This window comes from Lactuca sativa, chromosome 4, assembly GCF_002870075.4.
Source record: "Lactuca sativa cultivar Salinas chromosome 4, Lsat_Salinas_v11, whole genome shotgun sequence".
In the NCBI taxonomy this organism is placed as follows: domain Eukaryota; kingdom Viridiplantae; phylum Streptophyta; class Magnoliopsida; order Asterales; family Asteraceae; genus Lactuca; species Lactuca sativa.
The window spans coordinates 404,628,982-404,701,070 of NC_056626.2; the positions used below are offsets into that span (position 1 = coordinate 404,628,982).

The 72,089-nt window shown below is 37.5% G+C and overlaps 4 protein-coding genes across 4 annotated transcripts; 3 read left to right on the top strand and 1 right to left on the bottom strand.

The window, feature by feature from the left end:
* Positions 1-11,195: 11,195 nt before the first annotated feature.
* On the top strand, positions 11,196-19,838 carry LOC111883042 (DNA (cytosine-5)-methyltransferase DRM2). Its single transcript, XM_023879401.3, has 10 exons — positions 11,196-11,308; positions 11,977-12,022; positions 12,126-12,266; positions 12,358-12,460; positions 12,543-12,589; positions 12,678-12,821; positions 16,812-16,911; positions 17,086-17,171; positions 17,393-18,130; positions 19,174-19,838. The coding sequence occupies exons 2-10, from the start codon at positions 12,020-12,022 to the stop codon at positions 19,612-19,614; spliced, it is 1,803 nt and encodes a 600-aa protein (XP_023735169.1). The 5' UTR covers positions 11,196-11,308; positions 11,977-12,019; the 3' UTR covers positions 19,615-19,838.
* Positions 19,839-22,197: 2,359 nt separating this feature from the next.
* On the top strand, positions 22,198-26,028 carry LOC111883079 (mitochondrial outer membrane import complex protein METAXIN). Its single transcript, XM_023879444.3, has 6 exons — positions 22,198-22,453; positions 22,742-23,076; positions 23,164-23,240; positions 23,353-23,413; positions 24,175-24,325; positions 25,667-26,028. The coding sequence occupies exons 1-6, from the start codon at positions 22,288-22,290 to the stop codon at positions 25,852-25,854; spliced, it is 978 nt and encodes a 325-aa protein (XP_023735212.1). The 5' UTR covers positions 22,198-22,287; the 3' UTR covers positions 25,855-26,028.
* Positions 26,029-32,272: 6,244 nt separating this feature from the next.
* LOC111883036 (pentatricopeptide repeat-containing protein At2g34400) lies at positions 32,273-36,827 on the top strand. Its single transcript, XM_023879393.3, has 3 exons — positions 32,273-33,309; positions 33,388-34,357; positions 36,371-36,827. Exons 1-2 carry the CDS (start codon positions 32,414-32,416, stop codon positions 34,352-34,354), a joined length of 1,863 nt encoding a protein of 620 aa, XP_023735161.1. The 5' UTR covers positions 32,273-32,413; the 3' UTR covers positions 34,355-34,357; positions 36,371-36,827.
* Positions 36,828-63,621: 26,794 nt separating this feature from the next.
* Positions 63,622-64,760, bottom strand: LOC128133757 (uncharacterized). The gene is made up of 2 exons (XM_052771296.1): positions 64,157-64,760; positions 63,622-64,085 (listed from the first exon to the last, which is right to left on the bottom strand). Exons 1-2 carry the CDS (start codon positions 64,758-64,760, stop codon positions 63,622-63,624), a joined length of 1,068 nt encoding a protein of 355 aa, XP_052627256.1.
* Between the last annotated feature and the right edge of the window lie 7,329 nt (positions 64,761-72,089).

The following is a 72,089-nucleotide window of genomic DNA, read 5'->3' on the forward strand; positions in this document are numbered from 1 at the left end:
GCAGGTTGAGTTTAGGATTGATCTAGTGTCGGGTGCGACTCCTATCGCTAAGGCATCGTTCCGGTTGGCACCTCCTGAGATAAAAGAGCTTTCGTCTCAGTTGCAGGAACTGCTAGGTAAGCAGTTCATTCGTCCGAGTAGTTCTCCGTAGGGAGCACCGATCCTCTTTGTCAGGAAAAAGGACGGATCGCACCGGATGTACATCAACTATAGGGAGTTGAACAAGTTGACGGTGAAAAACCATTTTCCACTCCCGAGGATAGATGATCTTTTTGATCAGTTGCAGGGTGCATCTTGATTTTACAAGATCGATTTAAGATTCGGATATCACCAGGTCAGGGTGAGAGAGGAAGACGTGGAGAAGACCGCGTTTCGAACTCGTTATGGTCATTACGAGTTCGTGGTGATGCCGTTTGGGCTCACCAACGTGCCGACAGTGTTCATGGATTTGATGAATCGGGTCTGTAGGCCAATGCTTGATCGCTCGGTCATTGTGTTCATAGATGATATCTTGGTGTATTCCAAGACCCGAGAGCAGCACGGGGAGCACCCCAGGGAGCTACTAGGAGTTTTGAGGCGAGAAGGACTTTATGCCAAGTTCTCAAAGTGTGAGTTTTGGTTGCGAGAGATCGAGTTCCTTGGGCACCTCATTAACCAGGAGGGAATTTTGGTCGATCCAGCCAAAGTCGAGGCGGTTATGCAGTGGGAGATTCCGAAATCCCCCTCAGATATCAGGAGCTTCTTGGGATTATTAGGGTACTATAGAAGATTCATTTGAGATTTCTCCAAGATTTCAGTACCCCTCACTCGTCTAACGAGGAAGGGGTGGACTTCCGGTGGGGCCCTGAGCAGCAAAGGGCATTTGAGACCCTCCGATAGTGTTTATGCGAGGCGCCAGTGTTGAGACTCCCCGAGGGAGTTGAGGATTTTGTAGTATTCCGTGATGCATCCATCACAGGTTTGGGGGCAGTCCTCATGCAGAGAGGATGAGTGATAGCCTATGCATCATGGTATCTGAAGCTGCAGAAGACGAGATACCTTACGTACGATTTAGAGTTAGGAGCGGTGGTATTCGCTCTCAGGATTTGGAGGCATTACCTATATGGGTTCCGTTGTACCATATACACGGATCACAAGAGTTTGAGGCACATCGTGGATAAGCTAAATCTGAATATGAGGCAACGTAGGTGGTTGGACGTAGTCAAGGACTACGACTGCGAGATCCTTTACTACCCCGGTAAAGCGAATGTGGTTGTAGACGCCTTGAGCCGCAAGTCAACTGGGTCTTCTACCCCAGCAAGGTGCATGAGGATAGTGGTGGATTCCCTGCTTGTGAGCTTGATTAGAGATGCCTAGGTTGAGGGCATGCGGCCAGAGAACTAGAAGTTGGAAAGGTTCAAGGGCGAGAGCACCCAGTTTGTTCAGGATAGTCGTGGATTACTGACCCGATACGGTCGGGTTTGGGTTCCAATGTCGGGTGGGGTCAGGCAGACAGTGATGGAGGAGGCTTATAAGTCTCATTTTTCTATACACCCGGGGGCCACCAATATGTACCGCGATCTGAGTTTGAGTTATTGGTGGCCATGTATGAGGCGGGAAATCGCTTGGTATGTCGAGAGGTGCTTGACATGTAGAATGGTCAAGGCCGAACATCAGAGGCTGCATGGTAAGCTGCAGCCTCTAGAGATTCCCATGTGGAAATGGGAGCATATCACGATGGACTTCATTACGAAGTTGCCGAGGACGGCGAAGGGGTTCGATGCTATATGGGTCATCGTGGATCGGTTGACCAAGAGTGCCCATTTCTTGGCTATTCGGGAGAGTTCATTGGCCAAGAAATTGGCCGACATGTATGTCCGTGAGATTGTCTCTCTCCATGGAGTTCCGGTCTCCATCGTTTCCGATCGGGATGTCAGGTTTACCTCCCGTTTTTGGTAGAAGTTCCATGAGGAACTGGGTACGCGACTGCACTTTGGTACAACATTTCATCCTCAGACCGACGGGCAGAGTGAGCAGATTATTCAGACCCTCGAAGATATGTTGAGGGCGTGTGCTATTGACTTCGAAGGGATTTAGGATTCTCATCTACCTCTTGTAGAGTTTGCTTACAACAACAACTATCATTCAAGTATTGGCGCCCCGCCTTTTGAGCTGTTGTATGGTCGGAAATGCAGAACCCCGGTCTGTTGGGGTGAGGTTGGACACAGAGTAATGGGTCGGACGGAGGTAGTTTTGTAAACTACCGAAAAGATCCAGCAGATTAGACAGCGCCTGCAGACCGCCCAGAGTCGACAAAAGAGTTACACTGATAGGCACCAATCGGATTTGGAGTTTCAGGTTGATGACATGGTACTCTTGAAGGTATCACCCTGGAAGGGTGTGATTCGCTTCAGGAAAAGGGGAAGTTGGGTCCCCGCTACATTGGGTCGTTTCGAGTCATTGCCAGGGTTGGTAAAGTGGCATACAGGTTGGAATTACCGGATGAGCTCAGCCGGATTCACAACACCTTTCACGTTTCGCAATTTCGAAAGTGCATTATGGACCCGGAGGCAATGGTGCCACTGGATGATATTCAGGTTGATGAATGCCTGAATTATATTGAGAGGCCGGTTGCCGTTTTGGAAAGGAAATTGAAAGTCCTGCGCAATAAGGAGGTTCCGTTGGTGAAGATACAATAGGAGCATCGGAGAGGATCCGAGTGGACATGGGAACCAGAGGCTGAGATGCAGGAGCATTACCCGGAGTTATTTACTACAGCAGACTTCGAGGACGAAGTCTAAGTTAAGTGGGGGAGAATTTTAACATTCCAACTGTCAGGTATCATTATAATTCCTTCTAAATTTCAAGTTTTAAGGTCTACTCGACGAGTTTGTGCTATGACTCGTCGAGTAAAAGCGAGCCAGGACACATCATTTAATAAAGGACTCGACGAGTAGGAGCTGGCAGGGGAAAAACCTAAATTTCAGGGTTTTTGCACCCTATATATTGGACTATTAGCGCCTCCCACTATCTCTCTATCACCCCTTGAGAGCCAGAAACCCTAATTTCCATGAGTGTGAGCTCGGAGAGTGTTTTGGAGCTTTGAGAAGTGATTTTTGTGAAGGAAACTTGTAGATCAAGAGGATAGCATCAAGGATTTCGTGTGGATCCAGAGTCTACTTCATCTTGGGCACGTTTTGGAGGTAACAAGTTGTTACCTTGACCTCTTTTCTTCTAGAACCTTTCATATGTGAAGATTAGGGCTTTCTTTAGCCATTTATGAGGGGATTATGGTATGGGAGCTAGATCTGGAGTTGAAACTTCAGATCTGAACCTCTTTTGAGTCCTAAGTTCATAAAGCTCTTAATAGGGTCATGAAGGAACCCTTGTTTATCAGTAAAGACCCATTTCAAGCTTAGATATGGATTTTGAGTCATTCAAATACATAAAGGTAGCAACTTTACGTTGCTAAAGCACTCTAGGGACCTAGATCTATTGATTGGAACAAAGGGTTGTTCTGAATCACTTGATCATGGGAGTATGCGTATGGACTCGGCGAGTCTGGAAAATGACTCGACGAGTCGGGTAGGGTTTTGTCCAGTTTGGTCCTGCATGGACTCGGCGAGGTCTGGGAGATGACCCAGCGAGTCAGTTTGGACTTCACTGAGTCGCGTATCAGCTCGGCGAGTCTGCTAGAGACTCGGCGACTCGAGTCGAGAAATTTTGGAATCAGGAGGGACTCGAGGCAGAGAAAGTTATATTCAGAAAATAGGTCAACATGGACTGTTGACCATTTACCAGTGACTTGATTTGACTGTGGGATGTCTTGTACCTCCCAAGGGCATTTTGGTCATTTGAGTGATTATTGAGTGGTCCACTTATGGGTACAAGCGAGGTGGTTGGAGCTACATCTGGAGGTGTGGGCCATATCATTTCGAGCTGCTAGCAAGGTGAGTTATCCGCACTATATCAATATGGTCTAAGGCACCAAGGTCGGCCCTTTAGTTGATTGTCTTGGTTATCGTATGTTATATGTGGTTATGGTCTGTTAGTTCGGTATCAGGATAGACAGTATGTTATTATGCTCTTACGATCCGTGGGGAGTGGTATGTTATTGACCTTCTAGGTCGGTGCTCTGATTATGAGGGATTGCTAGTATTAATGATCAATGTGATAGTTATGTTTGATACCTGTATATGCCGGTATATGTTGGTTATGCGCACATGATTACCTGCTTGTTGTTTGGGTTGAGGCAGTCCTGCTTTGTGTTGAAGGCCAACATACCCTACGAGCGGTCCGGAGAGACTGTAGGCCCGAGGAGGGCGGTCTAGTCATGCCGAAGGCTCGGGATAGACTCACATTGACTGTAGGCCCTGTAGGGCGGTCCGGTCAGGCGGAAGGCCCAATATGCATGTTGTTGATTATTTGTTACTGATATGGTATTATCAGAGTGGTTTTGGTATTTTGGGGGTAGCTCACTAAGCCCTCGGGCTTACAGTTTTAGTTTATTGTTTCAGGTACTTCAGGAGATCATGGCAAGGCAAAGGCGTGACCGTACCGCTCCACATCCTTATGATTTTTTTATTGGGACACTCTGATGAATAATATTTTGAAAACATTTTGTAAAGCATTGTGTGGTTTTATGGTTGAAAATTTTTAAATTTGGCTTAAAATTTTTGGATGTTACAATTTATAGGTTTATAATAACGATAATGAACTAAAACATAAGTTATACTTAAAGTATGGTAAGCATAACTCACTTACAAGGGGGTTTAGCGAGGAACCGGGCTCTGCGCAACAGAACTTCTGAGCCCAAAGCTCTTCTTCTCGGGGCCTTCTGGTGCTTCGGGCTTCGCTTCTAACACCTAGGAGGTTCTAGGGAAAGGATTATAGGGTGTGGGTGTGTTTGGGGGAGAAATGGATGAAGAGGTGTGTAGAAATGAGTGAAAAACGAGCTCTATTTATAGACTGCCAACACCAAGTACGCGGGGCGTACGCGAAGTGTATGCTAGATGTACTTTATGTTACGCTAGGCGTACCCCGGCCACATGTCGCGATCAGATTCCAAGCCGCGGAGAAGAAGTAGTGGCCCAGATCTTGCCACGTGGCACTTCGAGGTTTAATCCACAAATTAATTATCTTCTAAACTCCGTAACTTTCACATACGAGCTTCGTTTTTTACGTTCTTTATATCCGCGTGTAGGTAGCGACATGGTCTACAACTTTCGTTTAGACTTTGTCGGCTAATTTTGACTTTATTTTTAAAGTTATATTTTAACAGACTTATACAATTAAAGTCAGTTAAAAATTCATCCGACGTCCGTTTTTTACTGTCTTTATATCGTTGAGCTCCTATTAACAAGATCTTCAATTCTCGTTTAGGTTGTATCGGCTAAAAATCGATCGATCTAAAATTCGATTTCCGAGTTGGGTACTGCTATGTTGAATCTTAAAAAACCATAACTTCCTCTAAAGAAGTCAGATTTGGACGTTCTCTATATGTTCGCTCTCGATTTAACATCTACTGCGACTTTTATTTAGATCGCTAAGGCTAAAAAGTATTTTGCCCAAAATTTACTTTTTACAATACGCGGAGCCGTGCCGGTTGAATCGCGAAACTTCGACGGCTCATAACTTCTTCGTTATAAGTCTGATTTCAACGTTTTTATATGTACGGAATCCTTGTGACATATAATATAATTTTGGTTAAGATTATTTATTCTAAATAATCTTCTATCAAAAATTCATTTTTAATGTTTATTATCCTTAAATTGACTAGGCTGAATCTGCGGGCGTTACATGAGTTCTCCTACAATAATAATTATCATGCTAACATTGACCGACCATCGTTTGAGATGTTGTATAGGAGGAGGTGAAGGACCCCGGTTTGCTCGGTGGGGAGGGGGAGTTCGGGCATCGGGTCATGGGGAGTACTATGGTGGTATTCAATACTACTGAGTTAATTCAGCAGGTGCATGATAAGTTGCAGGTCGTGCAAAGCCGGCAGAAGAGTTATGAAGACCGAAGACGTTCAAACCTCGAGTTCCAAGAGGGGTACTTAGTGCTTCTGAAGGTGTCACCTTATAAAGGTGTCATCTGATTTCGGAAGCGGGGCAAGTTGGGCCCCCGATTTATCAGCCCCTTCAGGATTATTGCCCAAGTAGGCAAGGTTGCATACTAGTTGTATTTTCCTGATGAGCTTATCCAAATCTACAACACCTTCGTCCACGATTATTTTTTGGATGATATTCAGGTTGACAATTGTCTGGATTATGTAGAAAGACCAGTGGCAATTTTGGATCGGAAGATGAAAGCCATGCACAACAAGGTGGTGTCTTTGGTCAAAGTTTAGTGGCAACATCAGAAGGGTTCTAAATGGACGTGGGAACCTGATTCGGAGATGTAGGAGCATTACCCAGAGTTATTTGTAGTAGCGGACTTCGAGGACAAAGTCTGATTCAAGTGGAGGAGAGTTGTAACATCCTAATTTTTGAGGTACTTGGCAAGTATTTTTCTTCTATGCTTACGACTGCTACAATGTGGTGAAGGACCATCATGATGTGGCGAGTCAGGATGAGATCACGTGTTTCATTTAGTCATCATGGCGTGACAACGTGTTACCACGACGGGTGGCGGCCTGATGGTAAAAACCTTAATTTTTGGGTATTTAAAGGAAAGTGGGGAGGCTAGGGTTGCCCACCTTCAGCCTCCATCACTCTCAAACCCAAAAACTCTAACCCTAAACCTCTTTGCTGCTCTTGTCCTCATTTTTGGTAGTCTTGGAAGCTCTTGAAGGGAGAAGAAGGAAATTTCGAGCTAGGACCCAACAACCAGGCCTCTATTCTTTATATTAGCACTCTTATGGACCTTTGTAAGTGTCCCAAACTTGAACTTTATCATGATACGATGCTAGATCTTGATCTTTGTCCCATAATCTTCTTATTTTTGTGAGTTGGAATGGTGGGATTTCATAAACTTTGCAACTTTATGAATCTTTGGGGCATTTGGTGAAATTGGTGGCTTGGATATGGGGTTTAGTTGCATATTGTAATCATGCATGAGATTTAGGTTATAAACTCTCATTTTGACCTAATATGGGTTCAAGACATGCATTGGACATGCATGTCTATAAAGCACCAATTTTCATGTTGATTTTGGTGTTAGAAACTCTACTGGATAAGATGAACTTCAAATTTAAAGGAATAAGTGTTTAATGGTTAATCATGACTTATGGAACCTAAGGTTTGAGTTTTGGACCTTTTTAGATGGTCCTTAGGGGTAAAGTTAGAAAATTTATCCCTCTAGATCATGTTTTGAGTGAGATCTAAGCTTTGTAGCTCGAGAGGTTGAAGGAAACAGCTTAATCAATTAAGCTGTTTGGAACAACGTTACCACGACGTGGTGTCAGGTCGCTACGCCGTAGCGACTGGGGTCAGATCGTCTGTTTTGCCCTTAGGGACCACAACATGGTGAAGGACCACTATGACGTGGCGAGTCAACTTTGGTCGTTAACTTTGACTTTTGACATTGTTTGGCTAAGCTTGACGTATGGGCATTTTAGGTATTTTGAATTATAGTTAAGTTTAGTATTAAATAGGTGTCCGGTTGAGCTGATTTTCGGAGCAAAGGCCCATTCAACTATTTTTCGTCTTTCTGTGAGGTGGGTCTTCTTACCACACTAGTGGGTCGAAGGCACCAATGCCGACCCGATGATTGATATGTGTTAGATGTATGTGATTATGTTATTATGTATGTATATATATATATATATATATATATATATATATATATATATATATATATATATATATATATATATAATGCCCCGTTTATTTAAATAAATTAATAAATATAATTCCCGGACTAATTTGTGAAGAATTTTGATAGTGGGGGGCTTTTTAGTAAATTACGGAGTTGATTTGAGAAGAATATGAGAAGCGGGGGTATGTTTGGTAATTATCAGGACTTATTATGAAAGGGAATTATGGAATCAGGGGCAAAAAGGATAAATATTGGATCTAATTTGAAAAGATCCCATGGGGAGGGACCAAGATTGTAATTATGGAAAAGTTGTTAAATGATTGGGGTATATAGAGTCGATGGCTTCTTAGTCCAAACCCTAAGCCTAACAAAAACTCATCAATCGTCACCCTCCTAAGGACACCTCCAGCCGCCTCCTCTTTTCTTCATTGTTTCCGATCAGACGAGTCGCCATCGAAGCGTCACCGCCACCGTGACGCCGGGACTCCATAGCCGTGAACCGCTGCTGCCGGAGACCGACGACGATAGGGACCACCGGCATCCACTCTTTAGTTCGACAGCCACCTTCGTCCATTGCTGCTGCTGCCGTTCGCCAGCCGAGACCGCTAACCCTAGCCGCCACCCTCGTTAACGGAGACTATTGAAGAAGATAAGTTGCTGCCGCCATCTTGCGCCAACGCCGCTTCAACAGCTGTTCCTTTCCGTTGTCAACCTCCGTCTACCCATGCCACCAAGTGGGTGGTTCGTTCAAATTAGCTTGCGATGTTGTTGCTGATTATGTTGTTGTGTGTGTGCGAGATATTCTAGCCTGAGATCGAGAGAAAAAACCACCATGGTGGCCGACATATAAAATGATTGTCAAACTATATTTTAATTAAATGTTTGGAATGGTTTATTTACTTTCAAAATTTTGAAACTTCTATATGGAATTTAGGGTTGTTACAATTGGCATTAAGTTTTACTTATTTCACCTCTTTATATTATAGTATCTTGTTGTAGAGGTGGCAAAATGGTGATTGGTGTTCAGCCTGGAATAGTCACATGTGGTGATACTATTGTCCTACTTGCGGCTTTGACTTGAATGTTAGCCAGGTGGTGCTCTCGGATAGGATGGATAGGTGGAAGTGAGAGTTGGAGACATGTGGAGATTTCAGTTTGTTGTTTTCGTTTCATATCATAATCAAGAATCTCATGTGTTTGTTGTACTTAAACTCGAGTTCAATAGCTCAAATATGGGTTGGTTCATGCAAACACATTGGCTTTGTAAGTTGTACTCTTCAAAATCGATACTAGAATGTGATTGGTACTGAAGTATTGGTACCGATCGATATTAGAACGGAACTAATGCCATATAATACCCATCGATACTGTATTATGTTCCTACAGTTTCCATCTTTTGGTTTCGATACTTTTATGTTCGGTATTAAGGATGAGGATAGATAGGTACTCGCCTCATTTCTTCGAAACTGGAACAGACGGTTCATGTGAAGTTAGAACCAGAATCGGCGGTTTTTGTGAATTTAGAACTGGAACAAAAAACATGTCTAGGCGTTCCTTAAATTTTTGGAACTAGTCCCAGAACCGATAGTTCCGGAGACCGGGTAACTCGGTTACGTCTTTTTTTTAGTTTCGTTAATACAAAATAATTCTTAGCCATTGAAACAAAAGTAAATACTATAACTAGTTTATTATGATACAAGTTACAAACAACAAAAAAAATAATCTTTTTAAAAGATAATCTAAGTTGCTAAATATAAGTCATAAACCAAATTTCATATTCTTACCATCAACCTGTTAATGTTATTTAACATCAGATATTTACAAAAAATATTACCATTATGTATGTTCAAAAGATAGTCCAAACAGATAGTCCAAGACTCAATCAGATAGTCCAAACAAATGTCTTAGTCATCATCGTGATTACAAAAGATATTCACATTCACATGAGACCATTTGTTTTGAAGAAAAAAAAAGGTTGTAAATATGACTTATTGACATGTTATCTCCAAGACTCAATCAGATAGTCCAAATAGATGTCTTAGTCATCAACGTGATTACGACTAATTAGTTTAAGTATTATGTTATTTTTAAATTTTAATATTTCGGAACCGGTTCCAACAGTTACCCAACGGGTAACGATTTCTAACAAATGTAAACCAGAACTTGTCCTTGGTGATTCCCACTTTTAGGAATCGGAACTGAAACCAATAACCTCGTTTCTAGTTCCAAAATCAATGGTTTTGAGACGATTCTAATTCCAAATGCGAGTTCCTGCTATCCGTGTTCATCCCTATTTGGTAACGGTTCGGTCTAATTTTTGTATGGATCTCATTCCTAGTCATTTATGTGAATATCTCAAAAAAAATTAATTAGAAAAATTAAAATAAAAGGCCAAAACAATTTTTTTAACATATACTTGGCAAATTTTAACTAACGATTTTTAGAATGAGGAACAAAACATGGAACAAAACCTATCAATAAGGACACTTCTTGGCAACAGGTGCCTATAAAGACCGAATTTGACAAAGTAGACAAACAATAAGGATCAAAATCGATATAAATCTTAAAAATTAGTGTAAATTTTCCAAAAATATTTAAATTTTAGACTAAACACAGACACAATGACATAACACAGGGACTATTTCTGTAAGGAACTTACAAAAATCTACTCTAATAAATGAAGGTTTTTTTGCCACATGTCCTCTTCTCCTTCATTTGAACACATGACATTTTCTAAAATTTTTAAATTTTTTATTTTCCACTTGTCATTTTATTGTATTTTTCATTTTGTTAAATTAAAATTCCACATTTAATATGTAAGGTATTTATTAAAAAGGGTTTATATATGTAATGTATTCAATACATTAAAGTCTCATTAATTTTAATAATTCAAAAAAATTCTCATTTTTCTTATAAATTCAAACTTTTCAAATTGTTAAAATTTTATATATTTTTTTTAAATAAATCCATGTAATACATGAGTGTCACACCTAGTTTAGTATAATAAGAAGAGAAAAGTAAAATTTATTATTTTTATTTGTGTTCGCTCATCTTTTTATGAGAGAACCACAATTAGAGTTTTTTTCTTGGAGGCTTATGAGTTCTTCATGAAAATTTGTTCCCTGTAACGAGTATTATCCTACATAAAACTCATAACATTTGGAGGTCCTTTGGTGACCTGTTATAAGTAATTTTTATAGTTTATAATTTTGTTGTTTAAATGAGTCTTATATCAAAATTTTAAGCAATATATAGTGATTAAGTCAATAAATATATTGATCTTGTCATTACGACCAATCGTTACAATTATGTCCTCCTTTTATATTTTATACATGTTGTCAAAGAGTTACAATGGTTTTTTTCGAATAGAAAAGATATTGAATAATGAAAATAGATAATCGCGTGTAATTGCAAGAAACACCCCCATCTGCGCGTACCTTTCACCTTCTAACATCTTTATAGAAATGTATGCTTCGGATCTTTTTCTTTTTTGTGAGAGGGGTTCTCACCGAAAGCTCCTCTTGCGAGTCTCTAAATGTAGTTATCTTTGTATGTATATATTTATTAGGTGAGTAACGATCATTGCATGAGCTATTTATTTTTTAATTAATCTATAATCAATTCTATTATGCGAAGAAATTCCCCCAAAATTGTTGTTACACTGTTCGATTAATTTTGTTCATTTTGGTCTTCGCTTCAAAATCACTGGGGTTTTAGACAAGGGTAGCGATTTTGTTGAAATTAGTTTAATTTTGACGTTAATTTGTGTTAAATTAATGAAATTGCACGCAAATGCGAGTTTTTTTAGGCTGTTTAGCTAATTTTGATGGGGATTTTTTAGGTGTGGTTAAAATAAAAACGGAAGGTCTAGGCTTGGCTAGGGTTTTTCTGTTACCAATTTTGGTATTTATGGTTCAGATAGATCATATCTTGCGTTTATTGTTTGTTCAAAGCACAAACTGTTTATGCTGTTTGATAATGTACTGATTTTTGGAAACCAGAATATAAAATTTTAAAACTTTTTTAATATGTTAGAAGGGAGAGCCACTGTATTTTTTTTTTTCAATATTTGTTAAGACATTGAAAGAGTCGTTAGCATTTCTAGCTTTGACTATTTAAATGATGATATGTTGACTTGAATTCACTATCTGAAACTTTTAATATATGTGAATTACTGTTCATTTGATATTCCTAAATAAGATTGTAAACCCTAATCTTCTTCTTTATGTCGAACAGATTTAGAGCTTTGTTCTTCTACTAGGCTAAAGGTTATAAAGAAATGGTATTTCTTCCATCATACCATTTTTTGTATATTCACTTGTTCTTATATGTTCTTTTCAACCTTATTTATTTATTTTTTTTTTTTTGTGATTTTACTTTTACAGGATGATCATGTTTCTAGTGAGGAGAATGAGAATTTTGATTGGAATACTGATGATGATCTTGAAATAGAGAATTACTCATCCTCTTGTTCAACTTTAGTAACTACTACTAGGAATACTCAAGCTATTATTAGCAATGGGGAGGTATTTTCCTATGCTAATTATAGATTTATTTGCCTTATACTTTCTTGTTTTTATAACTTTTGTTATTAAATTCTTTCCTTTTTGTCTCAAGGCGAGCACATCAGCAGCAGCTCCTTCAAACTCCAATCTTGTTGACCAGTTCCTAGGAATGGGCTTCTCTGAAAAACAGATTACAAAAGCAATTAAAGAAAATGGTATATAATATTAGATTATTCATTTAATATCGTGCTTAACAGGTAAAACATGTTTTACAACTCTGTTTGTACATATACTTAGGGGAAGATAACGCAGAGTCCATACTGGAAACTCTACTTACATACTCAGTAAGTGAAATTTTTTGTTTTTTTTTATATAGTTATTGTGTATTTTGGCTACTAACATTTTGTTAATGTTTTTCACGTTCTTAAAAAGTCTCCGGAAGGAAACATGACATGTGATAGCGATTCTCATCAGCAACAACAATGTGTAAATAATGATGATTTTTCTTCTGACTATGATGAAACTGTTCCTGATGATTTATCTGAGTTTGACAGCTGGTCTGATGATGAAATACCTGTGAGTATTTGCTTGAAAACTAACACAAATCTTTCTTTAATGCTTCTTCCTGTTTTTTTTTTTTTTTCTTTATTTTAACTATGAATGCATTACTCATTGTGATCTTGATGAGAAATAGAAATCAATAGATAATGAAACTAAAGAGAAACAGGAAGAATCAGAGAAGAAGAAGATGATATCATTAAATCTAATATTCTAATGAAATGATTTACAAACTATATTGAATGAAGCAAGAACCTCAAACAATCCCAGGGAATCTCCCTGTCTCACTAGCTAAATGCTAAGAGCCAAGAACATTGAACAATACTTAATCGACATACCCAAAATGAAATTACCCTTCCCTCTTTATTCTACTCTCTCTCTCTCTCTCTCTCTCTCTCTCTCTCTCTCCCTAACTGACTTTCTAGCCACTTTCCATTTTTGCCCTTCTGCCCTTTCTAGAATGCACATGTAATATTCCTAGTTTATTTATATCAAGGCCCAACCATTCTGAATCTGTATCATTACTCCCTCCTTCAAACAAAGTCTTGTCCTCAAGACTTGCTTCAGGACTTTGACAACTAATAGCCCATCCATCTGCCAGTGTGTTGTCTCCTACTGTACCTCCTTTCCACCTAATTAACCATAGATGTAGTTGGTCCAGGTAATGCTTAACCATCTGAATAGTCGACACTTCTGCTCTTTTGGTATTTGCAATTGTACTTCCTGTCCACGGAATGATCCATTGATCTACCGTAAGTGACCTCAATCCGTCATCACGGCTGTGCCATTCTTCCCTCCTTGCTTGTACCCAAACCCTATTCTCTACATGTTGAACTACCATTGAAGTGTTCCGATTATACCCAATTTCATATGTAAACTTTTCGGTGGACTGATTGAAAGTAGAATCAGTCCCATGTTTTGTCCACATAATCCAATTAGAACACCAACGGAATAGATCCAGCAAATGACAGATCACTTCCCAAACAAGATTTTTGGTAATTAACTCAGCCGTATACCTAGATGGTAGCTCCTGCATATGGCTTGAACATAAACTGACTTCTGTATCCCAATTGTGGATTACTTTTCCAAAAGATGTGAGCCATTCCATTCCCACAATCAAGTCGATGTTACCATACTTAGAAACTAATGACTTCACTTCAATTGAACAACATCCTAATTGAATGATTAACTCCACACATAATTCAGTCACAAACACCAAGTGATTATCACTCGGTCCTGATTGAGAATTAGCAACAACTCCAAATAACTCCAAAATTTGACACGGTCCCACAAAAACGTTCTTTGACAATTGATCAATTGGTACCTGATTAGCATCCCACGCATAGTGATTGCAGTCTTCTTTGCATTTATGACATTTGGGAGACAAACCGACTTGAGAACCACCATTTAAACTTAGGTCCTTCTTTCGTTCCTTCCATTCCGTGCGACTCGACGATCTAACTCTCCGATCCCGTTGAAACATGTAAGGCATTGCCGGCATTGGGGACGGTAATGGCAGTTGATTAGGATAAACGTCGTTATTTTCATTCCAATTAACGAAGCGTTGATCAGAGACCTTATTAACTAGTGGGCTTATATTTTGTTTGCTCGTTAAAACGAAGTCCATCTTTCCATTCAACAATTGTGAGCCCCATGAATCAATTGCAGCCCAATTGTCATTTTTAAGCCCATTGTAAGGGTAACCTAGATAACCCCATTTTAAACGGTTGTTAAACGGACCTGCTTTCTCCCATGTGCTCCGTTGATACTCTATCAGCCTCTTGACATGGAAATTCGTTGCACGCTGCTCTTCTATCATCGATTTTTCTCCTCTTTGAACTTCCCCACCGGAATTCTCCCCGTCATTGAGGATTAAGCTCAAAAACTTGTTTGGTTTTTCCTGTTTCAGACCTGCACCCTTGACACTAGTCTCGAACCATGGAGGTGGAGATGGCGGTGGTGATGGTGGTATCAGAAATGGCGGTGGTGTTTTGGAATCCTGTTCCAACTCTGTGTCAAGGCCGTCATGAACGTCATCATCCAAATCCAAAGGAGATGTCGAATTCCACTCATGTTGCCTAGACCCTGTTACCCTTAATTGGAGACGACGAAGAAGAGAGTTAGGAGAACTACCATTAATCTCGAAGTGGAGATTCGTGTTCTGAATCTGCTCTTGGTAATCAATCTTCTTCACTGTTCCTGGCAAGCTCTCCACCACCTCTGATGATTTCAGGATAGAATTGTCATCCGATAAACACTCGGAACACTCGATCACCGGTTCAGGAGTGACTAGAATAGTATCAGAGCCATTGAACTCTGCTAATTTCTTATTCTTCACTGCCCATGGAAAACTCTCCACCTCTTCTGATATATTCGGAGTGGAATTGCCACCGGAGAAACACACAAAACCCTCACTCATAGGAACATGGGTGACCGGAGAAGTACATGAGGAATCTGAAATTTCAGAAGACGTATGCCTAAGAGCATCATCAACCACCGGTTTTAGTAACGTCACGATCGAATCTGGAAAACTGCTAATATCAGAGAAAAACTCAGGATCCTGTTGCTTTATCCAATCAAGCGGTACTTCACGAAACGCAACCTCTTCTGCCCGTTCTGAGGCCATAGAGGTAAGAGTGTTCGATCCGATCCAATTAAGTAAATCCAAATTGATTTCGGTTTTCAAAATATGGATCCGAATTGTCCAAAATAAATTCAAATCTGATCCGATCCAATCCAATTACAATTCGGTTGGATCGGTTTTTATAATTTGGTTTTCAAAAGGCGTAACATTTAAAAGCGATATGTTTTCTCTATAATATTATCCAACTTCTATAGAGAAAGTAAAAACAAATTATTTTGCTGTAATTTATAATTTATAAACAACTACTAAGAGGATATATTATAATTTAATATTAACAGATAAAACACTTTTGAGAGAAAATGCATATTAATTTTTTTATTTGGTGAAACCTTTTGAACTTTTTTGAAAAAAAAAATAGTTTATAAAACTAATAAATAGTTATAAATATATTAAAAATAAATAAATAATAAATTGTTATTCGATTTTTTTGGACTATTCGGTTCGTATTTTATAAACCAAAACCAATCCGAAATCCAAAATAATAATTCGGTTTTGGTAAAATCCAATCCAAAAATCCAAATATCCGAACCAAATAGTCCAATCCAAATTGTCCAATTGGATAATTCGGTTTTATCCAAATAGTGAACAGCCCTACATAGAGGTCCTGATTGAGGCCATAGATGTCCTGATTTCCCCCATGTCTTCGTGAATCCTTGCTATTTGCTTATCATGATGATCCAGACGCTGAGAGATAGATCTAGTTTCCATCACTGGTTGCACCATCGTTACTCAACTCCTGCAGGATCCGGCAGGTCGGACCAATGATGAGAAATAGAAATCAATAGATAATGAAACTAAAGAGAAACAGGAAGAATCAGAGAAGAAGAAGATGATATCATTAAATCTAATATTCTAATGAAATGATTTACAAACTATATTGAATGAAGCAAGAACCTCAAACAATCCCAGGGAATCTCCCTCTCTCACTAGCTAAATGCTAAGAGCCAAGAACATTCAACAATACTAATCGACATCCCCAAAATGAAATTACCTTTCTCTCTTTATTCTACTCTCTCACTCACCCTAACTGACATTCTAGCCACTTTCCATTTTTGCGCTTCTGCCCCTTTTAGAATACACATGTAATATTCCTAGTTTATTTATATCAAGGCCCAACCATTCTGAATCTGTATCAGATCTTAACAAAGTATTTGGGGTGCTACTTTAGCAGTGTTGATAGGAAAACAAAAGATGTGGTAAACACATATGGCCAATAAACAGTTGGGAAGGATATAATGTGATGATTTAGGATCAGTATTTCATGGCAGTGCAGAGTTTATTTATTTATTTATTTATTTATTATCCTTTGAAGTATTTGTTTATATTGTCAAACCTGTATGGAATTTGACATGTATATTGTGTAGGAGAATTACGAATTGTTGCCTAAACATGAGAAAGCATTGTTATCTTTGACAAGTATGGGATATACAGTAGAAGAGGCTTCAGCAGCCGTGGAGAGATGTGGTGTGTATTTGTTTTTGTTTTTTTTTTTATTATATGGCGTTAGGTCTTTACATTTTTTTAAAACTATTTTTTGTAGTGATTAAACCATTACGTTTATTCTCGTTTTTAATAAAAAAAAAAAAAAAAAAAAAAGCAAAGACATTTAGTTTTTCAAGTTGTATACGAATTTTGCAGGTCCTGATGCCTCGATTGGAGAAATAACTGATTTCATTTGTGCTGCTCAAATGGCAAAGACAGAAGCTGTATTTTATGAGGAAGAGGTAACGCTACTAAATACTCTCCTTGAAATTCATTTTTTTTTTAAATTAATAAATACATCACAAATTGTTCTTATAGCAAAAAAATAAATTATTAATCAACTTTCTGGTTATTACATATTGTTATTATTGATAAACATGCTTCAACTCTCTATCATATTTGTTTAACACATTATCCAATACTTACATTTTTTTATTTTTTCACTTTGCATCTTGCAATTCAGAAACCAAAAAAACTATTTACCTCAAATGGGAAACTCAAGAGAAAGAAATTCCACGAGCTCGAGGCACATAAAAGAAAAAAGCAAAAGGGCCCACTAACAGAAGAAGACGAAGTCATCCGCCTCCCAAACCCAATGATCGGGTTTGGGGTCCCATCCGGCTCAACCGCCATAACCCACCGCACCCTCCCCGATGCAGCCGTGGGCCCACCTTTCTTCTACTATGAAAACGTAGCATTAGCCCCAAAAGGCGTGTGGGACACAATCTCCCGTTTCATATACGATGTCCAACCCGAATTTGTAGACTCACAGTATTTTTGTGCAACCGCTAGAAAACGAGGATACGTCCATAATCTCCCTATAAAAAATAGATTTCCGATTTTGCCCTTGCCACCTCGCACTATCCACGACGCGTTACCCATGACGAGAAGATGGTGGCCCGAGTGGGACCCACGGACGAAACTTAATTGTTTGCAAACGAGTTATGCGAGTTCGAGATTGACAGATAGGATCCGGAAGGCTCTAGAAAAGTGGGGGGAGAGTGAGAATGTTCCGGAAGATGTGAGGAAGTATGTTATGTATGAGTGTAGGAAGTGGAATTTGGTTTGGGTTGGGAAAAATAAGGTTGCGCCTTTGGAGCCGGATGAGGTGGAGATGTTGTTGGGGTTTCCTAGGAATCATACGAGAGGTGGTGGGATAAGTAGAACGGATAGATACAAGTCACTTGGGAACTCGTTTCAGGTCAGGCTTAAATGCAAGAAATAGCATTGTACTTTTGTTGATTTGTTTATGGGTTAATATCGTTAAAAACCTTATATATTGGGGGTTTTTTTTACCGGATTAAACCTCAACTTTATCTTTTTTTTCATTAAAAAGACATTGTATTTTATAATTTGTTCCTAAAAAACCCTAAAGTTTTTAATTTTTACGCTTTTTTTTTTTTGAAAAAACCCTCACATTTGACATTTTTATTTCAGAAAAAAAACTGCTAAAAGGGCCAAATTGAAAAAAAAAAACAGAAAAATGCAAGGTCTTTTTCAGAGAAAAATAAAATAAAGTTAAGAGGTTTAATCCGAAAAAGAACCCAATATATAAGGTCTTTTATGATATCGAACTCTTTGTTCATTATAGCATCTTACTTTTTGTTTCTTGCTTATTATAAAATTGTACTTTAAAAAATCTAACCAGTTATAGCAAATGTCATATTGTCATCGAAATGCAAAGCAATTTTCACTAGTATAGTTGGGTAGATTTTTTCCACATGTAAAGTTGTAATAAGAAAAGAACTGAAAGTACAATGTTGTAATGTAAAAAAATGAAAGTAGGATGAGATACTACACTATAAAAATGGAATTACTTTGCTATTTCTAGTTTTGTTATTTTTTTACTTTGGTTAAAATGAAGAAACAACGTACTTTAGAAAATTTGTTCAATATAAACATCTACCTGAATATAGCAATGTCATCTAAATACAAAGCAATTTTAACTGCAATAGCTGGGAAAAGATTTTTCCAATTGTAATGCTCTAATAAGAAAAAAAATGAAAGTAACGATGCTATAATGTTAAGAAATGAAATTTAGGATGCTATAATATTCAAAAATATGAAACTCTGTTGTTACTTCTTGTTTTGTTATCTTTACTTGTTTAAATGCAAGAAATAGCATCCTACTTTTATTTTCATCTCATTATAACATTGTACTTCAAAAAATCTACCCAATTATACGAAAGTAGGTTGCTATTTCTTGTTTTATCATTCTTTTTTTAACATTCTCTTTTTTGGCAGGTTGACACAGTGGCATACCATCTCTCTGTACTAAAAGACATATTTCCAAACGGTATAAACATGCTCTCTCTCTTCTCTGGCATTGGTGGTGCTGAGGTGGCGCTCCACAGGCTCGGGATTCCTCTAAAAAATGTTGTGTCAGTTGAACTCTCGGAAGCCAACAGAGACATTGTGAGAAGCTGGTGGGAACAAACAAACCAAAAGGGCAATTTGGTCCATTTGGCAGATGTCCAACAATTGAATCCTGACAAACTTGAACAACTTATGAGACCTTTTGGTGGTTTTGATCTTGTGGTTGGTGGAAGTCCGTGTAATAATCTTGCAGGGAGTAATCGGGTGAGTAGAGATGGACTTGAAGGTGAACAATCCGCTCTGTTTTATGAATTTCCGCGTATTCTAGACTTAGTTAAGTGTATAATGAATGGGCAAAATGAAAATTAAGTCTCCTAAAGGGCCTAAAATGATGGTTTAATTTGTACCTAATTTGAATTCTTCATGGCCCCTTTTTTTGTTGTTTTTATTTTAGTGGACTTTTAGATCAAGACTCGGTAGTAATATTATAATATAAGATAAGATGTTTGATTAAATAAGTTAGGAAGCAGAGATTGTTCTCTGTGAATTTTTGGTAAATCAATGATTATAATGTATGCGGATTTTACGGTGCGTATCCAAATGGTACTTCGTGATGGAATTTGGTATTAAGATTTAGTTTGTGTTTTCTGGAATTTTGAATTTTGTGTTTGAAATTTATGATCATTGGCAGTGAACATGACATAACATGTGTGGGATTAATGCCAAATAAAACGAATAATCTATTTGGTACAGTGGATTAAATAAGAATGAATTAAAATGTTAAGAGTAGTCGAAAGATTTGTTACCACTTTTACAAAGTTATATTCAAACATATACAACATTTAAATCAAATAATTAGTAACCGAAACCTAATCGAAATGCAAAATTATAATTAGTTTTTGGTCGAAACCAATTTAAAAATCCAAATATACAGATCATAAATGTCTGTCCTACATTTCTTTAGAACTTTTGTAATAATTAAAAATGAACACGATATAAAAATAAACAATTACATATCCTCCCTAATGAATGAAAACAATTTTGCCACATGTTATTCTTTCATTCATTATGTCACACATCATTGTATCATAGTTTTGTCATTTACTTCATTTTTCAATATACCACTAATTTAGTTTCTATAAATTAAGCATACCATAATGTATATATTAATTTTAAATTTCAAATTTCAAACTTCAATTTCAATTTTAAATAAATTTACAGTTTAAACATTTGTATTTAACATTTTATTATAATTAACATGTTTAGTACACGGATATGACAACTAAACACATAATTTTAATTTTTTTTTCATGTTTTTTTATATTTTTTTTTTCTCATAATTTTTACTTATTTCAAATTTCAAATTCAAATAAAATTCTCGTTTAATGATTCATATTTAACATTTTGTTTTAATCAACCTGTATAATATACAGGTCTTACAACTAGTATGATTTATATATCAAAAATCAAACTCATTTATATTGAGAATACCGAATAGCTAAGAAGGACAAGGTTACGCCAAATTAAAGGTGATAACTTGTTATGAACAAGTGTACAATTATTTATAGAGATCGAATGCACACTTGACATCAAACCAAAATGAATTAGGTTTGATCTCAAGTTGCGACTTCAATGGTGATTAGACATATGGACTATGCACAACGTGTGGATTTTGAGTATATTCTGGTTGTAGGTTTGCATTTAGGGGTGTTTGGGATTGTTTATTTAAAACAACTTTTGATTTTTAATAAAACGAGTATTAGCTTATTAGGTGTTAAAACAAAGTTTTAAAAAAAGTGTTTGGTTTAGATTATCCGATACCAAAACGTAATAAGCTAATAAGTTAAATTTTATTGTTAATCAGTTAAGAGCTGGAAAATGGAAGTTGGCCAAATAGGGGGAGTACGTTGGGCGTACAAGCAAGTACGCTTAGCTTACAAGCCCTGAAGCAAGTATGCTACGCGTACGAGCTAAGTACGCCCCCGCGTACTCAGCAAGTTGGGCTTCAGACTCTTGGGCCTTCGGTTTGGGCCATGTTTGGACTGGGATGTTTCGGGCCTCGTTGGGCTATCAGGTTTTTGGGTTGATGATTATTCTAGGTTCGCTTGGTGAAGGCCCATAAAGGGATTCGGGCCCAATTTGGAAAATTGGGCCTTGGGTGATTAATTTAGAATTGGGTCTTTTGGATGGTAGGTTTGGGCCTTAGTCTTGGACCAAGCAAGGTAAGGGGTAAAATGGTCCTTTACCCTAATTTAGACTGACGGTTATGGATTGGAATCCAATTATTAATTGGATGTTATTTGTGATTGATAGCTCAGGGATTTTAGCGGGCCAGCAGCTAGAGACTTATCTGTGAGATTCAGCGGTGTGAGGTGAGTTTTCTCATTATGTTTAGCGGGTCTAAGACACCAATGTCGGGCCATGGTTTGTTATGTAGGAAGCTAGATGTCTGTGTGACTCTTGCATGTATATTTACTTGTATGTTTACTGGGCGGGGCCCGATGGTTATTTTGTATGCTAGTATCTTGTTATGTTTATATGATTTGTATGTGGGTAGAGTTTGTTATGCAAGTTTGGGCGGGGCTCATTATATGAGTTTGGGCGGGCCTGTTACACTCAGTGGGCGGGATCCATTATGTGTTTAGTTATGTATGATATATGGTAATTAGGGACTAAATTTGATACAATTAATTTTTAGGGATTAAATTTGTGAACAATAAAGGCATGTTGAAAACTAGGAGATACTCGTAATTTAAAAGTAATTATTATATAATTATTGGTTGTATGGTTGTCTAAATAGCCAAATGGGGTGTCTCTTTAGCAACCCAAAAGAACAACAAAAGGTCTTTTTTGTATATTTTCAAAACTCTGTTACCTTTTTAAGTCATTTTCTCTTAAATATTTAACAAATTTAGGGCCAGTTTGACTCAAATGTTTTCTTAGGGTCGGAATATGATATTATCTAAATCTGGTTCCTATCAAGCAACCTTATTAAATTAGGGTTTTACACTTCGTCTTCTTCCTCATAGATTCTGGTTACTGATGGATGAAGTGATTCAAAAAGAGCGGCAACATCTGACTCTAGTCACTAGAAAACCATGTTTTAGTCTGCCAACAGCTTGTCCTTCGTGCTTGCCTGTCTACATCTATCTCAAATTCGCCAATGTTCCTTTCGATTTGTGTTACAATCTCACTTATCCCGATTCCGGTATGTAATTTCAATTCCAATCTATTATATGCACATCTCTGGATGATCATGTGGCCTTTATATGCTTGTAATGTGCTGAGTTTATTGTTCTAATCGAATCAATGAAAAAAAATCATTGCGTTTTTTGGTCAAACGGGTGCATTTCACTTTTTCAATCAACATAACATTCGTTTTCACTTCACAATTAATATATGGATTTCAAACATCATAAGTGAATAATGAAATTGCTGCTACATATGGAACGATGCTGGTTGATGTTCAGTTGAGACGTGTTTTTGTTTCATTCAGATCAAATTCCTTATGTTGACTCCGATACATACGTTGCTTACAACAATGAGAAGGGTGGTGTAATTGAAAGTTTAAAAGAAGATAATATCGTCAATCTGGACTCAGAAGTCCAAAGCCTTCCTGAATGGGTATCCATAGTTGCAATGATTAATTCATGGCTTTCGGATGCAATCTTGTACGAGCTCTGGGTAGGTTCAGATGGAACTTCTGCAAACAAGATCTACTACTCTGATCTCCCATGGCCAATAGGAAAGCTGTTATATCTTAAACAAGTATACAATGTGAAACAGTTACTTGGAATTTCAAAAGACACAGCTGAAAGAAGGGAAGAAGAGGTAATGATTCTTTATCTAATCATTCCTTCCTTTTTTGTGTTTATAACTATAACTAATGCTCAATTTTGATGAATCTTTTTGTGACAGATATATAGGAGAGCTACCATTGCTTACCAAGCTTTATCAACCAAGTTAGGTGAAGAGTCATTTTTCTTTGATAACAGGCAAGTTTTGAGTTTTCGCATCCTACTTTTTTAATCCAAAATCTTTTCATTTTAACTTAATCACTGCAACAACAGCAAGTCTTTAATGTTTTTTCCTTGTTATGTAATGCAGGCCAACTAGTTTGGATGCTATTTTTCTTGGGCATGCACTTATTACACTTTATGCATTACCGGTTAGTATCAACCTATAGTAGCTATATTTTATTATGTTCTTGTTTGTTTTTCTTATATCAACTATGCTTCATCAGTGTACATTTCATATGCATGAGAAATTAGTTCCTCCATATCGTGAAATACTAAATCAGTCCCTTGATTATTATTTTTACAATTATGGTCCCTTATATGGTTTTCATTCCCAATTAGGTCCTGCCTTCGATATTGTTAGTTAAACTCTGTGGAGCAGACTGAGGGTAGATTGTGTAATCACATGATTAAAAGTTTTAGATATCATTCTAATTTCATTAAATTGTTCTCTTTGATGTCAAATTGTAATATAGAAACAATTAAGCATGGGCAAATTACAGAAAAACCACTACATTCGGGGAAATTTGACAGTTTGACCAATTATACTTTATTTGTTCCAATTAAACCATATAGTTTTAAGACAATTTTCCAAATTAACAATTTTGACCTGATATAACAGGTCAAAATGGTTACCTTAGAAAATTATATGTGAAACATGATATAACAGGCCAAAATAAACCCTAAAAATGTCTGGAACTTACGTAAATCATTACCATCTTTCATACCTCAAGAAAGTGTTGATTTTCAACTTATTTGGTGTTTATATATGATTGGGTTTTTGTTTTTTCTCAGTCCAAATCTAATGAATTTAGTTTCACTTAAAGTTGCCATTATTTAATAAATTCATGTTCACAATGCATTTTTTAGCTTCAAATTTTGTAATTTTATATCGATTATTTTTTACTTTTAGGAAACATCAATGCTTCGTAGCAAACTGTTGGAACAACCTAATCTTGTGTTATATGCTGACAAACATAAAGCTGAACTTTTGGATTCTTCAGATCCATCATCATCATCATCATCATCATCATCTATACCCAAACGAGGACCTTCAAATTGGAGTAAGTTTTTTTTTCTTTAATATAAATATAATTTCATAATTAGTTAATATATTAAATATGATAAAAAAAACCATCATTAACAAAATGATCCATTTTTTAATAAAGCAATATGGAAGTTGTAACGACATGGGTACTAATCACTTTTAAACCCGTTTCACCCGTTCTTTTAGCTAATTCTTTTAAGAGTAAATTACAAATTTGGTCCCTTTGTCTTACTCAAAATTGTAAGTTTGGTCCATCTTTTGAAAACTTCTTGAAGTTGTCCATTTTGTTGAGGATTTGGTCCCTGTGCTTTATGCTAGTTCACAAGTTTGGTTCGATTCTATTTCTTTTAATGTAAATTACATTTTGGTCCCTGAGTTTGACTGATTTGGTCCCAAAAATTGTTCTCTTGCAAATATTGATCCTTATTTAAGGTTCTTGTAGCATTTTTGGTCCATGTTCAGGTAAAATCACTGTTTTGGGTCCCAAAAGTATAATCCTTCTACTTGAAAAAAGGACATAAACCGTTTTAAAACTCCAAATAAGGTGTATGGACCAAAATTGCAAGAGAAAACTATTTTGGACCAAAAACATTACAAGAACCATAACTAAGGATCAAAATTGCAAGGCAAATTTCTTGAAATCTTCCCGAAGTCGCCCCTAAGTTTGTATTTTGTTGTGGATTTAGTTCCTTTGATAGTGAAATCAACTCTTAAAAGAAAGGGTAAATTACATTTCTGATCCCTGAGTATAGCTGAAAATTTCCAATTTTAGCCCTAAATAGTTCTCTTGCAGTTTTCGTTCTTATTTGAAGTTTTATAATGTTTTTGGTTCTTGTTTCAAGTAAAAGTACCAATTTAAATGAGGATCCCTATTTAAAGTTTTTGTAACGCTTTTGGTCCCTGAGTATAGCTGATTTATGCAATTTTGGTCTAAAAATATAGTCTTACTTGAAGCAAGGACCAAAAACGTTATGAAAACTTCAAATAAGGACCAAAATTGCAAGAGAGAACTTTTTAGAACCAAAATTGAAAAAAAAAACAGCTATACTCAGGGCCAGGGATCAAAAATGTAATTTACTCTTTCTTTTAAGACTAGCATTTCATTCACAGAGGGATCAACCCCACAATGAAATGCAAAATTAATACCGACTTGGGGAAGATTTTAAAAGTTGGACCAAACTTGTAGTTTTTAGTAAAGCACAGGGACCGAATCCGACATCGGGAAGAATAATAAAAGATGGAGAAAACTTGCAATTTTGAGTATAACACAGGGGACCAAATTTGTAATCTAGTTTTATTTTTTAATCTGTTTGATTTGTAGTAATACTAAATAAAATGTGGACGTTTTTACCCCTAGGTTCGAAGCCGAAAAGTCAACCACCAAAGAGGGAGAGGACAGAGGAAGAGAAGAATTTCAGAAGAAAAGCAAAGTATTTCTTGGTGACTCAGCTGGTTGCTGTTTTAGTTTTTCTTAGTCTTCTTGGTGGATCTGATGATACTGAAGTGGATGCTGATGGGGATGATGACTTCGATTATGATAACTAAAACATAAATCACAAACCTTTTTTTTTTTTTTTAAATCTGTCGTGTAGTTCATTTCATGTTATGTGGAAAATTTTGAAGACATGCACATATAATACACGACTTGATTGATGTGATTTGTTAGAATTAGATGATGACATAAATCTGAAGCTGGATATGCGTTTCTTGTGTTCCTCAGCTTTTGTACCATGTTTTTTTATTGTTGTTCTGTATGCTATAAGACAACCATTTCCGATGTGGCTAACAAAGTTTCTTGGGTTTTTTTTTAGAAAGGTATTCATGTCTTTTATGTAGAACGAGATATAGAGAGCAGGTTTCTGTCTCATTATTTTGGGTCAGATATGAGTTGAAGTCTTAATCGAAATGAAGATTCATAATGAATCTACCAAACAAAATATGCAAGAATTATATTTTATAGTTCTGGAATGGAAATTCTTTAATTCAGAACTTATTACTATTTTTTCATCCGTTTAATAATTTTGGAGTGCATTTTTTTTCATTACTATTCATCAACTACTTATTTATTAGGGTTATTGTCACTGTAGCCCAACAATGTTTAGTATATTAGTTTAAATGGTCCTTCGTGATTATTTTTTGCCTTTAAAGGGTACTAACTTGTGTTTTACCGGTTAATTTGGTACCTTTACCCATTTTTGAAGGTTACAGTGTCATGTCAGCAGCCAACTAGGCAGGTGAGTCAATAATTGACTCAGTGGTGAGTCGACTCATCGTTGCCAGGTGTGTTTGTGTGGTATCTTATAGCAACAAAAACCACCATTGATTCACAACCTCCAAAAATCACAACACTACTACCCCTTATTTGGGTATACATAAATCGATGGGTTCTTGGCGATCATCTTCAACTCCACGAGATATGGTTTTTGACGATGATTACGACGGAGACGAAGATGAAACAGACTTAGATGATAAGATGATTAGAGATGATAATCAGGTGATACCTTGGTCATCTTGGCTGCCTTCACCGACATCCAGTTCCTCGGGAAGAAAAGAGTACTTTAGGAGTTTAGAAACCGATTTCAAGAAAACAATTTGATTTTCAAATTGATTTCAAGCAAACATCTTAGAAAAACGGTTTCAGAAACTGATTTCAAGCAAACATTTTGATTTAGAGAATTGATTTTATATGCCGGTTAAAACCACCTTCACCTCGTTGCGATTCATAAGTGAAAAGAAATTCGAAATCAAGGAGAACATCTGCAACCGCGTCATACATGTCAAGAATTCGAAAGAGTTTTTCTGAAGATCTTTGCCCAATTGCAACTGCTTCCCCAAAATTCAACAGCTGCATTACACATCCTTTGGTTGTTTCAACAAAACTAATTTCTTTGATAAGTTCGGATTCGCTGAAAACTTGTTCGCATAATCGTTTTTCCCCAAAAAGAAGAACCTTGACCACGATTTTAATCGCTTGAATCCATTTCTTCATTTTCTCATCCAAAATTTTCCATTCAATCTTCTGTACTTCTTCAATACTAAGCCTTTCAGCTCCTAGAATGGATAAACACTCGTTTAAGACATCACGCCAGACGTTACTGTAAACCTGACAACACTTTTTTTCATAGCCGGACCTAATCATCTGATCGGCGATGGCTTTCAGCTCCTTGATTGCTTCAGGATGGATCAAATCGACAAAAACATCACCACCTAAGCTCGGGCCTCTTTCATGATGATACCCACTTCCGCTCCCACCATCTTCATCTTCTCTGTAGCTTTCAAAATCGTCCCCAATTTCAATCCCGTTTGACGGAAACGAGAATGAACCCTTGCGGATCGATCCATAGAGTCGATCTATGTCGAGAGGGATTGTGTTACGGATTGAACATCAAACTCTATGCTTGGTGTTCGATTCTACCGGAGTGAACATCAGGGTCATCGCTGGAGCCGAAGAAGACAGTGACGGAGCCGGAGAAGACAACATCAGAGCAGGTGAAGATGGAAGATGGTAAGGGATTTGATCGGATTTGGGTTCTAAAGAAAGCATTACATTAGGTGTTACACGTGGCAATTGAGTTGGCATTTAAACCTGCTGATTAGGATAGGGTCACCGGGGGTGACCCCTTCAAATTTTCCAGAATGACCTTTTAAAACCTAAAAATACAAGTTTGTGCCCTTCAAATGCAAAAAATAATCACGAGGGATCGTTTAAACCAATATACTAAATTTGTTACAATAACCCTATTTATTATTCATCAACATTTATTTATGTTTTGTAGTATTGCTCTCTATCCCCCGTTTTAATTACATTTTAATCCTATCCTCAAAGAATAACTACATGGTTTTGGAAGATATTGGAAAATGACCTAATTTTTGGGCATTTGCCGATATAAATACCATTCCAAAATAACTTTCATATTTAAATAAATATATAATGCGTATTTTTTTAGTCATGTGTATCAAACACTTTCCAAAAACCCCCTCTATCCAATTCTGATAATAGTTATTTCAAAATGTCTACTAACAGTAGTTTTTCCTTGTAATTGTATGCTCTTGTATCCTGTTTACTTCACATTGCTTTGTTTCTTTAACTTGTTTTTAAGATTTAAATGAAATGTTTATTGTTTATAGGATTTGGATATGTTCTTAAAATTTTGGAACATGTCTTTTCTTTGTCTGAAATCTGAAATCTGAAATCCAAAATTTGAGTCCATTATATACTTTTATGTCGGAAAAAGTACGTTTAATGTGACATAAATAGATTTACTTCAAATGTCCATATTTTAAACATGTAAAACCGAAAATGTTGGGTTGTTTTCCTTTTTTACGAAATTCCGGATTGTCATTTTGTGAGTATCCCTTTATTGAATATGCAAGTTAAAATTATAATATTTTCATTGCCTTTTTATTATTTTAACTACATAATTGATTAAATAACACCAATATGAAATACAAAGTATACTTAAAAACAAAAATTACCGAAGTAGGTTTTTAAAGATGAGAAGAAGACAAAGTAAGGTAATTCCATTTAACACTTAAAAAAAAAAGCCAAATACCAACAATAGTCATCAATGGATAAGGGTAGAGGTGCACAAACCAGATTATTTTAGAAACCAGTTCGGTTCGAGTCAACAAAGTCAAAACCGGATTGGACCAAGAACCGGATCGGTTTCAACCCAGAAAATGAGAAAATAGTTGAACCCATACGAACCGGATCATAAGGGGTTTGGGTGAAACCGGTTTGAGAAAACCAGTGGATTGTACCAAATGTGGAGCTAATCATGAGATTCTGGCAGCATGTCAAGATCTTTCACAATCTCTTTTGCTTTTATTTCAACATGATCCAAGTTAACACCAACATAACCTTCACCCGAAAGCAACATGTCAAAGGAGGCCATTTTCATCTTTTTGTAAAAACAACCATTAATACTTTTGTTGAGCTTAACAATATTAACCAACAGGCAACAGCTCCCTTCGTGTTGCTTATATCTTGGACTTTGAACATTATGACACCAAGTATACCAACTTACATGGCTGGGAATTGATGTTATGTAAGTAACCATATAATCTCCAAACAAGACTCAATGTCTGCATTAGTTGTTGTATATGGTTTTGTAAGTAAGGATATTTTCTTCAAACAAAACTCACTGTGTGAATTACTGTTGTATGATGTTTGATGCTAAATGTCGATTTCAAATTAAATCATCACAGCTAGTTGTGTTTACTGGAAAACCGGTATTAAAGGTAATATTGCCAAACTGGTTCAAATCGCCGGATCGGATTAGGAACTGAACCGGTTTAGGAGCGGATCGGATTCGGATTCAAAATGGGTTTCGGATCATGAACGAACCAGTTTTTTTGTGCACCGAAAGGTCAGACTGAGCTGCGAAAAAAAACCTTATTAGGCTACGAAATGGGCCTTGAATGGTCCCCAACTCCCCATATATTAGGCCTAGTTTTCTTATTTTCTTCACTTTTACATTATTTTTGGATGAAAATTCTCTAAAGAATTTCATAATAATTTCATTTTAGGGATAATGACTTGAAAGGGTAACGAACTTTCGACTTTTTTCACATTTAATCACTAAACTTTTTTTCGTTATCTATTTGTCATTGAACTATTAAAAATGTTCACATTTTACCATTATGACCGGCTGCTACCGGTCATAAGGGTAAAATGTGAACAATTTCAATAGTTTAATGGCAAATAGATAACGAAAAAAAGTTTAGAGATTAAATATGAACAAAATCGAAAGTTCGTTTCCCTCTAAAAAGTTCAATGACTAAATGTGAACAAACTTCCTCTTGTATTATGTTTTAGCAAATTATTTATTTTTGTTAAATTGTAGCAACATTTGTTGATGAAGAAATCTATGAAAAAAAAAAAAAAAAACCCTGAAAATATATTTAAAAAAAAACAAAAAACCGAAACCGAAATAAAAAACCAATGGTTTGACATTTTCCAAAATAAAAATTTTCAATCTGATTTTGGTTTTACAAAAAAATAAACCATTCTCACTGATGTGAATTATGACCATTGGTTTGGCATGCGGAATTTGTGACATCCCATGAATACGTAGTTACAACATCGTCTGAACTCATAATTCATAGTAAGGGGTTAGAGTATCATCGCATGAATACGTAGTTACAACATCACCTGAACTCGTAATTCATCACCTACAGGTTATGGGTCTACTGGTGTTTCCACTAGGTTGTCTAGAATAGTCTGTGGTCGCCATCTATACTCTGGTAGATGACTACATTGCCACATTGCCGGTTAAGGTTATGGTATCTCCTTTCATCGTACATCACCTATTCATCATCATCTATTTGCCTAATTATCATCACCTTTTTATCATCACCTATCGCTCATCATTTTATTTCATCACACACCAACTATTTCATCTACCCATGTTTCATCCGCAACATATTTGTAGATATAAAATAAATATACCGTTTAAATCTTTTAAAACATGTATAAAATCATTCATCCAGCATAGACAACAAGTATTCAAATAATATGCACACATAACACGTAATTTATATAAAATACTTCATATCTATGTGTAAGATGAAAGTAACTATATATACCATAAAAATCCCATAAATGCTTCCTAACTTCAAACCCCTAGGTTTACTCTACTAAAGCTTCATACTCTCGACTCTCTGAACCTAGAAGGGTCCAGATTCCTAACTTCAAACCCCAAGGTTTACTCTACTAAAGCTTCATATTCTCGGCTCTCTGGGCCTAGAAGGGTCCAGATCTATAACACAAACTTGCAAGAGGGGTTTGAGGCATTCAAAACCCCAAAGATGAAGTGATTCAAGCCCTAACCCTAAAATGGAATCTATACAATAGGGAAGGAAAGGGGTTCATTTTTGTACCTCAGAATGAAGCTCCTTGCTTGAATAACTCAGAACAATAACCTTCATTGGCCCCTCTTGCTGGAACTCTTCTCCTTTCTTGCAAAATCACACCAAAAAGCTCAAGATAGCTCTTCCTCTCACTCTACACACTCAAGCTCGCTAGAGTTCTTACTTATGGGAAAGGTAGTCGCAATTGAAGGCCATAAGTGCCTTTAAATATGGCTCGAGCCCAAAGATTTAGGGTTTCTGCCAACAGCGCGGACTTGTCGAGTCGCCTCACTGACCCGTCGAGTCCATTCATTAATCCAGTCATCAGTCCTGACCTTACTCGACGAGTTGAGGCGTCAACTCGTCGAGTCTCTCTTCTTAACTTAAAAGAACAATACTTAAATTATGATACCTGGAAATCTGGATGTTACATTTTGTTTTTTTTATTTCATAGATTTCTTTATCAACAAATGTTGCTACAATTAAACAAAAATAAATAATTTGCTAAAACATAATATAATAGGAAGTTTGTTCACATTTAGTCATTCAACTTTTTAGAGGGAAACAAACTTTTGATTTTGTTCACATTTAGTCACTAAACTTTTTTTCGTTATCTATTTGCCACTGAACTATTGAAACTGTTCACATTTTACCCTTATGACCGGTAACAGCCGGTCATAAGGGTAAAATGTGAACAGTTTCAATAGTTCAGTGGCAAATAGATAACGAAAAAAAGTTTAGTGACTAAATGTGAACAAAATCGAAAGTTCGTTACCCTTTCAAGTCATTATCCCTTCATTTTAAAGCTATTTTTGCTGTGTAGTATTCTCTGAAGACTTTTACCATAAAAACGTTCATTTATTATTATTATTATTATTATTATTATTATTTTTTGTGAATTCCTGCAAGTCAGAGCTAAGAACTTTAGTCAGACTGCAAAAATAAATCAACTTTTTTTTTCTTAAAAACGACCCCTTTTGGTGATTTTACGGACAGACATTTACAAAATTGATTACTTGGAAACCTTATAATTTTTGCTTAAAATAATAAGTTTAAGATTTTCAAAGTTGATACTAACATTGAACATTTAAAAAGTACAAAACAAACCCTAAATTCATATATCTATAAAATTCATAACGAAAGATTAAAAGTAAATAAATTTGTGCATAGTTACTTGCTATTTATATCGTTCAAACTTGAAAGATTCTGTAGTTGCTTTCTCTTTCGGATCAACCACACCCGCTTTAAAAACATGCTCAGAAAAACTACCACTTTTTCCCGCCAACTCAGCTTTCAGAAGCAACTGCAATGGCAGCAGCAACAGCAGCCTCTTAAAGAGCGACTATTGATCATCTTAAAGCAATGTGTTTCAACCAAAACAGTTCAACAAATTCACACCCAAATGCTCATACACTCTGTAGACAAACTCAATTTCCTACTTGCCAAGATTATTGATCTAAAAGATTTCGATTACTCCTACCATTTATTCACATCAATGCACGAACCAAATGACTATGCTTTCAATGTCATGATTCGTGGCCTAGCAACGTCGTGGAAGAAGTTTGATCTTACTTTAGAACTCTATTATAAGATGAAGGGTTTAGGCATAAAGCCCAATAATTTCACGTACCCGTTTTTCTTTATCGCGTGTTCAAATCTATTGGCGCTTGAACACGGTAGATTAGGTCATTGTATGGCGTTGAGAAGTGGCTTAATGGTGGATTGTCACGTGAGGCATTCATTGATCACCATGTATTCCATGTGCAGTGCGTTGAGTTGTGCACGGAAGGTGTTTGATGAAATTCACGAGAGAGATCTGGTGTCATGGAACTCAATGATCTCTGGGTATTCACAGATGGGTTGTCCAACGGGTGCTTTGGACTTGTTTGAGAAGATGAAAGGTGAAGGATTTGAGCCTAATGAAATGACTTTAGTTAGTGTTCTTGGGGCTTGTGGGGATTTGGGAAATTTGAGTTTGGGGAGGCTTATTGAGGATTATGTTGTGGATAATAAAATGAAGGTGAATTCTTTTATTGGTTCATCTTTAATTGGTATGTATGCAAAGTGTGGGGATTTGGTGTCATCAAGGAGAGTTTTTGATAAAATGACAAAGAAAGATTTAGTAACATGGAACTCCATGATTACAGGGTAAGTGTTTTTCATTTATGCTTCTTCAATTATGAAACAAAAAACGTTAATCTCACTTTTTTAATCTTTACATTACAGGTATGCACAAAGTGGATTATCACATGAAGCAATTTCAATCTTCAACATCATGAAAGAAGAAGGCGTAAAAGCAAATAATATCACATTAAGTGGAGTTTTATCTGCATGTGCATCACTTGGTGCTCTTGATGTTGGTAAATCAATAGATGAATATGCATCAAAAAATGGTCTACAACAAGACATATATGTAGCCACTGCTTTAATCGACATGTATGCTAAATGTGGGAGTGTAGACCATGCATTTCAAGTTTTTGAAAACATGCCTTTCAAGAACCTTGTCACATGGAATGCCATGATTTCTGCTTTTGCTTTCAATGGAAGGGCAAAAGAGGCAATATTGTTATTTAACAGAATGTCGGTTTTCCCTGATGATGTAACATTTGTGGGAGTTTTATCTGCGTGTGTTCATGGTGGAATGGTGAGAGAAGGGCGTAAATTCTTTGACTTGATGACATCATCTTATAAATTGGTTCCTAAAATCGAGCATTATTCTTGCATGGTGGATCTTTTATCCAGGGCAGGTTTGGTAAATGAAGCATGGGATTTTATACAAAAAATGCCTGAAAAACCGGATGAAATTACATTAGGTGCATTGCTTGGAGCGTGTCAGAAAGTTGGAAATTTAGATGTTAGTGAAAAGGTGATGAAGGTTTTATTAGAGATTGAACCTAAAAATTCTTGGAATTATGTGATTTCATCACAAATATATGCAAATTCAAATAGGTGGGATGATTCGGCTAAAATGAGATTACTTATGAGACAAAAGGGTGTCACCAAAGTTCCTGGTTCTAGTTGGATTGAAGTTCATGGTCAAATTCAGGAGTTTCGTGTTGGTGATGATTTACATATTGATTCAGAAGAAATTTATAAATTGCTTGAATTTTTATATATTGAGATGAAGTTAAAAGGTTATGTGGTGAATACCAATGTTGTGAAAGGCAAGAACAAGAAGTTGTCTTGCTCATGAAGGGTAATTTTCTATACTTAATAGATTCTATATATATATATATATATATATATATATATATATATATATATATATATATATATATATATATATATATATATATATATATATATATATATATATGCAAAGGAATAACTACCTAGTTTTACTGATTTGTTTATTATAGCATCCTACTTTCATTTCTTTTTATTACAACATTGTACTTTGAAAGTCTATTCAATTAAAGCTATTTCATCAAAATAGAAACGAATTTACTGCTGTAACTGGATAGATGTTTCAAAGTATAATATGCTAATAAGAAAATTATTGTTAGTATAATAAGAGGGTAAATTTTTTAAATTAGAATGTCTTAATATGTATTTTTTTGAAGGTAAGATGATGTAATAGAAATAAATGAAAGTACTTTGTTGTTTCTTGCATTTAGTCCATTATGCATACTCTTTGCTAGATCATTTTTGGGTAAATAACACAAATGCCCTATGAACTTTCGAGGGTTTACTCGTTGAGTCCCTAAAGTTTTTGTCGGACTTTATCTGTCTCTAAACTAGGATATGACCTGCTCTTTTAGTCTATGTCAACCTGTAATAACCGGTTCAGTGACCTTTTAGACCAAAAAACTTACATTGTGCCCCTATAAAGCCAAAAAAATATGTTTAGGGATCAATTCGTACCAAAAAAACTCTCCTTTTCTTCTAAAGTTGATTCACACTCAATTCGTACCCTCCTAAATAAACTGCTCATCAATATTTTATTCAGCTATTATAGCCACCATAACCCACCTTAATCACCATCGAATCAATATCACAACAGCCCAATCCAAACACCCTTATTCTTCCCCTTTATCTCGTGAAATAAGCCACCACTGGAGCACCCATGACCCACAAAAACCACCAGTCAGCCACCATAACCAATCACCTGCAAATCGAATAAAAAAAGAGATTAACTCTCATTTTCTCTGTGAACCTCATCAAACCCACACATCCTTTTGAACATCGCATTCATCAAATCTGCAACTCGAAGGGAGAAGGAGAGGTAGCTTATGCGATTTTGAACAGAGAAGGAAGGAGGGGGTCAATTCCTTGAAGAGCTGAAATCGAATCAAAGAAAAAGTGAAAGGGGGTTGTGATCGAGAATCGATTAGAATGGGAATAAGGTTGTGATCTTCGGTGAGTGTGTGTGACGATCGAGGGTGAAGACTGAAAGAAGAGCGCGATTGATTTCTTGGGAGGGTATGAATTGAGTGTGAATCAGCTTTAGAAGAAAAGAAGGAGAGTTTTTTTGTACGAATTGATTCCCAAACTTATTTTTTTGGCTTTATAGGGGCACAATCTGAGTTTTTTTTGTCTAAAAGGTCACCGAACCGGCTATTACAGGTTGAAATGGACTAAAGAGCAGGTCATATCCTAGTTTAGGGATCCATAAAGCCCGAAAAAAACTTTAGGGACTCAATAGGTAAACCCTAGAAAGTTCGTAGGGCATTTTTGTCATTTTTCCTATAAAAGCCAAGCATTTTTGTTCCTTTTCTTAGGTTTAAAATTATCTAGGTTATGATAGTAGGATTAAAATGCAAGAAATAGCAACATAGTTTCATTTATTTGTTTATTATAGCATCGTACTTTCATTTCTTATTACAATATTGTACTTTCATTTATTTTATTAAAACATTGTACTTCGAAAAAAATCTACCTAATAAAAGCATTGTCCTTCCAATATGACATAATACATTGAAAAGTCTATCCAATATAGCATACAAAATTGTTTGTATTTGGATAAACATTGCTATAATTGGATAGATTTTCGAAGTACAATATTGTAATAGAAAGAAATGAAAGTAGAATGTTATAATAAGCAAATCAACAAAAGTATATTGCTATTTTTGGCTTTTGACCCATAATTTTATACTAAAGTTTTTAAAAAAGATATTGTAGCTACTAAAGTATATTGCTATTTCTTGCTTCTACCCGAGATTCTTCTGTTCCTGATTTAATTGTTTTGATTTGATTTTCTTGTCTTTAGGTTTGAAGAAACTTTATATTATGAAAGTTCAATGAAAGATCCCGAAGAGAGCAATGAGTTAAATCTTGCTTCCAATGCATCCTCAAGCATGACAAGCTTTTTAGAGCTTCTTTTTTTTTTTATAATGAGGAGGAGGACAGGGCATTTGCGTCTTTTGCATGCATGAGAGATCAAGAGTGAATATTTGTCCCATAGTGTTCCACCTTAAAATTTACATTAGTCTCATTCTGTGTCCAGTGCTCGCCAAACACAGTACAGTCTGTCATGTCATATCATGCGGGTGCATCAAATACCTTTCATTCAAAAAAAAAAGGGGTAGTGCAAAACATGCCCATTTTATATGTCAATGCTCATCTTAGAGCCCATGAAGATCACCAAATCTTTTACACATTCAACTCATTTGTTTGATATGTATTTGAGTTATGAGTTCAACTTATAGTTCTTTAATGTTTGCCAACTCTTTGCATTCCCTAGTCTTTTTCTTTTTTCAAATCTAGAATAAGATGTTTGCTTTGGGAAAGAATTTCTAGCCTCTGTATAATGTTGCAGTTGCAGCTTATGAAACTAGTTTGAGTGTTTTATACACGCAAGGAGTCAGACTCTTGATTATTGTTAGTGCAGTGTTATTGCTTTATTACTAATGGTATCTAGGGGTGTCAAAAATGTCCGAACCCGATTAATCTGACCTGCCTCAAACTTGAATAAGACAAATAGGGTCGGGTTTAATTTGGTCAAAAATGTAATTCGGGTTAACCCGGAGTATACATAGGGTCGGGTTTCGGGTAGATTTCATTATTCTTTTCGGGTTAATCCCGAACCCGAATAACCCATTTAAGCCCATGTATGTGCCTTATCAATTTGTAATGTACAAACCTTTTAAGTTGTACCCTTCTATATGTTTCCTTGAAGCATATCCGAAAGCGGTGATTTTTTTTTCTCATCGTCGCAATTCACAAACACAAACTCATGCATATATAAATGTACACCAACTGCAAGTCAATTAATTAAAGCGATGCAAAAAAAAAAAAACATTTGTTGTTATTACTCTTATTGTATGGCTACATATACGATTGTACACCAACTCAATTTTATAATTTTATATATTATTGCTCTGACAATAGAAAAATTATTACTTCAAGTTATTTCAAGAAAAAAGGTATAGCATTTATTGTTTGAAATACAAGTTATTGAATTGGTTTTATTTTGTGTTTAATATGGTGTATCTGAAAAATTATTACTTCGAGTTATTTCAAGAAAAAAAGGTACAACATTTATCGTATGAAATACAAGTTATTGTATTGGTTTTATTTTGTGTATAATATGGTTTATGTGAACGTGATTATAAGAATTTGACCGCAATTGGTATAATTTTTAACACTTAGTACAATTTAAGTTCCCATACATTTTAGTTATTTACTACAACGGCACAACATTAATTCATTTTATATTTTAATCCGACTAACCCATACCAAAATAGAGTTAGGGTCAAAAGAATTTATTAAAAAAAAACCCGACTAACATACCCATTTAACTTGAAACTCGATCAGGTTGACCTGATTAACAACCCTATATTAGTATCCAAAGTTTGCCTATTTCATCAATCTATGTGGTGTTTAATTACATTATCCTTCCATCTACGATTGTGTTAAATTTCCAAAACTATGACTAAAGATGTAGATTCTTGTATACAACATGGACTCAAATATGGAATTTACTATATCTTCTATTAGACCTGCGTGTATGGGTTTCTGAACACCGCGGTAGGTGACGTGTCACTGCAGTGGTGCGGTGAACATGATACCGTCTGAGGTGGGTAGGCACGGTAAGAGTACCACATGAAAAAACTCCGCTGCACTTTCTTCCTATCTTTTAACTTCTTGACCATTTTTTAATGAGTATGTTTCAAAAAAAAATGTTTTTTTCTCTATTATAAATAAACACACACATTTCACATTTTAAACCACAAAACAAAAACCGAACACTTCTATATACTTAGATTTACAAACCCAAAATGTCTTCATCGTCATCCGTTTCATCATCAGACGCGTTGGCGTTACGGGAAACGACATTTATCAGGGACATTATGCGAACAACATTAGCTTATATACAAGAAAATGAAGCCTCAAGTTCACGTTACAATATCAGAAATCCTCCTTACGGAAAAATCATGAAGACGGACAATCAACTTATGAATGACTATTTTAACGATGATGCAGTCTACATTGACCGGATGAAAAGATAATTATTTTTCCACATTATTAAGGATATAAAAAATTGACTTTCATATTTTCAGCAGAGGCTTGATGTAATATGTCTAGCATTAAAAACTGTAAAGCCGTAATGTAACATCTTAATTTTCAAACCAAAATTTTCTTTAAAAAAACAATAAGTAATTTATCCAAATCATTTTCATAAAAGATTAGTGATAAGTTAATTCAAAACATTGTGAAATCATACTGTCAACTATATTAAAACCAAGTCATGGAAACACAGTATTGATTACAAATAATGGAAGTCATAATCATATGTGATGTGTGTATTGTACAGTCAAGCTAGCGCCCACCCAAAATCTGGAGAACAACCTGAAAAACACTAAATCTATAACCATAAGCATAAAGTTTTGTGAGTTTTCCAAAATACCACATATCACAATACACATACAATGCATACAAATAATGGCTCCTGACGCACACATCAATCCGACGGGGTATCTTTGGCTCTCTGTTGATAGTTGATCCACCATCAACCCTGAGTAATCTTGGTTGTCCATCCCAACCCCAACTAGTATATTTGGCTCTCAATTGATATTTGATTCACCATAACCCTGAGTCATCTTTGGCTCTCATCCTGTACGTTGATCCGTCCCAAAGCCCTACTGAGTCTCTACGCCTTCAATTGATAGTTTGACCGTCGTCAACCCCCAAACATAATATGTCGATATATAGCAAACAAACAAACAAGTTCAACAAACAACAGACAAACAACTATGTTAGTCTACTTGCCTAACAACATACATACATCCTAACATGCAGAGGATATATATTGTAACATATAGTATAGTGAGAAAGCTCGCCTGAAACTAGCTGCAAAAATCACATGGTCTTAGACGAATAAACGGCTATAACGAACCACCTAGAACAAATAGAGATCCATACTTAGTCTATAGCTCAAATCCCAACAATATCGACCAAAAATCAAACCTATCAAAAAGTTAACTGTCATCATGTCGCTACCAACCACTAGTTGCTTTGCGACCACTAGGTGACAAAATAGTTGTAATTGCTCGTCGCGGCTCATGTCGGTGTTCCCTACCCCTCGCACCGTGAATAACGGGAAACAACCAACTTTCTCATAAGTTCTTAATCCTTTAAGATTTGAACTCTAACCATCCAAACCTCATCAAAATATGGTCTTAGTGGATAAGATTTCCAAATTTATCCATTTTGCAAGTTCCAAATATCAACATCTCTAATTCTAGGTCAAAAAGAACCAAAAATGTATCCATAACCTTGCATGGCACAAAATGGAGGATCAAAATCAACTTCAAGTGTCACAAAGGTTCCAAAAGACCCTAAGACTCAACCTTTGGGTCTAACTCCACCCAAACAACATGAAAGGACCAAGAATAAGCTTAAAAACATAGATCTACAACTTAAGATGCAAAGATATTAGGGCTTGAATACTTATAGAGTTCCATAACAAGGAAAGAAGGTTGACACTAGAGAAGATCTAACACTCTTGCACCCAAATCACCTTCGTCACCTTCTTATTTCACACACCAAAACTCAAGGAATGCTCAAATTAGAGCTAAGGTTTCGATCCAAAGAGGGGAGACCGAAGAGAATAAAAAACCATAACCATCTCATTCCTTAAATTTAGCTCATGGCTCGAGACCTAGGGTTTTGGGCTGTGACGGCTTCACGTTGCGGCAAATCAAAATGCCGCATCGCTTCTTAATGACACGGCTTGAGTTGTGCACATCCAGCAGTCTGTAAAGTCTGTAACGCCCGTGAATTTAGGCTAGGAGTTTAAGGGATAATGGTTATAATTATCCATTTTATTGAATAATAAAAATCCTCGATTAGGATTATTGTTCTTTGTACGCGTTACTGGTCATATAAATACTTAATTATTGTATACACGTTATGTTGACAAATATTATGGGTATATAATATTTGTAGAAAATCTTATTATCATTAAGTGATAAAATAATTTTTTTTTAAATAAGAATACTATTTAGCATAAATAGTCTTAACAAAATTCATAGTAGTCGTGATTACAAATCCGTGAGTATAAAGAACGTCAAAATTTGGCTTCGTATAGAGAAGTCATGATTTTTTGAAGTTTCGTGTTTGACACAATACATCGATGTTCGTCATAAAATATGAAACGAAAATAGGTTGCTCGTTAGCCAAAACAATCTAAATGAAAGTTGACATCCTCATAAATATGAATACGTCGATATAAAGAACGTCGAGAACAGAGCCCGTATGAAGGAGATATGAATTTCACAAAGTCTTTTGCAGTGTATTCTTTATAGAGTGTAAAATAAAAATAGAATATGAATTAGCTGAAAAGTTTTAAATGAAAGTTTTAGTAATCTTCAATACGAAACTGGAGATATAAAGAGCGTCAAAAATGGAGCATGTATGCAGAAGTTGTGATTTATCGAAGAATGCGAAAAAAATACCTGATAAGAGCTCCACAGTCGGTGAGATACATGGCCCCACCAGATTGTTGATACGTGTCACAACCAAAAGAGCCCCTTCCTCCTTACGCAATGCTAACGTGGACCAAAAAGAGGCCACCATGTGGCTAGGGCGTGGCGTACCTCCTGAAAATTTCTATGTAAACCTTCAATTTTTGGCTCATTTCTCCACAATTCTCTTGCACTTTTCTCTGGAACTTTTCCCACACCTCGAGGCCCAACTTTAGGAGTTTTCAAGTATTAGTAAAGAAGATCTGGAGCAACAGAAGTCCCAATAAAAAGGATCTTTTGGTATCGAAGTTATGCCCGTATAGTTTCCGACTTTTCGCTAGAAAACCTCTAAGTTGAGTTATACTTACTACGCTTTAAGTGTAACTTATATTTATGTTCATGGACGTTATTATGAACCTATAAATAAGATTTATTAGTAATTTCAATCAGAGTATTGATCGATCTACTTACGAGAGTGATGTTTAGGCTAGATCTGTGAGGTGTTTAAAGTGGATTTTCTAAACAATACATCTTTTACCAAACGGATCCTACCTCCAGAGTAATTTTACCTGGTCATTTTTAATTTGATAGAACTCGGTATTTCATTGGGATTAATGATAAAGCCGATAAATTGTTAATAACACCTTATAAATACGAACGGATACTGAAGCGTGATAATATTTGTATTTAGGTCATTTAAAAATGAGAGAACCAAATTGTTAGATGAGGAGCTAACTTTCACACAGGTCTTCCACATTAATCAGTTGAGTGTATAGTTACTTTAATGAACATGATTTTATTATAAATATTTATTAAAAGTATTAAATATCAGTCGAAACCTATATGTGAATAAATTACTTATTATATGGGATACGTGTTAAATGTAAATTTGGTAATATTATATAAACATTGTGTGAGCCAGATATGGTTATATATGTATTTAAGCATATATATATATATATATATATATATATATATATATATATATATGTGTGTGTGTGTGTGTATATGTGTGTGTGTGTGTGGTATTAATACATGATAATCTAATGGAAGTATTATTAATTAAGAAGATTAAATGTATACTAAATATCTAATGCTCTGTGTTAAATATATACATTGTGATATGAGATGGTATTCCATAAACAAAGAATGTAGTCTTGTCTAGTTTTTAAATAAGACGTATAAAGGATGTTTAGTTCCAAGGAAATTGTAGTCATACCATGCATTGTGATAGTATTGCATGACCAAGAAAATTGTATTGAAAAAGAATTACAAGTATTTTAATTTATTCTAGTTACAAACTACAGTTTGTCAAGGATATTTAGTTCAAAAGTAAGTTGAGTAAGTGTTTAGTTATACCTTGTACTGTAATGATATTGTATAAGCAGGAAATTTGTATTGGAAGATTATTATAAGTATTGTAATCTTGTCTAGTTATATATTGTCACAACTGTAAATTTTGAGCCATGTAATCTATACATTCAAGTTAATGTGAATCAAAAACTTCAATCAAATACAACATGCTAGGAGTACAAGTAGTCATCAAACAATTGGAGACCCTAGAAGTTCTTATTAAGCCTAATCTAGGCTAGAACTTCCTCATTGGATCCAAATGGGCCAATAAGCTTCCAATTAGACTATCATGGGCTTAGAACCCTAATTGGGCTCTAATTGGACCCACTCTTATTTATTTTAACATTTTAGGTCATGTTAGACCTATAATGAAATGAATTGGAAGATTTGGGCCAAGGATAACCTAAACTAGCCCAACAAAATATAAAAATCATATTATATTTTTTTGGACCAAAAATCATTCAACTTAACTCCTATGTGGGCTTAGGGGCAATAGAGCCCAAAAACCTTTTCTTCCTTCCCAAATTTCGGCCCAAGAAAAGCCCAAGAGGAGGAGTTGACTATTACCATGCCACCTCATTTTTATCTCTTGGTTTTCCATGCAACATATCTCATATCTCTATGCATATATCACTTCATGTCTATTCCTCTCTCTTTTTCTTCTTGCTCTCGGCCAAAACCCAACACACACACACACACAAATATCTCACAAACACTCTCTAGATTACTCAAGAAACCATCCTCCCTCTTCACTTAAAATCTCGAAACTTTGCTTGTGCATCAAGAGGATTTCAAGGAAATATCATCACTTCTTGGTAAGTCACACATATCTAAGAAATTTATAACTCTTTTTCTCATTATTAGATCCTCTCTCTTAAACAATTTTGGTAATCATGCTCCTAGAAAGCTCCTTAAACTCGAGATCTACATCAAGGAAAGCTAGGGCCGAAAATCACTTCATTTTCCTTCCATTTTCTTTACAAAACCGAGCCCCCACACCCAAGGTGAGATTCATACCCCTATTTTCTGTTTTTATGAGTTTTTGTGGGGGGGGAATACAAGTGAAAGTGTAGATCTATATGTATTTGTATGCCTTGTATGATTTCCATGCTTATATGTATGCTTTTATGTGTTTTTATGTTGGATCTAGCCTTAAAACTCATCAAAACCGAGATATATCTTGTGTTAAATGATTTTAGCTTCAAATATATTTCTAAACACAAAGAGCTTCAAGAAAAATGGCTAAGTGGGTTAGTGATAATTTTCTTTGGGTTAAAAACACAAATTTTGGGCCTAAAATGTGAAAAATGCAAAAATAAGGGCCCAAATTGACATTTCACAGATTCTGATGGATGAAGTGTGCCAAAACAGTTTCTATAAATAAATTTCTGGAAATATACTCATTTGGGGGATTAAAAACATAAATTTCAAGCTTATTGGGCTAAAAATGAAAATTTCGGCCCAATAAGGCCCATTATGCGAATTTTTCTGTTTTGGAGGGCCAAAACTGTAACTTTCTGTAAAACAGTGGACTATAAGTGTTCCAAATCCTTTTCAAAGGTTTAAAATGCTTTTTAAATTTAAAAAGGACCAAAGTTGCAAAAATTTTCCATTTTGGGCCAAAATTGTCAAAATTGCGAAAAGATGGGCTAAACCGAGAAAAACTGCATTTTCAGGGACTTAAACTGCTTTCTTTGAAAAATATGCTGGAAAATATTAATTTCAATAATTTTTGGTGTTAAAATGTCAAGAAAAATAGTTTAAGGACCAAACCGGTAAATATTTAAATAAAAGGGTTGAAAATGCAAATTTTACAATTAATGAGAGGCTGAAAACAGAAATATTCCAAGACTGATTCAATGTGTACCATTTGATCAAATAATGACACCTCGACTATCAACGAAATACAACTCATTACAATACCAAAAGTCGTTGTTAAACGAATTGGCTCGGTCTCGAGCCAATGCAAATCTACAACTACTAACTCCTTGATACATACAAATAATGATTGGTAATACATATACATACGAGTGTGCACAGACGTCTACGCACCATCTTCGGGCCCCAAAAGTGTAAAATCTTGTTTGTTGGGCCTAGCTAGCCCAATGACCTGATCTTAAGGCCCGAAGACATTTTTTTTCTACGAAGTGTTGAGTTTCACCGACTTGGCACAACGTAGGGTGACTTTCAATGGCTTGTACCACTGGTCCCCAAGGGTCCATGGTATTGCTAGAAAAGTCTACACATTTTACGAGGCGGGTCGGGGACCCCTCGCACGCATATTTTCCCCAGCCGGTTAATGGAGTTACCGGGGTCTTCGTGACCTCTTTCTCTTCGGATGTGGGACTACACATAGTCCGGGCGATTGGATAACGTGATTAGTACGGACGACGCCTTCGGGTTCGTTAGTATAACTATAAACTGGGCGTTTGTGTAATGCGGGTTTGTAGTAAATAATCAATGCTCGAGAACCTTCCAACGTCGCTTGGGACCGATACTGCTATTTTTATAATGTTTTCAACGCAACTTAATGGATTCCAAAAGAGCTAGGGGAACATCGGGTTTCCCTAGGGTTTTTATTACATACAGATTTGAAACACATACATCTTGAATGAACATTTTTTTTTACAAGTATAGAAACAAACAAGCATACCTATGGATCTTCACAAACGTTTTCGAAAGCTTTTCTTTTCAGAAAATATCGGATTTTCTGGTGGTTTTTCAAGCAATACAAACATTCGTTTTCAAACACTACTTATGAACTCACCAACATTTCATATGTTGACGTTTTTCAAAATACTTGTATTCTCAGGGAACCAGTGAATCAAGGGAAATCATACTCAGTGACGGTTGCAGTTTATTTTTGTATGAATCGAACAAATTAATTTTTGGGGAATGTAATGTTAAAACAATGTATGACATGTAAACACTACTGGTTGTACTATGTTGATGAATGGTGACGAAAGTTGTTATGTTTCATATATATTCAATGTTATGGTATTCAATTGAGTCACGACAGCCCCCGGACGTTTCCGCCGTCTGGTTCGGGGGTGTGACAGGTTGGTATCAGAGCTTTGTTTATAGTGAACTAGCATGTCGAGCCATACATTGATATGCAACTATAAACCAAAAAGAGGGACTAACATAACTCTGAACAAAACAAATGAATAAAATACACTTGCCTGCATTAGGAGTAAGGACCTAACGCTGAATCAAACACCATAATGCTGGTATCTCGGTTAATTCGGGACTGTTCTTAGTGATACCAAGGAGTGAATGTAGCCTGATCAACTACATTCTCTCCAAGGTAAAACTAACACATGTCTTGATGAGATCGGAATAGCCAGGGAACCTAAAAATTTTACCCTCTATCACCCCAAAAAAAAGAATATTTGCTTAGTCTGTGTAATAGTCATAGTACCCTAGGAATAATGTAGCAAAATTACGTACTCGCGCAGACAGCATGGCTGGTTTTCATCACCCTGGAGACCCCTACTTCCCTAATCAGGGAAACAACGGGTGGCTAGAGGAGGAGGAGGAGCCTGAGGAGGAGCAGCCGGGTATCCAGTTTCATCAGGCCTTAGTAGCTCACGGGATGCTGGTGGATGAGCCGGGAGAGCATCCAGGAGAAGCACACGACGTCGAACCCGACGAATATATAGACACCGACTACGAATTTGGAGAGGTCGACGATGACGACGAGGAGGGTCAGGTCGGGGGCCAGGACCCCATCCCACCATGCGAGGACGAGGCACAACCAGATCACCCCGCTCCACCAGTGAACCCCCCAAGGGAGAACCGTTCCCTCGAAGTTGAGATCGCCGCACTGCGACAACAGCTGTATGCTATGGAAGCTCGGGCAGTGAGAGCAGAGCACGAGAGGGATGAAGTTATAGGAGACATGGCAGAGATGGCGCAGCTACTAGCGCAACATTTCGGCATATGACTTCGGCACCACCCCCTGACGCAGCTCATCGCGGTTAGGGATAGACCTATCGTAGTAGGATATTAGTAACTATGTTATGTACTCCGGCTCTATGTTTAAGTGACTACACTACTCATGGAGCCGTTATGCTGTCAGATTAGTGTTACTTATGTATGCTCCTACGAGCAAATTTTCTTGTACTAAACACGGATAATATTAATAAACTTTTGTGTGTTTTGCTATGATATTCTCAGTTGTTAACTTGTTATGTGTTGAGGTGTTATTGTATGCTTGATGATAGTAATGCTTAGGTTCGTACCCTACACCTAGTTAGTAGGATCACAACCTCACCGAAACCACGTACACTCAACATCTTTCCGTTTCATGACAGAAAGATGGCTCGCCCAGCTACTCGCGGAAATCCCGAACCAACCCCGCCGGAAGTTGACTCCACTGCTTTCCAGGCAACCGTGTCTGCTGCAGTCACAGCGGCTATGGCACAACTTCACCGAGGGAACAACGGAGGAGGTAACGGGCAAGGATCCGGAAGTTCGAACAACGGGACGAACCAAGGACTCACTAAAACGTGCACCTACAAGGATTTTGCGAACGCTAAACCCCGAACTTTCAACGGTACCGGAGGAGTGATCGCCCTAAAGCGATGGATCGAGAAGGTAGAGTCGGTATTCGAGATATGCGAGTGCCCCGAGCAGATGAAAGTGAAGTTCGCGGCCTGCACTTTTGTGGACCAAGCACTCACTTGGTGGAATGGGCATGTGGAAGCTATGACACTCCCTGTCGCCAACTCTATTCCCTGGGCAGAGATGAAAGAGATGTTGACGGCTGAGTACTGCCCCCGAGGCGAAATACAGAAGATGGAGCAGGAACTATGGAATCTCACGGTGCAGAATGGGAACATCGATGCTTACATATCGAGATTCAGCGAACTATCTCTGTTGTGCCCGGGTATGATCACATCAGAGGGGAAGAAGATTGAACGATTCATTTGGGGATTGACATCCCCCATTCAAGGGAATGTGATAGCTGCGAACCCTGAAACTTTTGACAGTGCGAAGAGATTGGCCAAGAGGCTGTATGATCATAACCACAAAAAGGGCGAGAAACCGGTAGAGACTGAGAAGAAGAAGGAGAGTGATGGTAAGAAAGGATGGAACAACAAGAGGAAGGGGCGTCAAGGTCCCGAGACCTCTAAAAAGCAGCAAACGGTGGCAGTTCACGCTGTCACTGCGCCGGTTCCAGTCACCTCACATGCTCCAGCCCCAGCTGCTTCAAATACTTCAAGACCCTATTCCGGCACTCAACCCAAATGCAACAAGTGCGGTTTCCATCACCAAGGAGAATGTAGGGAGTTCCATTGCACCAGTTGCAATCGAAGGGGACACACTGCAAAGTTCTGCAGGACTTATCCTTCTCAGAACCAGAGTCAGGGAAACAACCAGAACAACAACAACAATCACCGCAACATCAACAACACCAATGCCGGCGGCAACAACGCAGGGCCTAGCCACACCTGTTTCGGGTGTGGAAGGACGGGACATTTCCGTCGAGATTGCCCTAACAACAACAACAACTCAGGAAACAGAGGAACAGGAAGAATGCTGACTATGGGTCAGAGTGATGCAGTTCAAGATCCCGCAGTTGTGACCGGTACGTTCCTCCTAAACCACACTTATGCATGCATCTTATTTGATACCGGAGCGGAGCGAAGTTTCGTAAGCGAGAAGTTTAAACATTTATTAAAACAACAACCCCAAAAGCTAAATGAAACCTATACGGTGGAAATGGCCAATGGGAAGACCGAATCCACTAGGGAAATCTACGCTGGATGTACCCTAACCCTTAACCAACACGTCTTACGAATAGACCTAATGCCAGTATCAATTAGGAGTTTCGATGTGATTATCGGCATGGATTGGTTAAGCCCCCACCATGCTGAGATTATGTGCCACGAGAAGGCCGTTCGCCTTCGTCTCCCGAATCACGAAACCCTAGTAATTTACGGAGACAAACCTAGCACGAATCTTCGTCTTATCTCGTGCATCAAAGCACAAAAACATCTGCGAAAGAACAACTTAGCGTTCTTGGCCCACATAGTGGACAAGACTAAAGAAGAAACTAACATCCAAGACATTCCGGTAGCGTGTGAATTTCCGGACGTGTTTCCCGAAGATCTTCCAGGAGTACCCCCAGAGAGACAGGTTGAGTTCCGAATCGACCTCGTTCCAGGAGCAACCCCTCTCGCTAAATCACCATATCGGTTGGCACCTGCTGAAATGCAGGAATTGTCCAGCCAACTCAGTGAGCTTCTGGACAAGGGATTTATCCGACCTAGCTACTCGCCATGGGGAGCTCCGGTGCTCTTTGTCAAAAAGAAGGACGGATCTTTCAGAATGTGCATCGATTACAGAGAGTTGAATAAACTCACTGTTAAAAACCGCTACCCACTCCCGCGAATCGATGATCTATTCGACCAGCTCCAAGGAGCTAGCTATTTTTCTAAAATAGATCTACGGTCCGGATACCATCAACTCAAGGTCCGAGAAGAAGATATTGCTAAAACCGCTTTCCGAACCCGCTATGGACATTATGAATTCGTCGTAATGCCCTTCGGTCTAACAAATGCACCTGCTGCATTTATGGACCTAATGAACCGAATCTGTCGACCGTTCTTGGACAACTTCGTCATTGTGTTTATCGATGACATCCTCGTCTATTCTCGAAGCAAAGAGGAGCATGGCCAACATCTCCGACAAGTCCTAGAAATGCTGCGATCGGAAAAGCTTTACGCCAAACTCTCCAAGTGCGAGTTCTGGCTTCGGAGTGTGAATTTCTTAGGCCACGTAGTTAGCCAAGACGGAATTCATGTGGATCCCTCTAAGGTCAAAGCTGTGGAAGGATGGGCAACTCCGACTACGCCCACAGAAATTCGTCAGTTCTTAGGCCTAGCAGGCTACTATAGGAGATTCATCCAAAACTTCTCAAAAATCGCCAAGCCACTTACCTTGCTTACGCAAAAGAGTGTGCCATTCAAGTGGACAGACCGACAAGAGATTGCGTTTCGAACCTTGAAGCAAGCTCTTTGCAGCGCTCCTGTACTATCTCTACCTGAAGGAACGGAAGATTTTGTAGTTTACTGTGACGCGTCAAATCAGGGCTTAGGTTGCGTTCTCATGCAACGTGGAAGAGTAATAGCATATGCGTCTCGTCAACTAAAGACGCACGAAGTAAATTACACAACCCATGACCTAGAACTGGGAGCTGTGGTCTTCGCCCTAAAAATTTGGAGGCACTACCTGTACGGTACAAGGTGCACCATCTTTACGGACCACAAGAGCCTCCAGCACATTTTGAATCAGAAGGAGCTGAACATGAGACAACGAAGATGGGTGGAATTGTTAAACGACTACGAATGCGAGATCAAGTACCATCCAGGCAAGGCCAACGTGGTAGCTGACGCATTAAGTCGGAAGGAATATACAAATCGTCGTACGAAAACGCACTCGATAACCATTCAGTCTCATCTGACCACTCAAATTGCATCAGCCCAGGCAGAGGCTATGAAAACGGAAAACAGAACTAGCGAAGCATTACGCGGAATGGAGAAGAACCTGGAAGTCAAAGAGAATGGGGTATACTACTTCATGAACCGTATTTGGATTCCAAAAATCGGAGGATTCAGGGAGATCGTTATGAAGGAAGCCCACAAGACACGATACTCCATTCATCCTGGTTCGGACAAGATGTATTTGGACATTAAGCAGCACTATTGGTGGCCTAACATGAAGGCGGAAATCGCAACTTATGTTAGTAAGTGCCTTACGTGTGCCAAAGTAAAAGTGGAATACCAGAAACCTTCCGGATTGTTACAACAACCGGCAATTCCTGAGTGGAAATGGGAGGGGATTTCTATGGACTTCGTGACCAAGCTGCCCAAGACATCGGATGGATTGGACACCATATGGGTAATAATCGACCGACTGACGAAATCTGCCCATTTCCTGCCAATCAAAGAGTCCTACAAGATGGAGAGGCTGACGCGTTTGTACCTACGAGAGATTGTAAGACTTCATGGAGTGCCAAAATCCATCATTTCGGATAGGGACAGTAGATTCACGTCACGCTTTTGGCAGTCGCTCCACAAGGCAATGGGAACTCATCTTGATATGAGCACCGCGTATCACCCACAAACGGACGGTCAAAGCGAACGAACCATTCAGACGCTTGAAGACATGCTTCGTGCTTGTGTGATAGACTTCGGAAAGTCTTGGGATACCCACCTGCCGTTGATCGAATTCTCATATAACAATAGTTATCATTCGAGCATCAAGGTGGCCCCGTTCGAAGCACTGTACGGACGTAAATGTAGATCACCGTTATGTTGGGCTGAAGTAGGTGACACCCAGCTAGCAAGAACGCATACGTCGGATAAGGCAATAACAGGACCGGAAATCATTCGCGATACCACAGAAAAGATTGTCCAGATCAAAGCTCGACTACAAGCATCGCGTGACCGGCAAAAGAGCTACGCAGACAAACGACGAAAGCCCTTAGAATTCCAGGTCGGCGATCGAGTATTACTGAAAGTCTCACCCTGGAAAGGAGTTATACGTTTCGGAAAACGGGGAAAGCTAAACCCACGGTACATTGGACCTTTCGAAATCGTCGCCCGAATAGGTCCGGTAGCCTACAGACTACAACTACCCCCGGAGCTAAACGGTGTGCACCCCGTGTTTCATGTTTCTAATCTGAAAAAGTGCCTATCAGATGAAACTCTCGTCATTCCTCTTGACGAAATCGAAATCAATGAGAATCTCCTGTTCGTCGAAGAACCAATCGAAATCATGGACAGGGAGGTGAAGCGTACTAAACAAAGTCGCATCCCGATCGTGAAGGTACGGTGGAACGCAAAGCGTGGGCCAGAATTCACGTGGGAACGCGAAGATCAAATGAAGCAGAAGTACCCTCACCTATTCTAGCATTCTTGATTCTAACTCTCAAACAGAATTTCGGGACGAAATTCCCTCTAACGGGGGGATGATGTCACAACTGTAAATTTTGAGCCATGTAATCTATACATTCAAGTTAATGTGAATCAAAAACTTCAATCAAATACAACATGCTAGGAGTACAAGTAGTCATCAAACAATTGGAGACCCTAGAAGTTCTTATTAAGCCTAATCTAGGCTAGAACTTCCTCATTGGATCCAAATGGGCCAATAAGCTTCCAATTAGACTATCATGGGCTTAGAACCCTAATTGGGCTCTAATTGGACCCACTCTTATTTATTTTAACATTTTAGGTCATGTTAGACCTATAATGAAATGAATTGGAAGATTTGGGCCAAGGATAACCTAAACTAGCCCAACAAAATATAAAAATCATATTATATTTTTTTGGACCAAAAATCATTCAACTTAACTCCTATGTGGGCTTAGGGGCAATAGAGCCCAAAAACCTTTTCTTCCTTCCCAAATTTCGGCCCAAGAAAAGCCCAAGAGGAGGAGTTGACTATTACCATGCCACCTCATTTTTATCTCTTGGTTTTCCATGCAACATATCTCATATCTCTATGCATATATCACTTCATGTCTATTCCTCTCTCTTTTTCTTCTTGCTCTCGGCCAAAACCCAACACACACACACACACAAATATCTCACAAACACTCTCTAGATTACTCAAGAAACCATCCTCCCTCTTCACTTAAAATCTCGAAACTTTGCTTGTGCATCAAGAGGATTTCAAGGAAATATCATCACTTCTTGGTAAGTCACACATATCTAAGAAATTTATAACTCTTTTTCTCATTATTAGATCCTCTCTCTTAAACAATTTTGGTAATCATGCTCCTAGAAAGCTCCTTAAACTCGAGATCTACATCAAGGAAAGCTAGGGCCGAAAATCACTTCATTTTCCTTCCATTTTCTTTACAAAACCGAGCCCCCACACCCAAGGTGAGATTCATACCCCTATTTTCTGTTTTTATGAGTTTTTGTGGGGGGGAATACAAGTGAAAGTGTAGATCTATATGTATTTGTATGCCTTGTATGATTTCCATGCTTATATGTATGCTTTTATGTGTTTTTATGTTGGATCTAGCCTTAAAACTCATCAAAACCGAGATATATCTTGTGTTAAATGATTTTAGCTTCAAATATATTTCTAAACACAAAGAGCTTCAAGAAAAATGGCTAAGTGGGTTAGTGATAATTTTCTTTGGGTTAAAAACACAAATTTTGGGCCTAAAATGTGAAAAATGCAAAAATAAGGGCCCAAATTGACATTTCACAAATTCTGATGGATGAAGTGTGCCAAAACAGTTTCTATAAATAAATTTCTGGAAATATACTCATTTGGGGGATTAAAAACATAAATTTCAAGCTTATTGGGCTAAAAATGAAAATTTCGGCCCAATAAGGCCCATTATGCGAATTTTTCTGTTTTGGAGGGCCAAAACTGTAACTTTCTGTAAAACAGTGGACTATAAGTGTTCCAAATCCTTTTCAAAGGTTTAAAATGCTTTTTAAATTTAAAAAGGACCAAAGTTGCAAAAATTTTCCATTTTGGGCCAAAATTGTCAAAATTGCGAAAAGATGGGCTAAACCGAGAAAAACTGCATTTTCAGGGACTTAAACTGCTTTCTTTGAAAAATATGCTGGAAAATATTAATTTCAATAATTTTTGGTGTTAAAATGTCAAGAAAAATAGTTTAAGGACCAAACCGGTAAATATTTAAATAAAAGGGTTGAAAATGCAAATTTTACAATTAATGAGAGGCTGAAAACAGAAATATTCCAAGACTGATTCAATGTGTACCATTTGATCAAATAATGACACCTCGACTATCAACGAAATACAACTCATTACAATACCAAAAGTCGTTGTTAAACGAATTGGCTCGGTCTCGAGCCAATGCAAATCTACAACTACTAACTCCTTGATACATACAAATAATGATTGGTAATACATATACATACGAGTGTGCACAGACGTCTACGCACCATCTTCGGGCCCCAAAAGTGTAAAATCTTGTTTGTTGGGCCTAGCTAGCCCAATGACCTGATCTTAAGGCCCGAAGACATTTTTTTTCTACGAAGTGTTGAGTTTCACCGACTTGGCACAACGTAGGGTGACTTTCAATGGCTTGTACCACTGGTCCCCAAGGGTCCATGGTATTGCTAGAAAAGTCTACACATTTTACGAGGCGGGTCGGGGACCCCTCGCACGCATATTTTCCCCAGCCGGTTAATGGAGTTACCGGGGTCTTCGTGACCTCTTTCTCTTCGGATGTGGGACTACACATAGTCCGGGCGATTGGATAACGTGATTAGTACGGACGACGCCTTCGGGTTCGTTAGTATAACTATAAACTGGGCGTTTGTGTAATGCGGGTTTGTAGTAAATAATCAATGCTCGAGAACCTTCCAACGTCGCTTGGGACCGATACTGCTATTTTTATAATGTTTTCAACGCAACTTAATGGATTCCAAAAGAGCTAGGGGAACATCGGGTTTCCCTAGGGTTTTTATTACATACAGATTTGAAACACATACATCTTGAATGAACATTTTTTTTTACAAGTATAGAAACAAACAAGCATACCTATGGATCTTCACAAACGTTTTCGAAAGCTTTTCTTTTCAGAAAATATCGGATTTTCTGGTGGTTTTTCAAGCAATACAAACATTCGTTTTCAAACACTACTTATGAACTCACCAACATTTCATATGTTGACGTTTTTCAAAATACTTGTATTCTCAGGGAACCAGTGAATCAAGGGAAATCATACTCAGTGACGGTTGCAGTTTATTTTTGTATGAATCGAACAAATTAATTTTTGGGGAATGTAATGTTAAAACAATGTATGACATGTAAACACTACTGGTTGTACTATGTTGATGAATGGTGACGAAAGTTGTTATGTTTCATATATATTCAATGTTATGGTATTCAATTGAGTCACGACAGCCCCCGGACGTTTCCGCCGTCTGGTTCGGGGGTGTGACATATATTAAGACTTAAAAGGAATGTGTAGTCCAAATAAGCTGGATATTGGGTAATATTATACTAAGGGTGAGTGTGAGATTAGAACGGAGAATAGAGCTATGTTCTATGACACTATTGGAGTCGGTGTACGAGTTACATATCGGAGTATTGTACAAGTATTCCTCCTCTTTTTAGACTGTCAGGTGTGTCTATATTTAACAGTCAGAAAAGGTGTGTTTGTATCAGGCTACCCATGGGTAAGTCTGGTCATCTGTCGGAGTAAGATGACAACCACAATCTAAACTGTCTTGTGGAAGGCTAGCAGACTCATAGTATGTAAATGTTAATGAATTATACTGGTCCAAGGAAAAGCATTGTGTGTTCATTCGATGTACTCCATCGCCTCATGGTTGCCTTTATTGACTAACAAATGTTGCCAATGAATCCTCGAAGCAATATAGTCAAATCATTGCTTACAGTGATCCATTAGGATAAATCTCCTAAGGTAATTGTTATAACTGGGGATGAGCAAAGAAACCGACCCGGCTGGAACCGGTCTGAACTGGACCCGTCTAGGAACCGAAGTTGGCCGAAATTAAGAATCGAACCGGACCGTCGGTTCTACCGGTTCCTACTGGTTCTTGTTGTGTCTTCAATGTTAGAACCAGTCCTCGAGAAATAGCAACATACAATTCTGGTTTTTGTCGGTTCTACCGGTTCCCGGTTCCAAAAATCCACAAGAATATTGTCCCGGTCCCGGCCCGATCGGTTCTATCCGGTTCCGGTTCCCCGGTCCAAATGCTTATCCCTAGTTATAACATCGATATGCGAGAATAAACGGGATGGAGTAGATTGTCTTAGAGATATTTTATGTTATATATTGTTTGTAACAACTAGTTTTGCATGATTATTATTTATGGATTAATATCATAATAATATTGTGAGACTGAAAACTCTATGTATCTCACCAGGTTTCCCAACCTGACCTGCTTAATTTATAAACATCACAGGTAGCGGTGTTAAGGTTGCTGGATCTTGAATAAGATGTCGAGTGTTTAAAGAGACAAGCTTGTAATAGTATTCAAGACCGTTAGGTCTTTACGCTGTAGCTATGTTATGTATTAATTATGACATCCTTACGGTTTTTGTATTATGGAACAACATCTTTACTTAAGATATTTTAATGAAATGAGACAGCTTCTGCAAAATGTTTTATTATACTTGAATTTTCCGCGAACAAAAATAACATGGTTTTGAAAGCGTAAAGATTTTTTTCGGTTACGGAAAATAGGGGATGTGACACAGCCGCATCGCGAGCTCCCAAAACCCTAACTCTTAAATAACTTAAAGAAAACTAAGAGATAAACCACATATCGAAAACCAAGAATGTAAAACACAATCGGAAACTCGAGTGTTACATGCAATCAGTGGCGAATCTAGAACTAAAAATAACATGGTTCCTAATATAAATGAATTTGAAAATATATAAAAGAGTAAAAGGTTATGGTGGTGGTGGTGATGATGATAGCGGGTCGGGTTGGGTCAGGTCGAATTGTATGCCTTAAAATATTTAAAAATCACTTTAATAGTTCTAATAAAATTCTTACAAATGAACCATATAAGGTCTTATATCTTGAAATATATTCATAATGTTCTCGTCATCGATATTTTTTAAACATTTTTTTTTCAATATACGTTACAAAAGTATCACTCAAAAATTGGTCACTTATTTTTTTACGTATACAAGAAATCTAAGATTTTAAACCTGTGGATTGATTATGGTCGATGGAGAGGATGAACGGCAAAAAAGGGAGACCGAGCAATGGCCAGGTCAGACGGTGATTGGATAATTGAAGTCGGCAAGCGCAACAGTTTAAGGCTTGAGGCCGCAGGGAACGGGAGTCATTGAATCGTTGAATGACGTTTCTAATTCTTTTTGTGTTTAATTTTAGATGGACTTGCCTATATTTACGCATTGGGCTTCTTCTAAATGGTTATTAGGTATAAAAAATTCGGGTTCATTGATATTACTTTCTTAAAAAAATTATTAGGTAGTTCCTTTACAAATAATAAGGTAGTTCCAATTTTTTTATATACATATAACTCTATTAAAATTTTAAAAAAAAGGTAGGTCCTAGGACCTATCTTCCCTTAACTTAGATACGCCTATGCGCATGCAATTCGTTAACTAGCATTCGACATGGCACCAAACTCATGGGATAAGTGTTTGAGGATGTCAGAGCGAACAACACGGGACTTCCTATTATGGGTGGCAAATCGGGCTATCGTGTCATGTTTTTGTCTTACACGACACAAAACCACAAGGTTTTATGTAACACGAACACGACATGACACGATGTTGTGTTTTTTAACTAACACAAAAATGAACCGATTAAAAAATGAAAAACACAACACGACGCGAAAAAGATAACAGAAAATAACAGTTAGTATATTTAATTAATACTTAATCCTATATAACAAGACAAATGCAGACAAACATTAAAAACAGATAGGCAAATGCTAAATCGTGTCAATTTGTGTCGAATTTTGAAAACGAACATGACACGATACGACTTCGTGTTTTTTACACTTGAAATGAACAAAAATTTGAATTTTAGTTTCGTCTCAAATTCGTTTCTATTCGCGTATTTTTTTTGTATTGTGTCATCAATTTCCACCCCTACCGTCTATACAAATTTGTTGAAGTTGTTATTATCCTCTATCATGGTCGTTACGGAAGCCTACAATTAGTGACATCTACCAACTATATACGACACATAAAAACAAGCATGGGTTCCCTGGAATGCTTGGTAGTATAGATTGTATGCATTGGCGGTGGTCAATGTGTCATAATACGTGGTGCGGTCAATTTATGCGAAGTGATTAGAAGTAGACAAAACTAACATAATGTCCCTTTTTTCACAACAAAATTTTAATTTCTAAAAGATAATATTTCATCCAAAACATTCATTCGTTCATATGGAAATGTTACGTCCCGAATTTCAAAGGCAAAGTTTTCATTTTTATTTGTTAAACATATGAGTCTTACAAAACTGTAGCACTCTAATTTTCAAATAATTTTTTTATTTTTAAAAACCACACAAATCATAGTTTCATATTTCTCGACTCAAGTTATAATTTGTTAAAAACACAAGTCAATAAAAATGTTGACAATATCCCAGAATCCTCAAAAACATAATCTCTAGTTGTTGTGTACAATCAAGTCGACGCCTTCCTATAACACCGTAAATTTTCAAACAAATTTTTTCATTTTAAAAAATCACATAATTCTCATCAACATAGTTCACAAATCTCCAAAATGACAATTTATCAAAAACACATGTTCATAAATTGTTTAGACACAATCCAGTATCCTCAAAGCTTAACTCTGCCTCATGTGTACAATCGAGTTGGTGCCTTCCCGTGATCCTGAGAGGTACCTGAAACACATAACACATAACACGGTATGTACGAAGCTTGGTGAATTCCCCAAAATACCACACACATCTCATTAGCCTTTCATGACCATACTCAAATAAGACCCTCTGTTTAATGTGTCTCAGTGGAACCCTCCGGTCCCACAACTCGGGTGGACCCTCCGATCCTAACTCAATAAGCTCAGAATAATACACAACATAAATCACAAAGACATAATGCAGGATATCACAATACTCAATATAAGCACATAAGACCCTCCAGTCACACAAAGATTACCACTCTAGGTAAGTATAGTGAGATTACTCACCTCGAAAGCAAGCAAATAAGCCTCGTACATGAATCACCGATCTGGCCTCCGCCTAACACATATGATAATTATCGCAACTTAACGTTCCATTCACAACTCTAAATAACCAAAGGCTATTCTCTCTCTCTCTCTCTCTCTCTATATATATATATATATATATATATATATATATATATATATATATATATATATATATATATATATATATATATCTTGGAATGGGTAAAAGACCATTTGACCCCTCCATGGTCTCCGTACACCTTGTCTTGACCAAACCCTAAAGTTAACTGAAGTCAACAGTCCATGTTAACCGACTCGTCGAGTGCATCTATGTGACTCGTTGAGTCCCCTCGTTCCTCCTAAAGGTCGTGAAGACCCAACTTAACTCGTCGAGTTGTCTCATCAACTCATCGAGTTACTCATGTCCAGAATCATCGGGGAAAACCCTATCCGACTCGTCAAGTTGGCTCATTAACTCGGCGAGTCCCTTAAGTCTTTTTTCTCATTCAGACGTTTTAAGGAAAATTTACTACCCCAAACCCTAGATCTAGCCACCCAAGGTTGATATACCATGTAAAGTTGCAAGCTTTACGTCCATGCATGGCACTTAGGGCTTGAAATGCCAAAACAACTTCCATTAAGGGTCTTAATCATGAAAGCTCTTCTATTAGCTGGATAAAGTTGGGACCTTTGGGCTCTAGGGACCTCACAAGGTCCAGAACTGAAGTCTCAATCACTTGATAAGCTCAACACACTAAAAGCCTCAAGGAAAGATGGAATAAGCCCTAAAACTCCATAAAATGAGATCTAGCCAAACTAATGAGTAAGGTGGAGACTTTTTACATTCAACAGAAGCTCTAGACGAATTAACACCAGATCCAACAGTCTCTTCTCGATCCTTGCTTTGATACTCCACTCTTCTCTTCAAAAAGTGCACTAAAATGCCCAAATATTAGCCCTCTCTCTCTTTCTCTGTCTCTTTCTCTCTTTCTCTCTTTTCTCTCTCTCTCTCTCTCTCTATCTCTCTCTCTTAGCTCAATATAGGCGATTAGGGTTTCACACAGGGGAGTAAGGTGGCTAGTGAAGCGAAAATGAGGGCTTAAGGTCCTTTAAATAAGACCCAACCCTGGAGAATTAGGGTTTCCACTCACAACGCCAACTCACCGAGTTGGTCTCCCCGACTCATTGATTTGGTCATAAAACCCACGTGGTCAATCCGCCTCTACTCGACGAGTTGGGGCATCGAACTCATTGATTTGCTCAAACAAATCAAAAATAAATATATAAATATTATACCGGGGAGTCGGGATGTTACTTCCCCACTAGAATCAGACTTCTCCCTCGAAGTCATGCCCCAGAAACAACTCTGGGTACTGCTCGTGCTTCTCGGACTCCGGCTCCCAAGTCCACTCGGATCCCCTGCGGTGCTCCCACTGCACCTTAACCAGTCGCACCTCCTTGTTCCTTAGGGTCGTAACTTTACTGTCCAAAATTACTATCAGTTTCTCAATGTAATTCAGGATAGCATCAACCTGAATGTCCTATAAGGGTACCACCTCCATTTCATCAGCTATGCACTTCCTCATTTGAGACACATGGAAGGTGTTATGAATCTGACTCAACTCTGCAAGTAGCACCAACCGATAAGCTACCTTCCACACTCTGGCAGTCACTCTGAAAGGACCGATATATCAGGGACCTAACTTTCCCGACTTCCTGAATCGGATCACCCATTTCCACGGGGGATACCTTCAGTCCTGCATCTTAGTAAAGACCCTCCGGTCCCACGAAGACAGAGTAACTCAATAAGGCACAAAATGATATACAACTTAAACCACAAAGACAGAATGCATAATATATCACACAACTCAATATAAGCACATAAGACCCTCCGGTCGCACAATGATCACCACTCGGGTAAGTATAGTGAGAAGACTCACCTCGTAAGTAAGCAAGTAGGTCTCGTACTTAACGATCGGTCTAGACTTCGCCTGCATATCATAATCATCTCTAACTAACATTTGATAACAACCACTCTAAAGATGTTAGGCTAACCACTTTTCTAACTCTCAAAATAGGGTGAAAATACCATTTTACCCCTCCATGGTCTCCATAGTCCATAACTTGACCAAACCCTAAAAGTCAACAAAAGTCAACACTTCAGGTCAACAGTCAATGTTAACCCAAATCGTCGAGTGCAGCTTATGAACTCGTCGAGTTCCTCAGAACTCAGTAAATCATGAAACCCCAGTCAACTCGCCAAGTTGCTAGCCAACTCGTCAAGTCCATGCAGTGTCCAGAAGATCAAGGAAAACCCTAGCCACTCGTCGAGTTGTTCCACCAACTCATCGAGTTTACTCTGAATCAAAAATAGGAAAACCCGACTCGACTCGTCGAGCTGGATGCCCAACTCGTCGAGTTCTTCAGCCATTACACATTAAACTCATTTCCGTCGATTCCAATGCTCCAAACTCCAGATCCAACCTCCTAGGAAGAAGTTACCACGTAAAGTTGCTAACTTTACGATCATGCAAGACCTCACATGTAATGCCCGTGTTTCTAGGATAAGCATTAATATTGACATGATAGTCTAGGTTAACCTTTGTGACTCGTTTTGGAGAAATGAAAAGGAAATATGTGAATATTATGTGTTTTATGCTTAATTATTAGGGTTTGAATAATTAAGAATAAAAATGAGCGTCAAAAATTAAATATTAGATAAAGCCGATATCTATTAAGAAACTTGTAGTGGGCGTGACAAGGATTACAGATATATAAAGAACGCCGAAATCCGAGTTATAACGAAGAAGTTATGACCTGTCGAAGTTTCGCGATAAACTGGCACGGTGCCGAATGTCGTAAAAAGTGAGTTTTCGATAAACTACTTTTTGGCCTTAGTGATCTAAACGAAACTTTTAGTGTTCATTAAACTGAGAGTAGGTATAAAAAGAACACCCAAATCTGACTTAGGAAGTTGTGATTTTTCGAAGTTTCAGCTTAGCAGTAGACAACTAAAAACTCGAATTTTAGATCGAGTGATTTTTATCCGACACGACCTAAACAAGAATCAAAGGTCTCGTCATTAGTAGCACAACCGTAAAAAGTCAGACGAAAACGGATGTCGGATGAAGAAGTTATGAATTTTTAACGGATTTCCTGTCCCGATATATTAAAAATAATAATATAAAAATCAAATTCAAAATTAGCTGATGAAATCTAAACGAAAGTTGTAGAGCGTAATTTTACCTACGCGTGCATATAAAGAACGTCAAAAACAGAGCTCGTATGCGAAAGTTATGAATTTTAGAAGATTTTAGCACAAAATTCGAGAAATTTCGCATAGATAAGCTTCACCCGGAAATGCCACGTCACCCTCGCTGCATGCTTGCCACGTGTCTGAACTGCTGAGTCACCGGAGGCCAACTGGCGAGGCGTGTCGCACCCTCCTCGCACCGAAGGTTCAGTCCAATAAGAGGCTGCCCCGTGTCCGATCTCGGTGTGTCATCAGCAACATGTCCGAACCGAGGAGCTTTCCGAAGCAGTCCAATGAGAAGCCTCTAGCAAGGCCCTCGCACGCGCAACCCATGTGCGAGCACCTGCGCACCCTCGCCTGCAGACCCACCTCCTTAGCCGACCTTCGGACCCTATAAATAGAAGGGGTATGCGAGCCTTCTCGGGTAGTTTTGGAGTTTTGCCACTTTTAACCCCTTTTTCCATATTTTCTTCATCTTAACATTCCCCAAAGCCCCGATATCGATTATAACCCCCAGAATACGCCACGAAGTGCCCGAGAAGCCTGAAAATTTTATCTTTTCGATTTCGAAGCCCGACCCTTGCAGAGCCCGGTTTCTCAATAAAACTCTCGGTTTTATTAGAAACGATCATTCTAGGCAACGAAGTGCTGCCCGGTTATCGTTAAATCAAGTGAGTGTATAGTCACTTTCACCTTACACATAGATATGAAGTTTTTATCTTAAAATACACGCTATGTGTAAATATATTAATTGTTTATTGAGGTGACTGTTGAATTGATGTTTTATACAAGTTTTAAATTGTATATATATTTTTATCTACAAATATATTGGGTAAAACATGGGTAGATAAATTAGATGACGTGTGATGAAATAAAAGTGATGAGAGGTATCGATGTTTAAGATGATCTAGTCATCTAGCAGAGTATAGACAACGGCCACAGACTATTTTAGATAGTCCGGTGGAACGTTAGTAGACTTGTAATCGGTACGTATGTTTGAACTATATGTTCATAAAGTGTTCTTGAACTATATGTTCATTAGGTATTTTTGAACTATGTGTTCATCAATTAGTTCTTCTTTTTGACACTATTACGTGTCGGGGTACGGGAGCATACGGGAGTACTTTATCAGTATTTTCCCTATACTTTTATTTGGAAGAGCTTTGGAGTCTTGGTTATTTTATGAAGTGATCGGACTAGCTTCATGAGTTAGTGATATAGATCATGAGTTGAGAGTGAGTGGTGAAATATGGGAAGAGCTTTTACCCAAACAGTGGCGTGAGTGGTGCAATATGAGAAAAGCCCTTACCCAAACGTTGACCCCCGTCATTCAGCAGAGTAGGGATGAAAACCATGGACTGTTCTAGACGGTCTGTGGAACAGTAGCAGGCTCGCAACCTGTAGCTTGTTAATGGACTTGAGTGTTCATTCGTTGTACTCTATTCCCCTCATGAGTGCCTTTAGGTCATGTATGGTTAGGGAAACCCCTTAGTATGTTCATCAGCTGTATGGAAAATCCATTGATATGTATTGCGCGGGGGGGGGGGGGGGGGGAACTCCCGTGGGAAATACCGTCGATGAATAAGAGCTATGGACTTAGCATATGGAAAACCCATTGACATATATTGCAGGGGTGGGGGGTGGGGGACTCCCGTGGGAAATACCGTCGATAAATAAGAGTTATGGACTAGCACATAGTGACGATGTGACCTCGTGCCTATTTGACATAAATTGTTGAAGGAAAGCAATGTTGTCACCTTGTTGGTTGTTTTATGTTAGGATGTCTTGTTTGACATAACTTGCTGAGGAACCCTCAAAGCAATGGTGTCACCCCTAGTGATAATCCTTAGGCTAGGTCCCTTGTGATAGTTGTTTTAGGGACGTAAAGTGAGGATAATGGGAATGGGTAATTAGGGTTATTTTGGTTGATGAAATTAATAAATTTATTGTTGATTGAGAACTTAGGTGATGTTTGTTTTTCTGAAGCCAAAATGTCTATAGTCTGCGGACCACATCTGCAAGCCTCTACAGCAGAAGAGGTGGACCAAACGTCTGCAGTTTGCAATAAGAAGACTGTTTGTTTTTTAACGTCTGCAGGCTGCTGAAATAAACTGAATTTTAAATAAAATTATTTTACAAACTTAAAATGATTTTTCAACACCAAAATTTTAATAATAATAGTCTTATAACATTGAAAATAAAATTCATGCAACTAAATTAGTCATACAATAAAAAAAATGTTTTACAATAACAATTTCATTTAAAACAATTCAATCTATATTGTGCATCAACTGATCAGCAATTTCATCACGTAACTGAGTCATATATTCACGGTGTGCTGCAGTACCATGTGTTGGAATCTCGTCTTCATCATCATCAATGGCCACATTGTTATTTCGAAACGGGACATTGGGTTCATCGTATCGTGCGAAATACTCATCATTCAATCCTTCTTTCCTTATATAATTATGAAGCGTGAAGCATGCCATGGCAATGTTTCTTTGTGCCACAAACGGGAATGGTGTCATCCTCTTCAATATACGGAAGCGTGCTTTCAACACACCAAAAGCACGCTCAATGACATTCCGAAGTTTTGCATGTCCATGGTTAAATTTTTCTTTATTGGTCAATGCACGTCTTTGACGAAAATCTCCAAGCCAATACCTAACATTACAATAAGGGGCCATAAATCCTCGAGTGTGTGCATATGCGGCATCACAAAGATAATATTTGTCTGAAAAAAATGCAAAACACTAATCAATTTTCAAATTAAAATAAAAATATTTAAAAAAAACAAAAATTTACCTGGTGGTGGAAACAGGAATGATGCTTGTGGATCGGCTACTGCTTCTGATAATATTCTAGAGTCATGCGCTACCCCTTCCCACCCGGTCACAACAAATGTAAAAATCATATTGATGTCACAAATTGCCAATACGTTTTGGTAGCAATCTCCCTTTCCCCTACTTTTATATAAGTCTTGTTTCTTAGCAGGGACAACAGCATGTATCAAAGTGCCATCAAGTGCACCAATTGCTCCTTTGAAAACCCTTCGTAGCCTTCTATTATGTCCTGGAATGTTTGGATTCGGATTAAAATATGTCGGTACTATAACATCTTGTGCGAAAAGCATCATTTTTTCCAACACTTCATAAAAAAATTTATGAATTCTTTGCTTCGAGTGTTGAAAACTCCGCTTGATAATCATGTAACGTTGATTATGTCCGATCATCATCAAAAACATAGCCATCTTTTCCTCAACTGATACATGTTTGTTGTCCTTTAATGAGTAATTTGCTCTAAAATGAGCACATAGTCGTACAAAAGATTCACGGGACATGCGTAATACTTCAACACATTGTAAACGATTACGGTGTAATAACTCCAATGTGTATTTGTGTCCCGTCATTTCCGAATCATTATCTCGCAATCGTTTCACACCCCTCTTCCAAAAATAACGGATGTATAGGTACATAGAATTACGAGAAGTAACTTTTGATCGTGATCCATATGAACCTAAAATCAACAAAGTAGAACTTTAAAAAACATTACATAAACCATATTTCAAGTATCAAATAAACATTCCATTTATCATATTTCAAGCCAAAATAACATTACATAAACCATATTTCAAGTATCAAATAAACATTCCATTAATCATATTTCAAGTACCAACAAGGGCAAAAAGACCTAACAAAATAGTTCCAACAAAGGCAAAAACATTTAAAAAAGTAGTTCCAACAAGGGCAAAAAGACATAACAAATACTTTCAACACTAGAAAATCATCGAACAATCTTCCCATCCTTCAAAACTCCTAAACTGGTACCCATCATCTCAAGCCACCCTCGTAATATCTCGGGAACATCGGGCGAATGCATCCACATCTCTCTCATGTTCATGGTTCCTCCAAAAATATGATATGCGACAAAGCGTAAAGGATCTGTAGGGCCTAACTGAAGGACCTCTAACTTCTCTAAACACTGAGGAATTGTATACCCTTTAGTCAAACTTTGTAGAGCTTTCTTCATTTCAAATGCTAAATCGTCAGCAGTAACAGAAGTTCCATAAGGTGAAGAAGCAGACGGTGAGGCACTAGGAGCTACAGGAGTTGAGGGTTTAGCCCTTTTGTTGGGGTTACCGGATGGTGTAGCAGTATATGGTGAACGAGCAGAAGGTGAAGCTGCAGAAGGTGGTGGCTCATGATGAGAAGTGTCAACACCATCGTCATCCATTGCATCAAAAGGGGTGGCGGTGATCTGAAGTGGTGGAACACGACAGGAGGATGCGCCAGCTACTGATGATGATTGGGTTGAGTAACTCCTAAAATTACCAGTAGCACTATTTCCATTAAAAAGACGTGCACAAAGATCTGGAAAAGGCAGTGGAATTGTTCTCAAAGAAGCAGCTTTTGGATGCCCCTAAACCCAAATGTAACAAGAAATAGTATAAGAATATTTGGCAACTTCAAACGTAAATGTTATATATATATATATATATATATATATATATATATATATATATATATTATTGTATATTAATGTATATGTACCTTCTTAAAATCATCCCACTCCTCGGCTGTTAAATTAAAAGTGTTTGTTTGAGAATTGTATATATTACCGGTTTTGTTTTTTAAATATACCCATCCAGTGTATTTGGCTTTCAGATTATCATATGCGTTTTTCATTTGTTTTTGAGTCAACTCAACCCCAAATTTCTCCTTAAGAACTCTTCCAAGCCTTATCCATGAATCTTTCTGCAAACTCAATCCTTTTCTACCAACACTCTCTACTTCTTCAATACAAGTACCCAATAAGCATTTTAAATGCTCATTGGTCCATTGTTGTTTTTCTCCCATCTCTAATAACCAAATAACAATAAACAATCAACAAGTAACATCATTATTTCAAGAAAAAGTTTTTATTTTCACGACAAATTTGTTTTACGACACATTTGTAATTTTGTTTTATTTTCAATCACAATAATGTGAAACTTTTTATTCAATTATAAATAACCTCAATTAGAGTGTTTTAATTCAAAGTTTTCTAAAAAACTTTATAAATCAAATAAACTTCACTTTAACGACAAAAACTTTACTTCTATCAAATAAACAAAACTTATGACTCTTTTTGATGCTTTCTATCATATACATACAAAATCAACAATCATATACATATACACTATCATATAAATATACACAATCAATAATCACATATATATATATATATATATATATATATATATATATATATATATACACAACCAAAACTCATATACACATAAACAATCACAATCAACAATTATATACATATACACTATCATATTTAGCAAATAAGAATTTTCATCAAGAAAAAGCTTGATTTCAACAACTAACATCATTATTTCATAACATTATTTCAAGAAAAAGCTTTGATTTCAACACATTCTAGGCAAGTTATATCATCCACAAATCAACAATCTTATTCATATACACTATCATATATACATACACAATCAACAACCATATACATATACACAATCAACAATCATATACACATTCACAATTAACAAAAGAATATGTTATCTTTTGCTTGGTAGTTCTGTTTATTGGCTTCCAATAAAAAAAAAATTATAGATCCCAGGTGTGAAAAAACAGGAAGACAGCTTGCAGGTAAGGTTTAACAAGAATGACAGCTTGCTGGGAATTGTTTATATGTAGTGTTTTCAATTTTAGCAAGAATATATGATAAATTATACACCTCCAAGATTTGAATATGAAGGAATACCCAACAAAATTAATATTTTCGGGGAAACAAGGATGCAAATCAAACAAGAAGTTGAATTGAAATTGAATTGAAAGAGAGAGGAGGGACGACGACGACATACCTGTTCGCTGCAATCGAGAAGTGGCGCTTGCTGTTCGGAGGCGACGACCGGAGAGGAGGGTGGCGATGGGCGGTGCGGCGACAGATCGGAGGTGACAGTCGGTCGGCGAAACTTGCTGGAGTGAAGATGGAGTTGTCGAGCTATCTGTGTACAAAGACGGGAGGCTTGGACGAATGGAGGCGGAAAAATAAAACGTGTGTTTTTTTTAGGTCAAATGAACTTGGCAGACTTTAGAAGAGGTTGGCCCATATCTGTGTGGTGAAGACCTCGCGCAGACGTTTTTATGTCTGCACACTTCAGAAAAACAAACGCACTTCAAACCTATAAGTCTGCGCGTGGTCTGCGTTGCGCAGATAGAAGACCTCCCGCAGATCTGCAGAGAAAAAACAAACACCCTCTTAATAAGTTTATTATTTATTGTGGGTTGAAAACCCTATCTGCTCACCAGGCTCCCAAGCCTGACCCACTCAGTTTATTTGTATCACAGGTATCGATACGAAGTTGCTTTACACTGAGAGATTAAAAGAGAAGTAGGTCACTAGTGTAAATGAATGTAAGTTTTGTTTATGCTTATGTTTTGTATTGACAATGACATCCCAATGGTTTAAGTGAATAAAATACATTTCTTCGGAAATGATTTGATAACATATTTATTATGTTTTTCTGGGAACAAATTCCACAACACTTTTAATCAAATGATTACTCTGAAATTATTTCAAAAGCATAAATTAAACCGGTCTTTTCTGGCCGTGAATCTGGGGATGTCACATCACAAGGCTAGAACACCTAAAACTAAGCTTAAGAAAGGCTTTAGGACATGAAGACGGATCAAAGATTCATAAAGCTTGAGGCTTTAGACCTAAAGGGCCTAGCAGTGTCCAAATCTGAGGTCTCAGTTCCATAGCATGCTCACAACCATTTATGACTCAATGAGAAACTATAAAGGGCCATAAACACTTCCAATAGAAGATCTAAGTATCAAGAAGTCAAGGTATTAACTTTATGCCTTAGTTTGATTGCCAATACACAGTAGATAATGGATCTACAACCCTCTTCTTGATCCAAGCCCCTCAATCTTCAAGTCTCCTTCCAAAACTCCTCAAAAGCCACCTTCTAAGCTCTCAAACTCACACAAGAAGGTGCCAAGCTCGATATAGGGTTTTCTCTGGTTGAAATGACGACGAGGGAGGCAACAATGGGTTATAAGCTCTTTAAATAAGGAGCAAAAGCCGACAATTAGGGATTCCACCAAACAACCTCAACTCGTCGAGTCCAGTCCTCCGACCCGACGAGTATACTTCATATTCCGCGCATCCTGATCAAATCCTACATGACAAGTTGGGACCAACCAACTCGTCGGGTAGGTCCTATAATGTGAATGAAATTCTCAAGTTCCACATCCATGAAATCAGGGTGTTACAATTCTCCCCCACTTAAATTAGATTTCGCCCTCGAAACCACTTTTTATCGACACATAGGTTGAATCAAACAATCCGAGAAGCATAATTGGAAAATCTCATAACATACAAATATCCCCATCCCAATACATCCGAAACCAACATGAACTCCCAACCCGAAAAGGACGGACCCCTTTGCCATTGCAGTATTAGCTCTGACTCTCCAAAACTTGAATATTGTAGTGGTCTGTCTCCCCGATAGACCTTTCATGCAGAATATCACCATGTTAATCGCTCATCGAATAACAAACCGATAAAACACTTCCAACTTTGATTATCTCATTACAACTGATGGGAACAAATCATTGACCATAATTGGTTGCTGATCACTCGTGTCAGACATACTAGTTGATCCAGATCATAACTCAAAGGGAACGGAGGGGTCACATTTCACCAAGTATCAACCACCGGTACTGCTATCAGGACCAATCTGAAGAATGAATCTCCATACTTTTCCCTCATATACTAGAAGAATGACCATACCCGGTCGGAAATATCCTCTAATATCCATACCCATAAGCCGCAACTTCCCTTCAAATGTTCCTTCCAACACTGAGTACCACGTCAGCATGTGGATTCCACGACATACGTGTTATAGAAGATTCTCGACTAATTTTTGATGACTTGTTGCATACGCGTTTTAAGTGGATTCCACGACATGGCAAGCATGCGGACACGACATGGAGGATAGATTTTGGCAAGTTTAAATATCGATAATTAGGTCAAAAGGAGGGGAGAGTTGCTGATACTTTTGAGAGAAAGCAAGCGAGGACCTCTGAGAAACCCTTCGATACTAGATTTCGAATGGAGAAAGATATTTAGAGAGATTGGAGCGAAGATCTACAGTTATTCATTTGGTTTGCATAAGTTTTATCATGTTTGCTTTAGCTTACTCTTTTATTATGTAACACCCGTTTCAAGTATGAGCTACTATGTTATATTTTAAGTTTTCCTATTGGGTGGCCACGACATGGTGGAGCCTCACCACAACGTGGCGATATTTTCATGACTGTGGGATTTAATGAACCACCATAGCATGGTCATAAGTGCCACGATGTGGCAGTTGGTTTTTGTGAAACCCTAGATTCTAGGGTTGGACCCCTATTTAAAGGAAGTGATGGCTAGGTTTTCCTCTACCCTTAACATCCATCACCTCCAGAAAGTATCTTTGTGAAACCCTAGCCATCCTTGTTGTGCTCTTTGTGGTGTTTTTGTTGCATTTTGAAGGGAGAAGAATAAAGTATTAGCCAAAGGATCAAACAACAACTCCCCTCCATCCTTGGAATCATTATCTGGACCATTTCTAAGTCCTCAAGTTTCTATCATGATGTCTCTTTGGTTGTACATGTAGTTTCCTATGCATATTTTGGTTTATAAGAAATGTTTGGTCAATTTGAAGTGACAAAGGTTGCAACTTTATGACGCTCATGAGTCCCATGAACAATATATCTTGTAGATCTAGTTTGTAGTTGGGATTATTGACCTTACATTAGTTTTGGTCACTTTTAGTTCATTTTGACCTAAAATGGATTCTAGAAATGCATGTATATAAAGCACTCACCTTTATGCTAGATTTGGTATTGGAAACTCTTATGGAGTGGTTAGGTAAAGGACTTTTCAGATTAAGGGATTAATGATTAAGTTCTTGTTGTATTTTGCCTTGTTTGGACCTAGGGTATGAGATCTCGATGTCTTTGGGTGTCTTAATGGATAAACTGGGAAACTTTATCTATTTAGACCATAGAATGGACCATATCTGAGTAGTAGAGCTCTTAGAATAGAAGAAAATGGCTTAACCCATTAAGCTGTTAGAAACCCAGTACCTACGACGTGGCCTTGGGTCGCCACAGAGTGGCGACTGGGAAACGCCCGACTATTTTGTTGGATGAGGGTCACGGCGTGGTCATCGAAGGCCACGACGTGGCGGTTGACTAAAGTAAACTTTGACTGTGACTTTTTTACTTGAGTTGAATTTTGGTCAAAATCCTAGTTTTGGAAGAAGAGCTTAGGGCTTATCTTATGTAACCATATAGGTGGTGCATAACATTGGTATTTCTGGCAGTGAGAGTAGTAGTAACTAAGTATCGACTAAAGGGTGAGTCTTCTTACTGTACTTATGGGTCGAAGGCACCAATGTCGACCCACTGGATCGTGTTATGTAGGATGCTACCTGTCTTTGTGACTCTTGCTTGTATGATTGGGTTGAAATATACCCCAGGGTTAGGCCCATGATTGTCTGTTTGGGTTGAAATAAACCCCATGGATAGGCGCATGATTATATGTTTGGGTTGAAATAAACCCCATGACTGGGCCAATGATTGTATGTTTGGGTTGTAATAAACCCCATGGTTGGGCCCATGATTGTATGTTTGGGTTGAAAGAAACCCTAGGGTTGGGCATATTATTGCATGTTCGGGTTGAAACATACCATAGGTATGGGCCTATGATTGTATGTTGGGTTAGAATATACCCCCAGGGTTGGGCCCAACTGTATGTATGATATGTGGTATTTTGGAGAACTCACTAAACTTTGTGCTTACAATTTTATGTTTATGGTTTTAGGTACTTCCGGTATGAAAGGGAAGGGCCTGGCGTGATCGCACACCATCCCCCTTATGTTTCCGCATTGATTTCCATTTTACTTTGATGATTGTGATACACTGTTTTGTGATGGATTTTGTGACACCGATTGTATGGATTAATGATTTTTAAATTGAAAAATTTTACCTCAGTTTTGGGATGTTACAGATTAAGTGTTTTTTTTGTTGTAATCATGGGCTAATAACCATGTACTTTAGCCACAAGTTTGGGGATGGTACGCTATACTCATGAGAATCTTCGTCCCCGAGACACTTGCAATGCGTGCCAAAATTTTGAGGTAAATCTTGGATCACGATCCGACACTGATCGTCCATGGAACTCCATGTAATCTTACTAGCTCGTCTACATACAATTTCGCCAACTTTTCTAAAGTAGTTGCTTTTTTAATTACCAAAAATAACGCGCTCTTCGTTAGACGGACAACAATAATCCAAATGACATCATAACCTCGACTCCTATTCGACAATACCTAATAAAATCCATTGTGATCTCTTCCAACTTTTTGACTGGAATTTGAAGAGACTCTGACTGATCATACGGAGCTTGGTGCTCAAACTTGACTTGCACACAAGTCAAACATTCAAATATGAACTTTGCAACTACTGCCTTTATACCATGCCATCAATGTAACAACTTTAAATCTCGATAAGTGTTCATATGTAACATCCAAAAATATGGTCCCAAAAATTTCATTTTTTTATAATAGATAAAATAGTATTTTCAAATATCATCCATCCATCTCAACAAAACCAATGTATCAAATGTTGTCAAAATTAGAGTAAATATCAAATGCGAAATTCCAATGGTGTGTGTGATG

Coding starts and splice junctions, on each gene's coding strand:
- LOC128133757 (XM_052771296.1), bottom strand. CDS start 64,760: ATGACGGGACACAAATACACATTGGAGTTATTACACCGTAATCGTTTA. Junction 64,086..64,156: donor ATTCCTGTTTCCACCACCAG/GTAAATTTTTGT, acceptor CATTTTTTTCAG/ACAAATATTATCTTTGTGAT.
- LOC111883036 (XM_023879393.3), top strand. CDS start 32,414: ATGCTCAGAAAAACTACCACTTTTTCCCGCCAACTCAGCTTTCAGAAG. Junction 33,310..33,387: donor TGGAACTCCATGATTACAGG/GTAAGTGTTTTT, acceptor TTTACATTACAG/GTATGCACAAAGTGGATTAT.
- LOC111883042 (XM_023879401.3), top strand. Junction 12,461..12,542: donor AAAAGCAATTAAAGAAAATG/GTATATAATATT, acceptor ACATATACTTAG/GGGAAGATAACGCAGAGTCC. Junction 18,131..19,173: donor CACTTGGGAACTCGTTTCAG/GTCAGGCTTAAA, acceptor CTTTTTTGGCAG/GTTGACACAGTGGCATACCA.
- LOC111883079 (XM_023879444.3), top strand. CDS start 22,288: ATGGATGAAGTGATTCAAAAAGAGCGGCAACATCTGACTCTAGTCACT. Junction 22,454..22,741: donor TCTCACTTATCCCGATTCCG/GTATGTAATTTC, acceptor TGTTTCATTCAG/ATCAAATTCCTTATGTTGAC. Junction 23,077..23,163: donor CTGAAAGAAGGGAAGAAGAG/GTAATGATTCTT, acceptor TTTTTGTGACAG/ATATATAGGAGAGCTACCAT.